Here is a 72,089-nt window from a genome sequence, read left to right as displayed (position 1 = left end):
TACAATTAGATGTTAACAAAGAAAATTGAAAATAATATTTATTTTAAATTTTAAATATTTAATTAATTAATTGAAATGCCAGAGTTGGAATATTTCATTAGTGACTTGTTGTGCTTTACCTTGTCACAGTTACATTCTCTTGATTTTTCGAAGTTCATTTTTAATTTCTGTCGTGACATGCAAGAGTAGGAATATTTCAGTAGGGTTTTGTTGTGCTTTACCTTGTCAAAGTTACATTCTATTGATTTTCATAGTTTATTTTGAATTTCTTTCATTGAAATGCAAGAGTTGGAATATTTCAGTAGTGTTTTGTTGTGCTTTACCTTGTCACAGTTACATTCTCTTAATTTTTCAAAGTTCATTTTGAATTTCTTTCGCGACGTGCAAGAAGTGGAATATTTCAGTAGTGTCTTGTCGTGGTTTAAATTGTCACAGCTACATTCTCATTATTTTTCAAATTTCATTTTGGATTTCTCTCGTTGAAATGCAAGAGTTGGAATATTTCAGAGGGACTTATCGTGGTTTACTTGTCACAGTTACATTCTCTTGATTTTTCGAAGTTCGTTTTGAATTTCTGTCGTGAAATACAAGAGTTTGAATATTTCAGTAGTGTTTTGTTGTGCTTTACCTTGTCACAGTTACATTCTGTTGATTTTCATAGTTCATTTTCGAATTTGTGGGAAGGCGCAAGAGTTGGAATATTTCAGTAGTGACTTGTTGTGCTTTACCTTGTCACAGTTACATTCTGTTGATTTTTCGAAGTTCATTTTGAATTTCTGTCGTGAAATGCAAGAGTTGGAATATTTCAGTAGTGTATTGTTGTGCTTTACCTTGTCACAGTTACATTCTATTGATTTTAATATCTGATTTTGAATTTCTTTCATTGAAATGCAAGAGTTGGAATATTTCAGTAGTGTTTTGTTGTGCTTTACCTTGTCACAGTTACATTCTCTTAATTTCAAAATGTCCAAAGTTAATCATTGATATTAATAATGTATCATAATATATTTTTGTATTAATATTCTACATTGCTTTATTTCATTAAAAATATTACATTGTTATGTGTTCATTATTTTTTAAAGTAAGCTAGCATATCAAGCGTTTAGAATGTCCATTAAAACATCAGAGATGTAAGAAAAGGAATTTGCGTACATCTATTGTCAGACACACTATTTCCGTAAAATCTGAGCTATTAAGGAATTTTGACCGTAAACTATAGTTTTTTGTAAGAAAATTACGAAAAATACAATTTTCTGGTTCAAATGTGAAACTTAAGTCTATTTTTGGATCGAAAAATAAAACTATTTTTTTAATACCTGAGCTAATAAGGGTTTTTTGACCGTAATCTCTAGTTTCTTGTAATAAAATAATGTAAAATACAATTCTCTAGTTCAAATGCGAAACTTAAGTCCAGTTTTGGATACTCATAATGATGAGGACTGATGGTTTTAATTCACTATTTATTTTTCATAAAACAAACTTTTTTTTTTTAAACTTCGAAATTATTCAACTTTACTTATTTTTTATCTTTTTCTTTTGTACATATCTCAAAATGACAAAATATCTTTCTTGAATTCACCTCTTGGATACAAAATATAGAAATTATAAAAAAAATGTAATTTCCAGACTTCATTTGCATGCAAGAGATACCGAGAGTTCTATGACTCCTTCCCGCAATGAATTCTAAGGGTTTTATGACTCCTCCCCAAAATGAATTCAGATGCTTTTAGGAGTCATCCCCCTTAGCCATAACTCCATTCGACCTTGAGCGAAGGTATAAAACTTTGATGATGTATTTCTCTTCTTAACAAGTACATTAATACATTCCAAGATGATAAGACTCTATGACACAGAATTTATAGGTTTGAAAAAATCATCTTGTGGTGATATATTTGAATGTGCATTTTTATTATTGTCAATGGAACTTGAAGAAATTGACTGTTATCATTGGATAGTGAACTAAAACATGTATGAGTATGATAAAAGCTTGTGGAGTACTACATTACATCGTATAAACAGACTGGGATTCTACGATAGAGTGGTTACACCACTTAAGAACAGTGGTCAGGAACTGAGAAATGTCCAGGAGGAAGTCAGTGAAATTTGCAGCTTTTTCGGGGTTGAAGCACCCTATGTAAAGGGTAATGTACCTACAGATAAAATTTTAATTCAAAAGTGTGACCGTAGGATTCAACTTTTCAATCTAGAAGAATTTAAGTGTCCTAAATTTGAAGGGGTTTATCATCGTCCTGAAGAGGAGATCAGGTTCTTCACGTACTGGATACCTAAGGTCATACCTGATCGTGATAAATGCATTAGACATGGTAAAAACTATTCCTTATCATGAGACCATCGTTTCTGGATGTTTAAGAGTGGACGTGTGTATGACTATGAGTCATAATATAATTTTGTATTAATATTCTACATAGCATTATTTCATTAAAAATATATTGTGCATTACATTGTTATATTTTCATTATTTTAGAGTAAGCTAGCATATCAACAGTTTAGAATGTATATTAAAACATCGGAGATTTGAGAAAAGGAATTTGCATACATCTATTGTCAGACACATTAGGTAACATTGACAAAATCTAGGTATCAGAATGAATTAATTCTTTATCAATATCCGTTGTTAGATATGTCATTATGTCATTATGAAAAAATTGTAAGTAGGTAAGTAAGTAAGTAAATAACAAACTCTTTCTTGAATTCACCTCTTGGATACACAATGAAGACATTTCATTCAAGAAAATATGAAAATATTTGTAATTAAGCAACACACTCTTTCTTGAAGTCACCCCTTGGATACACAATACAGATACTTTATTCAAGAAATTATGAAAAAATCGCAAGTAAGTAATAAACTCTTCCTTGAATTCCCCATTTGGATGCACAATACAGGAATTTGATTGAAGAAATTATGGAAAAAAAAATGTAAGTAAGTAAGTAACAAACTCTATGCTTTTTTTGCATCAATTGTCTCACATGTTGAATAATATATGCAAAGTTGACATAGCTTTATTTTATTTATTACGGTTAATTTAGACGAGGTTTCGTGCGCGGCCGTAACCTCGTCTAAATTAACCTTAAAAATGAAATAAAGCTATGTCGACTTTGCATATTTTATTCAACATATCCGACAATTGATGCAGAAAAAGCATAGAGTTTGTTACTTACTTACTTACATTTTTTTCCCATAATTTCTTGAATTAAATTTCTGTATTGTGCATCCAAATGGGGAATTCAAGAAAGAGTTTGTTACTTACTTGCGATTTTTCATAATTTCTTGAATAAAGTATCTGTATTGTGTATCCAAGGGGTGACTTCAAGAAAGAGTGTGTTACTTACTTACAAATATTTTCATATTTTCTTGAATGAAATTTCTTCTTTGTGTATCCAAGAGGTGAATTCAAGAAAGAGTTTGTTACTTACTTACTTACCTACTTACAATTTTTTCATCATGACATAATGGCATATCCAACAACGGATGTTGATAAAGAATTTATTTATTCTGATACCTAGATTTTGTCAATGTTACCTCATGTGTCTGACAATAGATGTGTCAAATTCCTTTTCTCAAATCTCCGATATTTTAATATACATTCTAAACTGTTGATATGCTAGCTTACTCTAAAAATAATGAAAATATAACAATGTAATGCACAAAATATTTTTAATGAAATAATGCTATGTAGAATATTAATACAAAATTATATTATGACACATAGTCATACACACATTCACTCTTAAACATCCAGAAACGATGGTCCCATGAAATTGAATAGTTTTTACCATGTCTAGTGCATTTATCACGATCAAGTATGACCTTAGGTATCCAGTGCGCGAAGAACCTGATCTCGTCTTCAGGACGATGATAAACCCCTTCAAATTTAGGACACTTAAATTCTTCTATATTGAAAAGTGGAATCCTAGGGTCACACTATTGAATTAAAACTTTATCTGTAGGTACATTACCCTTTACATAGAGTGCTTCAACCCCGAAAAAGCTGCAAATTTCACTGACTTCCTCCTGAACATTTCTCAGTTCCTGACCACTATTATTAAGTGGCTTAATCACTCTATCGTAGAATCCCAGTCTGTTTATACGATGTAATGTAGTACTCTACAAGCTTTTATCATACTCATACATGTTGTAATTCACTATCCAATGATAGAAGTCAATTTCTTCAAGTTCCATTGACAATAATAAAAATGCATATTCAAATATAACACCACAAGATGATTTTTTCAAACCGATAAATTATGTGTCATAGAGTCCTATCATCTTGGAAGGTATAAATGTACTTGTTAAGCAGAGAAATACATCATAAAACTATTGTACCTTCGCTCAAGGTCGAATGGAGTTATGGCTAAGGGGGATGACTCCTAAAAGCATCTGAATTCATTTTGGGGAGGAGTCACAAAACCCTTAGAATTCATTGCGGGGAGGAGTCATAGAACTCTCAGTATCTTTTGCGTGCAAATGAAGTCTTGAAATTACATTTTTTTTATAATTTCCATATTTTGTATCCAAGAGGTGAATTCAAGAAAGATATTTTGTTATTTTAAGATATGTACAAAAGAAAAAGATAAAAAATAAATAAAGTTGAATAATATCGAAGTTTTAAAAAAAAATAGTTTGTTTTAAAAAAATATTGGATTAGATCCATCAGTCCTCATCTTTAGGAGTATCCAAAACTGGACTTAAGTTTCACATTTGAACTAGAGAATTGTATTTTCCATAATTTTCTTACAAGAAACTAGAGTTTACGGTCAAAAAACCCTTATTAGCTCAGATTTTAAGGAAATAGTTTTATTTTTCGATCCAAAAATAGACTTAACTTTCACATTTGAACCAGAGAATTGTATTTTTCATAATTTTCTTACAAAAAACTAGAGTTTACGGTCAAAAACCCATAATAGCTCAGATTTTACGGAAATAGTGTGTCTGACAATAGATGTACGCAAATTCCTTTTCTTACATCTCTGATGTTTTAATGGACATTCTAAACGCTTGATATGCTAGCTTACTCTAAAAAATATTGAACACATAACAATGTAATATTTTTAATGAAATAATGCTATGTAGAATATTAATACAAAAATATATTATGATACATTATTAATATCAATGATTAACTTTGGACATTTTGAAATTCAGAGAATGTAACTGTGACAAGGTAAAGCACAACAAAACACTACTGAAATATTTCAACTCTTGCATTTAAATGAAAGAAATTCAAAATAAACTATGAAAATCAATAGAATGTAACTGTGACAAGGTAAAGCACAACAAAACACTAGTGAAATATTCCAACTCTTGCATTTCAATGAAAGAAATTCAAAATGAACTATGAAAATCAATAGAATGTAACTGTGACAAGGTAAACCACGACAAGACACTACAGAAATATTCCAATTCTTGCACTTCGCGAAAGAAATTCAATATTAACTTCTAAAAATCATGAGAATGTAACTGTGACAAGGTAAAGCACAACAAGTCACTACTTAAATATTCCAAGTCTTGCATTTCACAAGAGTAATTCAAAATGAACTTGGAAAAATAATGAGAATGTAGCTTTGACAAGATAAAACACAACAATACACTACTGAAATATTTCTATTCTTGCATTTCATGAAAGAAATTCAAAATGAACTTTTAAAAATTAAGAGAATGTAACTGTGACAAGGTAAAGCACAACAAAACACTAGTGAAATATTCCAACTCTTGCATTTTTATGAAAGAAATTAAAAATGAACTATTAAAATCAAGATAATGTAACTGTGACAAGTTAAAGCACTACAAAACACTACTGAAATATTCCAACTCTTGCATTTCAATGAAAGAAATTCAAAATGAATTGTGAAAATCAGCAAAATGTAATTGTGACAAGGTAAAGCACAACAAAACACTACTGAAATATTCCAACTCTTGCATTTCACGACAGAAATTCAAAATGAACTTCGAAAAATAAAGAGAATGTAACTCTGTCAAGGTAAAGCACAACAAGTCAGTACTGAAATATTCCAACTCGTGCATTTCACGACAGAAATTCAAAATGAACTTCGAAAAATCATGAGAATGTAGCTGTGACAAGGAAAACCACGACAAGACACTACTGAAGTATTCCAATTCTTGCATTTCACGAAAGAAATTAAAAATGAACTTTGAAAAATTAAGAGAATGTAACTGTGACAAGCTAAAGCACAACAAAACACTACTGAAATATTCCAACTCTTGCATTTCAACGAAAGAAATTCAAAATGAACTTTGAAAATCAACAGAATGTAACTGTGACAAGGTAAAGCACAACAAAACACTACTGAAATATTCCAACTCTTGCATTTCACGACAGAAATTCAAAATGAACTTAGAAAAATCAAGAGAATGTAACTGTGACAAGGTAAAGCACAACAAAACACTACTAAAATATTACAACTCTTGCATTTCAATGAAAGAAATTCAAAATGAACTATGAAAATCAACAGAATGTAACTGTGACAAGGTAAAGCACAACAAAACACAACTGAAATATTCCAACTCTTGCATTTCAATGAAAGAAATTCAAAATGAACTATGAAAATCAACAGAATGTAACTGTGACAATGTAAAGCACAACAAAACACTACTGAAATATTCCAACTCTTGCATTTCACGACAGAAATTCAAAATGAACTTGGAAAAATCAAGAGAATGTAACTGTGACAAGGTAAAGCACAACAAGTCACTACTGAAATATTTCAACTCTTGCATTTCACGACAGAAATTCAAAATGAATTTTGAAAAATCATGAGAATGTAGCTGTTCCAAGGTAAATCACGACAAGACACTACTGAAATATTCCAATTCTTGAATTTCACGAAACAAATTCAAAATGAACTTTGAAAAATTAAGAGAATGTAATTGTGACAAGGTAAAGCACAACGAAACACTACTGAAATACTCCAACTCTTGCATTTCAATGAAAGAAATTCAAAATGAACTATGAAAATCAACAGAATGTAACTGTGACAAGGTAAAGCACAACAAAACACTACTGAAATATTCCAACTCTTGCATTTCACAACAGAAATTCAAAATGAACTTCGAAAAATCAAGAGAATGTAACTGTGACAAGGTAAAGCACAACAAGTCACTACTGAAATATTCCAACTCTTGCATTTCACGACAGAAATTCAAAATGAACTTTGAAAAATCATGAGAATGTAGCTGTGACAAGGTAAACTACGACAATACACTACTGAAATATTCCAATTCTAGCATTTCACGAAAGAAATTCAAAATGAACTTTGAAAAATTAAGAAAATGTAACTGTGACAAGGTAAAGCACAACGAAACACTACTGAAATATTCCAACTCTTGCATTTCAATGAAAGTAATTCAAAATGAACTATGAAATTCAACAGAATGTAACTGTGACAAGGTAAAGCACAACAAAACACTACTGAAAAATTCTAACTCTTGCATTTCACGACAGAAATTCAAAATGAACTTCGAAAAATCAAGAGAATGTAACTGTGACAAGGTAAAGCACAACAAAACACTACTGAAATATTCCAACTCTTGCATTTCAATGAAAGAAATTCAAAATTAACTATGAAAATCAAGAGAATGTAACTGTGACAAGGTAAAGCACAACAAGTCACTACTGAAATATTCCAACTCTTGCATTTCAACAAAATAAATCCAAAATGAACTATGAAAAATCATGAGAATGTAGCTGTGACAAGGTAAACCACGACAAGACACTACTGAAATATTCCAACTCTTGCATTTCAATGAAATAAATTAAAAATTAAATATGAAAATCAATAGAATGTAACTGTGACAAGGTAAAGCACAACAAAACACTACTGAAATAATCCAAATCTTGCATTTCACGACAGAAATTCAAAACGAACTTCGAAAAATCAACAGAATGTAACTGTGACAAGGTAAAGCACAACAAGTCACTACTGAAATATTCCAACTCTTGCATTTCACGACATAAACTAAAGATTAACTTTTAAAAATAAAGAGAATGGAGCTGTGAAAATTTAAACCACTACAATACAATACTTAAATATTACAATTCTTGCATTTCAATAAAGAAATTCAAAATGAAATTAGAAGAATCAAGAGAATGTATCTGTGACAAGTTAAAGCACAACACAACACTACTGAAATATTCCAACTCTTGCATTTCAATGAAAGAAATTCAAAATGAACTATGAAAATTAACAGAATGTAACTGTGACAAGGTAAAGCACAACAAAACACTACTGAAATATTCCAACTCTTGCATTTCAATGAAAGAAATTCAAAATGAACTATGAAAATCAACAGAATGTAACTGTGACAAGGTAAAGCACAACAAAACACTACTGAAATATTCCAACTCTTGCATTTCACGACAGAAATTCAAAATGAACTTCGAAAAATCAAGAGAATCTAACTGTGACAAGGTAAAGCACAACAAGTCACTACTGAAATATTCCAACTCTTGCATTTCACGAAAGAAATTCAAAATAAAGTTCGGAAAATCACGAGAATGTAGCTGTGACAAGGTGAACCTCGACAAGACACTAGTGAAATATTCTAATTCTTGCATTTCTTGAAAGAAATTCAAAATGAACTTTGAAAAATTAAGAGAATGTAACTGTGACAAGGTAAAGCACAACAAAACACTACTGAAATATTCCAACTCTTGCATTTCAATGAAAGAAATTCAAAATGAACTATGAAAATCAACAGAATGTAACTGTGACAAGGTAAAGCACAACAAAACACTACTGAAATATTCCAACTCTTGCATTTCACGACAGAAATTCAAAATGAACTTCGAAAAATCAAGAGAGTGTAACTCTGACAACGTAAAGCACAACAAAACACTACTAAAATATTCCAACTCTTGCATTTCAATAAAAGAAATTCAAAATGAACTATGAAAATCAACAGAATGTAACTGTGACAAGGTAAAGCACAGCAAAACACTACTAAAATATTCCAACTCTTGCATTTAAAGGAAAAAAATGCAAAAGGAACTTCATGAGGATTTTTGGTTTTCCTTCCAAAATTGACCCCCCCTCCCCTGCCCTCAGACAATGGGGCCCGAAGGGCATCGGAGTCTTCCCCTGGAGACCGATCCCCTTTATTTTATTGTATGTGTATTTTTGGTTTTACCTCCAAACTTGACCCCCCTCCCCTGCCCTCAGAAATGGTGGAAGGAGGGGCCTTTGAGCCTTGCCCTTGAGACAGATCACGCTTTATTTTCGATTCTGAGCAATTTTTATTTTCCCTCCAAAATTCACCCCCCCGCCCCTGCCCTCAGAAATGGGGGCACGAAGGGCCGCTGAGCCTTCCCCTTGAGGCAGATCACATTTATTTTCGATTCTGAGCATTTTTGACTTTCCCTCCAAAATTGACCCCCCCCCCCTCCCCTGTCCGCAGAAATGGGGGAAAGAAGGGACTCTTAGCCTTGCCCTTGAGGCAGAGCACGTTTATTTTTTATTCGGAGCATTTTTGATTTTCACTCCAAAATTTACCCTCCCTCCCCTGTCCTCAGAAATTGGGTAAAGAAGGGCCTCTGAGCCTTGCCCTTGAGGCAGATCCAGTTTATTTTCGATTCGGAGCATTTTTTTTTTCCCCTCCAAAATTGACCCCCCCCGCCCCTGCCCTCAGAAATGGAGGAAGGAGGGGCCTCTTATCCTGGCCCTTTAATCATATCTCGCTTTATTTTAGATTCTTAGCAATTTTTATTTTTCCTCCAAAACTGACCCCCCCCCTCCCGTGTCCTCATTCAGGAAGGAAGGCAGGACTTCTGAGCCTTCCCCGTGAGGCAGTTTCTGTTTATTATCGAATCTGGGTATTTTTGATTTTCCCTCCAAAATTAACCCCCCTCCCCTGCCCTCAGAAATTGGGGACCAAGGGACCTCTGAGCCTTGCCCCTGAGGCAGATCCTATTTATTTTCGATTCTGAGTATTTTTGATTTTCCCTCCAAAATTGACCCCCTCCCCTGCCCTCAGAAATGGGGGAACGAAGGGAACATTAAACTATTTTAAATTGACAACACTGTCCAAACATCATATGTATATTATACAGTACACAATCACCCCATCTCCCCCAAAACATTTTTCAGCCATTTCTTGTTAAATATTTTTATTTCTAAACTATTTTAAATTGACAACACATTGAAGTATTTGCAAATACTAAACTCTTTTCTTTTGTTCTTCACCTTAATACGATCAATTTCGTGAAACGTATACTCCAATTCGTAAATCTCATAAACCCTTTTTAAATGTACCAGTTTTTTAAGAAAAATGTACACGTGAACTCACGATGTAGATTCATTGTGCAATTCTTATCAAAAACAGAAAAAAAAACCTGTCTGCTTAAATTATATTATTATTACGACCATACTCTCAAAACATGTTTGACTACATTATACACTGCCAAATAACCAGTCTGGTAATCTGCCATGGAAAGGTGCCATGGAATGTGGAATTCCTATACACGCAAGCAAATAACATGGAGATTGCTAAAGCTTTATGCAAAATGGTACCTCTTACCCTACTTATGCAGCCCGAGGGCCGCAAGTTGGCCACCCCTGGTTTAAAGGGAGTTGATTTGCGAATTTTGTTCGTTATTCTACGTAAATTACCTTAGCTTCTAAGCATTTCTTAAGAAATAGATTATCGTTAAATACATATCTTTTATTATATTTTTGGGAAAAAAAACCTGAAAAATTAAACTGAATTAGCACATTAGGGGCGGGCCAACCCCCGCCCCTAATGTGCAAATATATAGTTAAATTAATATATTTATCATGTGTTTTCCTTATTTTGATTTCGTCAGCGTTGACTCAATTTACGGATAAACGGGTTGAAACAAGATTGAAGCATGGCAAAATGTTTGAAAAAAAGGTAATTTGGGCCATGTGCTTGCACATTCGGGGTGGGGGTTGAAGTACTGCGGAAGCACCTTCAAAATGTAGAAACTACAATTTCTCTGCATATTCTGAATTGGAATTGTTTTCTTAACAAGCTTCCTTCTTAATAGCCCAAACTCTAGGCGTGAGAGGATAATAAAATCGACTTAAAAGCTCACGACCTAAACCAAAGAAGAAGATAAAATACAAGAATAGCCAATAACGTTTTCAGGCTAGAAAAAAAAAATTGAAGCTTTTTTTCAGGCCAGAAAATCCCAGAATGCCAATTTAAAAAATAAAAATAAAACAAATATGGAGCCATTTTCAAGGAGAAATTTATAAATAAATACTTAAATACATTCACTGTGTTTTTTTTAAAGCAGGGTTGGCCAACCCAAGTTATCAAGCGGGCCAGTTTGGGAATGCATCATAACTTCGCGGGCCGCATATAAAATTATATATACCCATAATAGGTTTAGACCTATTATAGATATTTTTAGGAGTGACAAATCAAAATAATGAATTTTTATCAATTATGTTTACTATTATTTTTACATATAAACATAGATAATATAATGATAATAATGATACTAAATGCACACTGTAAAAAATATATAATACTAACAATGAGAAAATAACGAAATAAAAAAATTAAATCATAGAAAAATATTTATTTCACTAGTGCCGATATTTGTTTCTCCACTTTTTCACTTAGCTTTTGCAAGTCGATGTCAATTTGGGTATTTGTACATCGCAGTTGGTGTTGCATTTGAGCGTGTTTTGTGTTTGGTCAATTCTTTTTTCGAGAAAAAACGATTCGCAGGTGTAAGTTGAGCCCCCCCCCCCCCCAAAAAAAAAATTGGTGTGTTTTTTTCAACTCTAAATTATTGAATCGGCTTACAAAAGCATCTGCAAGTTTTCTTATTTCTTTCGCATATTTGGTATAATTGTTACATTTTGATTTCTTAAATTCTTTCAACATTGGAAAGTGGTGAGTATTATTAATTTTTAATTTCGATTCAAATAACAACAATTTCTTCTGAAATGCTCTGATGTGATTAAATGTATTGACTATGAGGTTATCTTTTCCTTGCAATGATATACTTAATTCATTGAGTTTGTTGACAGTATCCACTAAAACGCATAAATCCGACAACCACTCATCATTTCTCGATTCTGCCACAGATCTTTTTTTGTCATTAGTTTTTTGTCATTTGTCATTCCTAAACAAATCAATTTCTTCTCTTAAGTGATAAAATTGATGTAAACATCGTCCACGATTTAACCATCTGACTCGAGAAGGCATCATAACACTTAACCGTCAGGACACCCAACGTCATAACATCCACAAAATCCGTCATAACATCGACAAAACAATCCGTCAGAACCACCAATTGCCACAACATCCAAAACTTTAAAACTTTAGTTTTTTGGGGTTTTGTGGGAAAAGGTACCTAGGTTACGTTAGGTTACGTATTTAATCTAATTATTATTATCATTATTCATTGAAATCCCATCAATCACGAAAAATGATAAGACGGAGTAAAGGGAAAAGAAAAGAAACAAAAAAGCTAACAAACAAGAAACCAATGACACAGACAAACAACAAAACAGAACACTGTTGAATTAGAGCACTATTGAACTAAAAACATGGTACTAATCATTCTGTGAATCCAATTTTCCGTCATGTTTGGCAATTAATTTAAGGATTGCAAGATTAGGATCCCCAAGTTTGAATTTTCTGATTAAAGGAGAATTTCGATGCCAAGGAGGCAACTGAAGCAAATACTTAGCAAACCCAAAGAAAATGGACCAGACTTTCAGACAATCAGTCTTAGTAAACAGCTACCTAAATGGGGCAATATACAAAATGTGAGAAAAGGCTACGGCATTGAAAAGGCTAGCTAATAGTAGGTGGATGAATCGAAGTTTTGCTGAAACAATTGATGCCTAAGAAGCAGATACTAGAGACATCGTCTGCGTAACACACTAGAGACAGATTCAGTGAAGATAGAATCAGGGGCACTGGTATTGAGCATCCAAAACAAAATGATTGAAAATATTGGGAGATGATACTGCTCCTTGGTGTGCACCTTTCAAGACTGGAATGAATTTCCCACGGACAACAGGGGGCATATTTTTATACGGAGGTAGTTTTAAACGAACACAAAGTCGAGAGTACATATCTTGAAGACAGTGAATCACCGTGAATCCACGTTTGGCCACTTTGAGGAGTATAACTGGGTGGATGAGGGAATCAAAGGCACGTCTGATATCATGACTAGCAAGAACTAGACGTTCTCCTGAGGATTGGGCATTAATCAGTGCATTAGCTACAACTGTGAGAGCATCAGCACAACTTATTCCCCACTTGAACCTGAACGGGTGAGGTGGGGTGTAACACGTCTTTTTAAGTTCAGATTGGAAAAGAAGCTCGAAGACCTTTCAAAAGGAGGTCGCCATCATAATAGGTGGAAATGATGAACGTTCTGGATTCGCTTTTCCTTTTTTGGGAATTGGGATAAGGTCTCCAATGCAGAAAGAAAAGGGTACGATTCGCTATGTAAAAATTATCTGCATTAAAAGTACCAAGTGTTGGACTAATGCCTCCCCACCAAATTTCAAATGTAAAGCACAGATGTGGTCAATATCATTGGATGATTTAGGCTTTAAATGTCTGATGAAATCTTCAATCGATGCTGCGCTAACAACGAATTCTTTATTGGAACTGGTAGCAGGGGAAATTATTTAACTCAGCTTCATAAAAGAGTTTAAGGTGCTGATCAGGAGCAGCAAATTCGGATTCATAGTAGGTATACCATTCCTCATCAGGAATGTCAGCCGCAGATAAAGATGGTGGAGACCTATCTTTGCGAGACATAATTCTAAAAAGAAGATCTTTATCGTTCTTAGCACGTGCCGAGTTGGCAATTACTAGCTTTCTACGATAAAGAGTGAGAGCCTTGGAAAAACTTCTCTTTATAAAAAGACGAACAAGATTCACGGCATCAGTCAATGGTCGGTCACAATCCTTCCAAACATTGAACCAAAATTGCTTCAAGGCAAGAAGCTACGAGATCAGGGTTCAAAGACCAGCCTGGAATGATACCCTTACGGATTTTCCGAAGCGGTACAGATTGATTTTCGGCAAAATAAAGAGCATGGCTGATTTCGGCTACATACATATACAGGCAAAGTCTCACTTCATAATTTGGCGGTTTGTTTGACCTTTGCAAAAGGTGGAAAGGAGCCCGTATTTTACTCAGAATAAAACCTGTACAAGAAGCACATAAATCAGAATTGATTCCAGCCCAATCACAACGGGTTTTTAGCCTAGGAGGATTCACATAATTATTCTGTTTTTCGAAGTCATGGATTTCCAAAGAAGATGTAATAGGGAGATGGTCAGTTAGTTGATAGTCAGAAATAACCTTCACCAGTTCAGCAGAGATATTGTGGGACATAGCAAAATGATCTTGATTAGAAGTTCAAGCAGAATTGTGTACATATGTAGAATCGCTATCTGTCGCAAGAACGCATAAATAATCTCAAACATACTCATTATCATGGATATACGAGCTGACTGATGAATCCCAATTTCTGAGAGAAAATTGTCTCCCAATTTGAATCCCAATTTCTGAGAGGATTAAAATCGCCAGCAATTATGATTGGGAAAGCCTATTCGCTTAACTTAATTCAAACATGAACCAAGCTTTTGTACAGAAAGGGCGAATAATTGATCAGATTGATCAATACCATAATTTGTTGGCAAATACACACTAATGAAGATACAGCTCTCAGCCCTAATTACAAGAAAATTATCATCCATGTCAAATAAACTACAACAGACATATAAAAGAACGAATGATGCTAGACCTTCAGATGGTCTAACCCATCTACTTAATATCTTAGCGGGCACACAGAATGATGAAGCACCTTTTAACTTGAGTGAATTTATACTAAGCTTAGTAATAAAATGCTCATGAACAAAAATAACAGAATATTTAGAAATAAGGGCATTTAGCGCAGGTAATTTATTTAAAAAGGTTCCATTAATATTCCAAGACATAAGGCTTAGCATTATGGGCTCACTTTTGACGGCTTATGATTTTCGGGGCAGTTAACACTATATCACGTATGACCTTCCACTTTCCAAGTAACACAAATAGGAGTTTTCTTGCACGGGTGATCGGAGGTAGACTTGTGGTCACTTGCTCCGCAAGTTCGCAGCGACATGGCCAGTGATATGGCAGGTAAAGCACCGGCAAGGGAGACAAATAAACTCCTGCACAGGAAGACGCTCGTATCCAACTTTAATTCAATCCTTTAGGAATCTGTGAAGCTCATTTCGAGATTGGAAGTACACTTTATATGTTCGTGATTTCCCACATTGTGCTGTTTTGACGCAATTTGGAATAAGCTCTTTAAGTTTAGTGTCGTCCAAATTGTCGGGCACCCGCGTAATGGCTGCAACAAAGACGGGTTCTTTAATTGATGCCTCAAGAGAGAGTTCAGAGCACTTAGCTTTATCAACAATTTGGCTAGCGATATGTTTATTAGACACGACAAGCTTACACTCCCCCTTTGCTTCGGCGGAGTTCATTTATCCCTCCGTCAGCACTAGGGCACAAACTATCTATAAAGGTTTTTCTCTCTGATGGACCTTTCAAATCTTTAGGAGGATTCTAGAGGACCACCATATAAGAAACTTTTGAGGCTAAATTTGACTATTTTTGCGGTTCAACTTGAGGCCATTTAGGAGTAGAAATGGAATCTTCAATAAAACTGTCCAGCTTTCACGACAACTCATTCACTTCAGATACAACCGTAGCGTGTACAGTCTCCCCTACGGTCGGGACTTCGCATGGGCTCAATATAACAAAATTAGGTATGGGGACATTTTGATTTGCTGTTGTGGAAAGTGTTTTGCACATGTCAGAAATATTGTCCTCATCTTTCAAGTGTGATACCAGGCGGCTTGAAAACATTCATTCAGTTCAGCATTTAGTAGCTTTTTAGCTTGCAAAATTACGTCAAAATTGTAGTAGGCAACTGCTGTTTTTTACTATTAAATCAGTTTTCAAACCACTTTCAGTTTCCATTCAAATGCGCACTCTCTGAAGTTTATACGAGCATCCCCTCTATAAAAACTATATATACCCCTAGGGCATAACTTACAACGCCTGCCCCCGGGCCTTGGGGGTTTGTGTCGACACCGGAGTTTTTGTTGTCGGGTGTTTGAACTATTTTAAAAAAAATTATTATCTCAAAATATTTATCGGATGGGTTTGGGGAAAAAGGGCGTGGGGGAAGGGGGAGGAGAAAGTTGCCCTTGGATCTCTTTTGATTCTGTAAAAAGTGAACTAGAACTTTGAATTTCTAATCAAATGAGCCCTCTCTGAAGCTTATACGAGCATCATAATAATAAGAGCCATATATACCATATATACCCATATTATACCCCCTAGAGCCATAGGAATTCTATAAGAGCCATATATACCCCCTAGGCACAACTTACAACGACTTCCCTCGGGCCCTGGGGGTTGTATCAACACCAGAGTTTTTGTTATCTCACCTTCTAACTATTTCTAACAAAATAGCAATCTCAAAATTTTTATCTGATGCATTGGGAAAAGAAGGGTGTGGAGGGGGGGCTAGTTGCCCTCCGATCTCTTTTGACTCTTAAAAAGTTAACTAGAACTTTCACATTCCAATCGAATGAGCTCTCTCTGAAGTTTATACGGGCATCCCTTCCATAAGAACCATATACACCCCCGGGGAATAACTCACAACGCCTGCCCCCAGGCCCTGGGGGGTTGTGTCGACACAGGACGTTTTGTTATCTAACCCTTGAACTAATTTTAACGAAATGGTTATCTCAAATTTTTTATCTGATGCATTTGGGGGGGGGGGGCGTGGGGGTATGCTAGCTGCCCTCCGATCACTTTTGAAAAGTGAACTACACCTTTCAATTTCCAATCAAATGAGCCCTCTCTGAAGTTTGTACGAGCATCCCTTCCATATGAACCATATATGCCCCAAAGGCATAACTTACAACGCCAGCCCCCGGGCCCTAGGGATCTGTGTCGACACCGGAGTTTTTGTTATGGTATTTGAACTATTTTTAAATAAAGGCTATCTGAAAATTTTCATCGGATGGGTTTGGGGAAAAGGGGCGTAAGGGGCTAGTTGCCCTTAGATCTCTTTAATTTTAAAAAATTTGACTAGAAATTTCAATTTCCAATCAAGTGAGCCCTCTTTGAAGTTTATACGAGCATCCCTTCCATAAGAGCCATATGTTCCATAAGAGTCATACTGGCCCCGGGACCTGAGGGGTTGTGTCGACACCAGATTTTTGTTATCTGACCATTTAATTATTTTTAAAAAAATAGTTATCTCAAAATTTTTACCTGATGCATTTGGGAAAAAAGGGCGTGGAGGGGGAGGGGAGGGACTAGTTGCCCTCTGATCTCTTTTGACTCTAAAAAGTAAACAAGTACTATCAATTTTTAGACAAACTAGCCGTCTCTGAGGTATATACGATTATTCCTTCCGCAAGCATCATGAATGCCCTCAGGGCATAAATGACAACGTTTGCCCCCGGGCCCTGGGGTTTTTTTCGACACCAGAGTTTTGTTATTTAACTTTTTAACTATTTTTAACAAAATGCTTATCTCAAAATTTTTATTTGACGCATTTGGGGGAAAAAGGCGCGGAGGGAGGCTAGTTGCCATCCGATTTCTTTTGACTCTTAAAAAATGAACTAAAAATTTCAGTTTCCAAAAAAATGATCTCCCTCTACAGCTTGCATAAGCAGCCCATTTATAATAAATATATATAACCCCATGGCATAAACTACAATACCTGTCCTTAGGCCCTGGAAGGTTGTGTCGACATAGAAATTTTTTTTATCTGACCCTTGAACTATTATTAACAAAATGGCTATCTCAAAATTTTTATCTGCTACATTTGGGGAGGGGGAAGGGCTTGGGGGGGGAGGGGGCTAGCTGACCTCTGACCACTTTTGACTCTCAAAAAGTAAACTAAAACGTTCAATTTCCAATTAAATGGTCCATCTATGAAGTTTATACGAGCATCTCTTCCGTAACAACCATACAGGCCCCCAGGGTGTAAGTTAAAACGACTGCCTCCGGGTCCTGTGGGACCTTGTCGACAGCGGATTTTTTTTTGTCTGAACTTCGAACTATTTTTAACAAAATGTCTATCTCAAAATTTTTATCTGATAAATTTTGGGGGAAAAGGGCGGGGAAAGGCTAGCTACCTTTCGATCAGTTTTGACTTATAAAAAGTGAGCTAGAACATTCAATTTCCAATCAAATGAACCCTCTTTGAATTTTATACGAGCATCCCTTCCATAAGAGCCTTCCATGCCCCCAGGGCATAACTTACAACCCCAGACCCCGGGCCCTGGGGGGAGGTTGTGTTGACATCGGATTTTTGTTATCTGACCTTGAATTATCTTCAACAAAATGGCTATCTAAAATTTTTATCTGATGCAATTGGGGGAAAAGGGCGTGAGGGGGGGGGGGGTATAATTGCCCTCCGATCTCTTTTGACTCTAAAAAAAGTGAACTAGAACTTTCAATTTCCAATCAAGTGAACCCTCTCTGAACTTTTTACGTTCATCCCTTCTATAAGAACCATATTTACTCCCAGGGTATAACTTACAACGCCTACCCCCGGGCCCTGGGGGCTTGTGTCGACCCCGGAGTTTTTGTTACATGATTTTTGAAAAAATGCCTACCTACAAATTTTTATCGTATAAAGTTGGGGAAATAAAAGGCGTGGAGGGCTAGTTGCCCTCCGATCACTTTCGACTCTTAAAAAGGGCACTAGAACTCTCGATATCGAATCGAATGAGCCCCATTTGAAGTTTATACGACGATCCCTTCCATATGAAGTGCCTCTGGGGGAAAAAAAAACATTGGAGCCGTATGGCCTTTACTACAGGCAAAGCTATAGCGTTGCCTCTGATGTAAAAAAAAAAAACAAAAAAAAAACTAGGAAGTTAAAGTTTAATACACTTGCCAGCAGCATCATCACTTCTTGCGTCAGGCGTAATAGTTACTTCTTTTGACAAACAGCGGTACCAGTCCATCTAATCCCTCATGAACAACTTTAATACTTTCTGGTCGTGCACTCCCGCGAGTTTCAGACCCCCCTCTTCACTGTAATCGTAATGCTTCTGATTTCAATGGCTGATTGAAAGTTTTTTTTCTTAAAATTCCCATGGGATTATTAACAATTTGTAATGTGGTTTATTGTAGATAACCTGACAAAATATTTCGTTTCTTAGGCTTGGATCCTCTAAACTACCTATTGGACTATACTGTTATCTCACGCTATAGAAAGACCGTCTTTGAAACTGTTTACGAATCTTCTGCGAAATTGGATGGATTACATTTTGAGGTAAATAATTTTTTTGCATGAGGTTTATTCTTTTTCTCTCTTCGCAAGTTCAAAACGGCTTTGATGGAGATCATTGTAATTTATCTAAACTTCAATGCAGACCAATAGTAAACAAAGTTTCTTATAGCAAATTTTTGAGCGCAACAGGATAAAACTAAAAAATCCCGCGAGCTTGCCCTCCAAACTTTGGATTATAATGGAAGTTAGACAAAATAAATACAAGGGAGAAATAAATGAATACAGTAAAATCAAACAGTTCGTGGTAACAAACTGTAAGTAAGGAGCGACCCGGCTCAATGGTAACCGAAACTCTAAAAAACGGAATTTTGACACCAATAGATACATCAAAAGAATCAGATTTTAATTCTGATTTCAAATATGTAAGTTTCATCAAGTTTAATCTTACCTATCAAAAGTTAAGCGCCTGAGAAAATTTGGCTGATTTTCGAAAAAAGGGGGAAAGACCCCCTAAAAGTATAGAACCTTAATGAAAATTACACCATCATATTCAGCGTATCAGAGAACCCTACTGTAGAGGTTTCAAGCTCCCATCTACAAAAATGTGGAATTTTGCATTTTTTGCCAGAAGAAAGATCATGGATGCGTGTTTATTTTTTTTTTTTTGTTTTTTCTTTTTCCCCAGGGGTGATCGTATCGACCCAGTTGTCCTAGAATATCATAGGAGGGCTCATTCGAACGTAAATTAAAAGTTCTAGTACCGTTTTTAAGAGACCAAAAAAATAGAGGGCACTTAGACCCCCTCTCACGCTCATTTTTTTCTCAAAATCACCTGATCAAAATTTTGAGATAGCCATTTTGTTCAGCATGGTCTAAAATATTATAACTATGTCTTTTAGGATGACTTAATACCTCGAATCCCCCAGGGGGAGGGCTGAAAGTTATGAACTTTACTCAATGTTAACATATAGTATTGGTTATTGGGACCCGGCTCAATAGTAACCGAAACTCTAGAAAACGGTATTTTGATACAAATAGCTACATCAAAAGAATCGGATTTTAATGCTGATTTCAAATATATAAGTTTCATCAAGTTTAATCCTACCCATGAGACAATTTGTCTGATTTTCGAAAAAAGGGGGAAAGACCCCCTAAAATATATAGAGCCTTAATGAAAATCACACCATCATATTCCGCGTATCAGAGAACCCTACTGTAGAGGTTTCAAGCTCCTATCTACAAAAATGTGAAATTTTGCATTTTTTGCCAGAAGAAAGATCACGGGTGCGTGTTTATTTGTTTTTTTTCCCAGGGGTGATCGTATCGACCCAGTGGTCCTAGAATATCGTGTGAGGGCTCATTGGAATGGAAATTAAAAGTTCTAGTGCCCTTTTTAAGTGACCAAAAAATGGAGGGCAACTAGGCCCCATCCCACGCTCATTTTTTTCTTAAAGTCACCTGATCAAAATTTTGAGATAGCCATTTTGTTCAGCATGTTCGAAAACATTATAAGTATGTATTTTAGGATGACTTAATCCCCCGAAGTTCCCGGGAGGAGCGCTGAAAGTTATGAACTATACCCAATGTTAACACATAGTATACATTGGGTAAAGTATACAGTACAGACGTTTTCAGGGGAGATTTTTCCTGGTAGTGGGGGGGTCGGGGGTTATGTGGGAGGATCTTTCCATGAAGGAAGTTTTCATGGGGGAAGGGACATTTCTATGAAGGGGACGCCGGACTTCCCAGAATTATTTTAAAGAAGATCAGAAATTAAATGTAAAAAAACAAGTTTTTCAACTGCAACAGCAGCAACATCAAAACTTTAAACGAACAGAAAATATTGCATATATGATTGGGTTCACTCCCTAGTCAATACCTCACTCTTTAAGCCAGAGATTTTTTAATACTTTCATAAGAGCTATTTATTCTAATTAACGGCCTTTGTGATTAAGCGGTCAGTTTTAGAGAATTGGAAAAAAATTCGAACTTTCGCTTAAAGAGCAAGGTATTGACTAGGGGGCGAACCCCCTAATATACGTATTAAAAATATATGAATATAGAAGTTCGTTACGTAAATTAATTCGTAAGTTACGTATATCTATTACTAATAAAAACATTCGTAAATAAAATGAAACAAGTTTCGACAAAGCCATTTAACCAAATAAAAGACAATTAATATGAACAGTTTGTTTTAATTATTCATGTACTGTGAGCCAAGATCAAAACCTGCATTTATTCAAAAACGTTCAAAAATTAAACAAAAAAAAACAAGTTTTTTTAACTGAAAGTAAGGAGCGACATTAAAACTTAAAACGAACAGAAATTATTCCGCATATGAAAGGGGCTCTCCCCTTCTCAACGCCTTGCTCTTTACGCTAAAGTTTGACTTTCTCACAACTCTATTTTTTTTAAAAACTTTAGCGTAAAGAGCAAGGCGATGAGGAGGGGACAGCCCCTTTCATATACGGAATAATTTCTGTTCGTTTTAAGTTTTAATGTCGCTCCTTACTTTCAGTTAAAAAAACTTGTTTTTTTTATTTAATTTTTAAACCAAAAGTTCAAGTGCTAGATCACTAAGTTTCCGAGTTAAGCGTAAGATTTTATTCGAAAAATTCCATAAATAATTCAGTTTCCAAACAATAATGATGGTATTTGACCTAGCAACACCAGTTTAATTACCTGTTGCTGCCTGGGTACGTGGCACATTGCCACCTGTACCACTACTGATATTACTAGGGTATGATATCGTGGTCGATACGGTCCACGTCCTCTCGCGGACTGTTCTGCCACCAATATTTGTAATCTAATGGGCTGCCAAGGTCAGTCCTGAAGCCGCTAGTGTAAGTCCTCTGGCATTTTGGGGCAACGATGAACTCAGGCGCGCCACGAATTTTACAAGTTCTGCCCTTGCTGATTTCCATGTTGTGATTATGCCAGCTATAACCAATAGGGGTGCGACAAGTTTACTACCTGTTGGGGGAGAGTGAATGCCACAATATTTAGCCTAGGGTCCTGCTGTACGGGCCCAAGTCATCAAGCCCAAAATTAGTTTTCTAAAACTCTTACTTTCTCTAGATTCGAGACTATACCTAGGCTAGTCAAAAAACGAAGTCGAAAATAGAGAGAATAAGCTTACTTCTTTTCAAATCAAATCTCACGAAAGGACTGAAATCAAATCTGCTTCCAAAGGACAAAAATAAAAACTGCAACGAGGCACAGCTCATGGAGATTGACCAATCCTAAACCTCAAAGGGTAAAACGTAAGGTCACGTGCAGGGTTGCCACCACGGTCAGTTCCTAAAGTACTACGATTGCCCAATTGTGTGTATTACACACCGATTTTCGGTGCTACAGTCAAAAAATTAGCTGCAATAGTGCTAAAATAGCACTTTCGTGCTACAAGTGGCAACCCTGAGTAGGTGTTACTGTGCTACATATAATGAAATAGTGCTAAAATAGCACTCTCGTACTGCAGGTGGCAACCTTGGCCCGTGTTATCCTCAATGTACAAACTAATCCTTCTCCCCCCAGTCAAATTTCCCCCATGTCTAGCCATTTAAAAATCTTTTTTTGGTTTAGGAGGACTCATGCTAACTATGCAGTTTCTATTCAAAACTAATTAGCCGGTCTGCGACAAATTGCCCAAAATATTATGCGAAAAGGGAAAGCCAAAGATTTCGAAGTAAAAAGAAAGGGGGGGGGGTGAAAAAGAGAGTCCCAAAAATGGGAATAAAATGGGAAAAATGGGCAAAAATGGGGAATGGGGCATAAGGGTCTATTAACTCCAAACCCCCAAAATCTGTTTAAATAATGGGAATGAGTGAGGTCAATGTTTAGTTTTCCCAACCCTGCCCTTAGAATTTACCCGGGACAAGTGCCCCCTCTGCCCACCTAAACTCAGCTCTGGGGAAAAGAGGTGCTGGGGCTTTTGTAAAAAATACAAGCCTAAATGTGTCTTTTAATATCTGAAAATTCTGACGATTCCGTTCTGAATTTTCTCCCGTTAGTCGAAGAGAAAATTAAACCCCTGCGGAAATTCTTCATGAAGAATCCCCCCACTAGAAATTTTCCTTAAATTTAAAATAGCGACCTCAATTTTTAATCTAAAAGTATTCGAAAAATGAAGTTAATAATTACGAAAATTACCCGTTGGGCATTGTTTGATAAAGAATATCCAGAAAATGTGAGTAATTCTTGGCAGCATTGCGGCAAAAACCTTATATTAATTAAAACTTGCGAGAGATGCCAATCAGAAGGGAAAAATTGACACATAGAGCTAGAAAATGACCTTTTCCTTTTTATCTTTGTTTAAAACAACACAAAGTCTAGAAAAACTACACAAAAATTTGCTCTTGTGTAATTCAGGATATGGGGGTATACATTTCCGGAACCGCTGATATGTGCGCACAGAATTTCTAAATTGTGAGATAAATATGCATATATTGTTCGAATTGACTTTATCCTGCTTGCAGCAGAAATTTCGTACGCTGAAGACGCTGATGCAGAGATAAATCGCTCACAACTAGCGCTTGCGTTGCGTGAAATCCGAGTAATTTCAGCAATAATTCTCAGTAGATTTATATCAATTCTTTTCTTGGAGCTCTGAGGTTAGAAATAAGTTATTGAAGATTATGAATATGATTTTTGAAAAAGGGGAAGTACCTAACGATTTTAGGAAAACCTTAATTAAGCCACTTTATAAGAAAGGTGATAAAAGTGAGTGTGGTAATTATCGAGGCATTAGTCTGGTCTCTGTAGGTAGCAAATTGCTTAGTAATATGATACTTTTTAGACTGAGAGATGCCGTAGACAAAGTTTTAAGAGAAGAGCAGTGCGGTTTTAGAAAAGGTAGAGGATGTGTTGACCAAATTTTCACTCTTAGGTTAATAATTGAGAAGTGCCTAAGTTTTCAAACACCTTTGGTCCTCAGTTTTATAGATTATGAGCAAGCGTTCGATTCTGTTGATAGAGGAGCTTTAGTAAAGGTTTTATCCTTGTATGGTATACCAGAGAAATACATTAAAGTGATTAGTGCTATGTACGAGAATAACACTGCTGCGGTTAAGGTAGGAAATGAGTTTAGCAGCTGGTTTTTTATTAAATCAGGAGTTAATCAGGGTTGTATTCTTTCTCCCTTTATATGCATCATTTTGATGGACTTTGTCTTAAGGAGCACAGGCAAGGCAATCAGAGACCACGGAATCAAATGGGGAGGAAAAAATCTCATGGACTTAGATTATTCTGATGATTTAAGCATCCTAGATGAAAGTGTGAGCAAAATGAATGAACTTTTAGAGGTTTTGCGAGGTCAGGTTGCTAGTATTGGTTTGAAAATTAATGTTAGGAAGACTAAATCACTAAGGCTAGGAATAAGTGAAGATGAAAAGGTGACGTTGGGTAATGAAAAGATTGATCAGGGGGGCATCTTCACTTACCTTGGTAGTATTATTAGTAAAGATGGCGGGAGCAGTGAAGATGTTAAAAATAGAATAGCCAAGGCTCAGGGTGTTTTTTCACAGTTAAAAAAAGTCTGGAAGAATAGTAAGATAAGTCTGCAAACCAAGATTAGAATATTAGAAGCTACAGTGATGACAGTGGTGAAATATGGCTCTGAAGCATGAGCGCTCCGAAAAGCGGATGAACATTTGCTAGATGTTTTCCAGAGAAATTGCTTAAGGATTGTTCTGGGTACCGTGCTGACTGACTGTATTTCAAACAATAGGCTATACGAAAAATGTGGTTCAATACCGCTTTCTAGGTCTATAATGAAAGAAAGGTTAAGGTGGTTAGGGCATGTTGTGCGGATGAAGGATGACAGATTGCCGAAGATTGTTCTTTTCGGCCAACCATCTAGGGTTAAACGGAAAGCAGCTCGTCCTAGTCTGGGATGGGAGGACTCCATAAAGAAAAATTTAAAGGACATGGGAACTTCCTGGGCAGGTTTAAAAAGGGAGGCTTTGAATCGATTGGGGTGGAGGAGGAGCGTGCGTAGCTGTGTTGGCCTCAGGCGGCTTGGTGCTGCGATGAGTTGTTAGTAGTAGTAGTAGTAGTAGTTTTCTTGGAGCTGGCTAAAAGAAATACATAGAAAAGCAAAAGAAGTCAGCATAGTACACTTTTATAGACTTTTGCCCTTCTTCCAGGAATTCGATGAATTATCAGTTTTATTGCAAGCTGATTCAACCTCCAAACAGATTTTCAAACAGAGATAATATCGTCAGTTAAAATATACAAATAAAAAAAACTCGACACACTCCACTATTGTTGTTATTATTATATTTTTTTGGCTTATGGGAAAGAGTAAAGCGCCCAAGCACATCCTTACTAAAGTGGGAACAGAGATACAACTAGCACTTATGAATTATGACACAAAGACTGTGTTTTCTTGTTACAACTGGGTGAGCGATACCTCTATGATTTTTCAAGGTAGTATCAAACCTTGGCAAGCACTTCCTATGTACTGTCATTACTGCTAATCCCCTTAACATTTGTGATAGCCCTAAGTGTTGCTCGTGTTGTGGAGATGAGCATGAATTGTCACATGATTCTTCGTGCCAAGCTACCTCCAAATGTGCTAATTTTCGAGGTAATCATGTATCATTTCTTCTAAAATGTCGAATTCTTCACGATGTTATGGCTAAACGTTCTGGTCTGCCAATGAAATAACTGTTAAAATTACGTTTCCTGGATATTGCTAGGTGATATGAACTGTGATATAAACTCTACCTCAGCACGGACCGAATTATTCTTGGATTTGCTACCTTATAGCTATCGAATTTTGGACAAAGATGCTTCCTATTCATACAGACATAATAGTGACTCATAGTCGGATATCGAACACTGTGTTGTTTCTTCAGGTGTATGCATTGGCGATGTTCACGTCGATCACGACGAGCGTGATTATTTTCACCTATCCCTTTCAGTCACTGAAAGAGGCAGCCACTGGCTATAAATACAACTCGGACTGATCAGGCTCTGAGTCCTAAATACGAAAAGTGAATAAACAAATGAGACCGGAATAGAGTAGATTAGCCCCTATATTTATCAACGCACACTTTTCTTTTGTCTACGATCGAAGTTCCATTTAATTTGCTGTGTACTAGTGTTGTATCCTCTCAAGCTCGGGTTCAGCTCAATATATATTACAGCCATATTGTAGTATCAGAGGCGACGCTATAGCGTTGCCTATAGTAAAGGCCATACAGCTCCAATGTTTTATTACTATTATTTTTTTTCCAAAGGCACTTCATATGAAAGGGACCGTCGTAAAAACTTCAAAGGGAGCTCATTCGATTGAAAATTGAGAGTTCTAGTGCGCTTTTTAAGAGTCAAAAGTGATCGGAGCATTGGAGGGCAACTAGCCCCCCCCCGCCCTTATTTCCCCAAATACATTCGATAAAGAGTTTGAGGTAGCAATTTTGTTAAAAATAGTTCAAAGATCATATAACAAAAACTCCAGGGTCAACACAAGTCCCCAGGGCCCGGGGGCGGGGTTATAAGTTATGCCCTGGGGGCAAATATGGTTCTTATAGAAGGGATGCTCGTAAAAACTTCACAGAGGGCTCATTTGATTGGAAATTAAAAGTTCTAGTTCATTTTTTCAGAGTAAAAAGAGATCATAGGGCAATTATCCCCCCCTTACGTCCTTTCCCCCATTGCTGCAGATAAAAGTTTTGAGATAGCCATTTTGTTAAAAATAATTCAAAAGCCAGATAACAAAACTCCGATGAAGTTATGCCCTTGGGGCATATAAGGTTTTTATGGAAGGGAGGCTCGTATAAAATTCATAGAGGGCTCATTTGATTGGAAATTGAAAGTTCTAGTTCACTTTTTACGAGTCAAAAGTGATCGGAGGGCATCTAGCCCCCCCTTCCGCCCTTTTCCCCAAAATACATCAAATAAAATTTAGAGATAGACATTTTGTTAAAAATATTTCAAGTCAGATAACAAAAATTCCGATGTAGACACAGCCCCCCAGGGCCCGGGGGCAGGCGCTGTAAGTTATGCCCTTGGGGCATATATGGTTCTTATGGAAGGGACGTTCGTATAAATTTCAGAGAGGGCTCATTTGATTGGAAAGGAAAATTGCATCAGATAAAAATTTTGAGATAGCCATTTTGTTAAAAATAATTCAAAACTCAGATAACGAAACTCTGATGTCGACACCTTCCCCCCCCCAGGTTCCGGGGGCAGGCGTTGTAAGTTATGCCCTGGGGGCATAAAATATTCTTATGGAAGGGATGTTCATATAAACTTCAAAGAGGGCTCAATTGATTGGAAATTGAGTTCTGGTTCACTTTTAAAGAGTCAGAAGAGATGGAAAGGCAATTAGGCAATTAGGGATGCTCGTATAAACTTCAGAAAGAGGTAATTTAATTGGAAATTAAAAGTTTTAGTTCACTTTTTCAGAATCAAAAGAGATCGGAGGGTAACTACCCCCCCCCCCAGCCCTTTTTTCACTAAATGCATCAGATGAAAATATTGAGATAGACATTTTGTTAAAATTAGTTCAAAGATCAGATAACAAAACTCCGATGTCGACACAAGCGCCCAGGGCTCGGGGGTAGGCGTTGCAGGTTATGGCCTGGGGGCATATAAGGTTCCTATGGTATAATTTTCAGAGAGGGCTCATTTGATTGGAAATTGAAAGGTCTAGTTCACTTTTTAAGAGTCCAAAGCGACTGAAGGGCAACTAGCCCCCCCCCTCCACGTCCTTTTTCCCCAAATACATCCGATAAAAATTTTGAGTTAGCCATTTTGTTAAAAATAGTTCAAACATCATATAACAAAAACTTCGGGGTTGACACCACCCCCCAGGGCCAAGGGGCAGGCTTGTAAGTTATGCCCTGGGGGCAAATATGGTTCTTATAGAAGGGATGCTCATATAAACTTAAGAAAGGGCTCATTTGATTGGAAATTAAAAGTTTTAGTTCGCTTTTTCAGAGTCAAAAGAGATCGGAGAGCAACTACCCCCTCCCACAAGCCCTTTTTTCCCAAATGAATCAGAAAAAAATTCTGAAATAGATATTTTGTTAAAATTACTTCAAAGTTCAGATAACAAAACTCCGATATCGACACAACCGCCCAGGGCCCGGGGGCAGCCGTTGTAAGTTATGGCCTTGGGGCATATAAGGTTCTTATGGAACGGATGCTCGTATAAATTTCAGAGAGGGCTCATTTCCTTGGAAATTGCAGTTCTAGTTAACTTTTTAAGAGTCAAAAGTGATTGGAGAGAACCTAGCCCCCCCCCCAACGCCCTTCTTTCCCCAAATAGATCCGATAAAAATGTTGAGGTAGCCATTTGGTTAAAAATAGTTCAAAGATCATATAACAAAAACTCCGGATCGACACAACCCCCCAGGGCCCGAGGGGCAAGCGTTATAAGTTATGTCCTGGGGGCAAATATGGTTTTATAAATGGTTTGCTCGTATAAACTTCAGAGAGGGCTCAGTTGATTGGAAATTAAAAATTTTAGTTCACTTTTTCAGAGTCAAAAGAGATCGAAGGGCAACTAGCCCCCCCCCCCACACCCTTTCTCCCCCATATATATCAAATAAAATTCTGAGATAGACATTTTTTTTAAAAATAGTTCAAGTCAGATAACAAAACTCCGATGTCGACACAGCCCCCCAGGACCCAGGGGCAGACGTTGTAAGTTATGCTCTTGGGGCATATATGGTTCTTATGGCAGGGACGATCGTATGTATTTCAGAGAGGGCTCATTTGATTGGAAAATGAAATTTGTAGTTCACTTCTTGAGAATCGAAAATTATCGGAGGGCAGCTGGCCTCCCCCTCCCCCCGACGGCCCTTTTCCACCAAATGCAGCAGATGAAAATTTTGAGATAACCATTTTGTTTAAAAATAGTTCAAGGGTAAGATAACAAAACTCTGGTGTCGACACAACCCACAAGGGCCCGGGGGCAGTAGTTGTAAGTTATGCCCTGGGGGTACATATGGTTCTTATGGATGGGATGCTATTATAAAATTCAGAGAGGGCTCATTTGATTGGAAATTAAAAGTTCTAGTTCACTTTTTAAGAGTCAAAAGAAATCGAGGTCCAAAAGAAACTGGCCCCCCACGTCTTTTTTCCCCAAACCCATTCGATAAAAACTTTGAGATAGCTATTTTTTTAAAAAACAGTTCAAATATCCGATAACAAGAAATCCGGTGTCGAGGGCCCTCTCCAGGGCCCTGGGGCAGGCGTTGTAAGTTACGCCCTGGGGGCATATATGGTTTTAATGGAAGGGATGTTCGTATAAACTTCAGAGAGGGATTAATTGATTGGAAATTTAAAGTTCTAATACCCTTTTTAAGAGTCAAAAGCGATCGGAAGGCAACTAGCTCCCCCCCCCCTACGTTCTTTTCCCCTGATAACATCATCTTTTTGGATCTAGTGAACTTTAAACCAGCTGTGAAATTGTATTAATTCAGTGCCTTGAGCTATAATATATTCAGTGACCTTGAGGATTATTTCACAGGATTATTTCTGCTACGGATTATAATCTAAGGTAAATTTATTGATCTGGACTAATTGCTTGTTTGGATTATCAATACGGTAGCAACAAAGTTCAAATTTTAAGGGAATGAAAAGGACGGAAATAAGGGAAAGAAAAAGGATTATTTGGCTAATAAAAATAGTTTAATAGCCAAATTTTCATTGTTTTTCGCTGATTAGTGACAGCATGTGCAGAAGAGAGCGGGAACAAACACAAGAGCCGTATCGGTACCGGCTGGATATTGGTCCTTAAACTCCTGGGGAAAGACAATTTGGGTACCCGCACTTCCCACTGGTTTTGTTACCTGTATCTCGTCAGCATTCTTTCTGCGTAGTTCATTCAGCATTCATTCACCAAAGAAACGAGTGAATAGCCAGAGGTGATATGTATATGTTTGCGAATACTTTCTGGACCGGTTTTGGATGTGATTAAAGACTTGGATTGTTAATTTTTGTGACATCATTGGGTACGATTGGACTTAATTTGGATAGATTATGAGCGAAGAAAAATGGCAAAAACCAAGTATTTATATAGCCCTTTTTTAAATTTCATCCAGCGTTCACTTAACTTCAAAGATATTCCCCATGAATCGGTTGTAAGCACTGTCGTGAGATTTTTTGACAAGGAATCTATCACACAAGCCGTAAGACTTATACGAGATCAATTAGATAAAGATGGAACCATTTTGAAAGAGCGTAGAAACACAATAAATGCATCTGTTTTTGTAGAAGATGCGATTCATGCTATGAAGGAATTGGACGCTAAGGGTGATTTCCCTTTCAAATTCACTACTTATGATCCATCTGAGACTCCTTCCATACCTCACGATGTATTTACCTCATTAACGTGCAAACTAAACGAATGTGGTGAAAAAATGAATGCATGGCTGGACCAATGCAACGCCAGTTTTGTCACTAAAACGTGTCCTACTCCCAGTGAATCTCTAAGTATCCCGCTTCACGTAAAAGAAGCACCACCCGAAATTTATAAATCGTGCCAAAAGCAGAAAGAATTTCTTGATTCCAATGGTGCATCCGGAAAAGTACAGAAGGTAGTTACGAGAAGCAATACGCTGGTGTTATATGTTAGAACCGAGCATGATGCAGAAGCTATAGCTAATATCATAAAATTGAATTCCACGGCTGTAGTTAAAGTCCATAAACCAAAATTCCTGGCAGTGGCTAAATTTGTCCCTGAAGATACGACAAACGAGGAGATTGAGTCTGCTATGGAAGGGATCCAAGAAGCGAAACGCTATGGTACTAGCAAGTCAGTCAAGCTAACATTCAGAGACAAAGAATCTCTTGAAAAAGCACTGAAAAATGGGGTTTACGTCGGTTATTGCCATATCAAGGTGGACAAATATGTTGCCGCCCCTCTGAGGTGTTTTGAATGCCAAAAGTTTGACCACTTGCAACGAGATTGCCCTAACAATGCGAAGTGTTCCAGGTGCTCCGGCGATCACGAAAACCCTAAAGACAATATATGTGTCCGTGACACTAAATGTGCTAATTGCTCTGGAAAGCATCCATGTTATAGCTCGCAATGCCCGGTTTATAAAAGACAATTAGAGGCTAGTTCAAACAAACGTAAGCAATGAATGCAACTACCTCGCTTTATAGCAGAAATATATACGGGCACGCTCCACACAAGCTGTCTCTTTTAAGTGATCTAGTAACCAAGCATAGCATAATATGCATTCATGAACATTTGGTAACAGCCAATCATTCAGCAATCCTTGACCGAATTCCAGGAAAGGACTATTTTTTACAGCCTGCTATCCGCAACAGCTCAGTTGGAAGGCCGAGTGGTGGAATCTTGATCATTGCAGACTCCAATTTGCAATGCACGCTAATTGATTCATGCAATTCTCTTTCTGCGATCAGAGTTCCTGGTCCAAATGGCTTTATAGTCATATCAGTGTACCTCCCTAAAAATTATCATGATGTCCTCTCAGAAAGGCGTTACACGAAGGCTTGTGCGAGACTCGGGAGGTTGGCTGAACAATACAAGTCAGAAAAGATTATTATCTGTGGGGACTTCAACTGTCAGCTTCTCGATGATGATTGTTTTTTCAACATATGAAGGGGGTGTCTGCCAGACGCTATGGCCCCGGTTCCAAAATCCCAGTCCTTCACGTTTGTCCACAGCGCATCCCTGGCTACATCAGATATCGATCACTTTTTCGTAAATTTCCTACTTCCGACCGGGATTAAAGCCATCGTTGACTCGGAACACAATTGTAGCGATCACCTTGGGATTAGCTTGATGGTACCATTCTCCACCTACAAGCGGTGCCCCGGGCGATCATGGTTTATCAAGAGTGAATGGCAAAGGATAGAGCAGTCCTTGTACAAAGATATTCTTGACTCAACTCTTGCTAAAATCAAAGTACCGTTCAACCTGCTTACTCATGGCCAAAATGAAGACAGACTAGCCCTGAACATCTTTTGCTCCGAAATTGTTCATTCGATGAAGCTTGCGGAATCTGCCGCGTACCCCAGTGTACCCCAAGTGTACCCCAACACTCGTAAAAAGGGATGGGATAACCCAAATGTCAAGTTTGCCAAGAAGTGATCCAAGTTCTGGTACGAATTGTGGAAGGACTGCGACAAACCCCGCTCTGGAGTAGTTTTTCAGTGCTTTCGACACGCCAAAAAAGAATTCAAACGTACTGTCGAGAATATGCAAGTCCAGCAAGTGGAGAAGTTGTCTTGTGATTGCAGGAGCGACCCAAACATCTTATGGAAGCGATTTCAACCTAAAAGGGCCGACGCTGATGTGCAAAGTCCCATTCCCAATGAAAGTTGGGTAAACCATTACAAGGACGTGTTTGCGCCACCATCCAACAAGCTGGACTCCGTATATAAATCTGAGTTAGATAGGCAATTAATCAGCGCAAAACTCCGCCGCACTGCTGTCATTGTTTCCAAATGGCATATTGAGATAATTGTGAGAAAATTGAACAAGAACAAGTCTCCAGGGCTTGATGGGATCACTCCGAGGCACTTACAGCACGGCACAGAACGTCTACATGAGCACTTAGCCTTACTATTCCAAATGAGCATCCAGCAGGGACTCACACCTGCCAACTTTCATGGTTGCCGCACATCCAATATTCTGAAAAAGAACCGAGATCCCTTGCTTTGTAAAAGCTACAGACCAATCACAGTTTCATCGGTTATCAGCAAAGTATTTGAGAAGGTACTGTTGCCCCATAGTACGTCGCACGCTCTAATGGGAGACAAACAACTTGGATTCAGAAATGGGTTGGGCTGTGGACACGCCCATCGGCTACTAAGAAGAATAATGTGGTTTATATCTTTAGTTAAAGAGCCACTCGTTGCCTGCAGTGTCGACATTTCTGCTGCGTTCGATTCTGTCGTCCACTCGCAAGCACTGTGGTGCCTCTTGGATTCAGGAGTCAACCCCCGCATTATCCTTGTTCTCAATGACTGATACTCCCACACGCATATTCGTCTAGCTTTGGGATGGGAAACAATCGCCGGTCACCGCAAGCAAAAGCTTTCTGAACCCATTCGGCTCTTCAAAGGAGTTCGGCAAGGATCTGCTCTAAGCCCTATCATCTTTAAGTCTGCTATTTACTCTGTAACTAGATTCGTTCGTGGGACCTTCTTTATGGAGGGCTTGGATCTAAGTTTCATTTCTTATGCAGATGACTTGCTGCTCCTAAGCAGCACGCTGAGGGGTCTACAAGAGAATCTTCGTCTTTTAGTGACCCTATACAGAAGAATAGGACTACGAGTCAACAGAGAGAAAACCGAATTTATCGTTTTTAGCGGCACCAACTCGACCAATTCCAATCTTGTCCTTGACGGTATCAGAATCCAGCAGTCCCAGTCCCTAAATTACCTTGGTATCACGTATGGCCAGACGCCTAAGTCAACTAGAGGCTTGTTGGCTGAATCAGTCTGTAAATCTATCCGCTCAGCATATGGAAAAGCTGTCAAATGCAAGTGGTCATTTAATCGATTTATTAAGTCAAAACTATTCAACGGCGTCGTCTCTCCTGCCATCTGGTATATATCACCATTGTGGGAAATGTTGTCCCTCACCGAGCGTCGAAAAATACGAACCACGTACTACAGATTTGCAAAATTTTTGCTGGGACTTCCACTGAAATTTTCTAACACGGAGATCTCATCCATATATGGAATCCTTGATCCATCAACCAAGGTGATTGATCTAGAACGGAGAGCCTCAAGACGATCCCTCAGTAAACTCTACGACTCCCCGCTGACTCAACTGTTTCTGTGAATGAATTACCTGCATTTAATTTTTAGTGTTGAACATGTTTTTCTTCTTTTTTTGTTTCATTTTGTACTCCGCTTTTTTTTTCTCCATTTCTCCATTGTAACCGGGCATAAATATATATATATATATATATATATATATATATATATATATATATATATATATATATATATATATATATATATATATATATATATATATATACATATAATATATATACCAAATGGTAAATGTAGTTACCAAACTTTGAAAGCAGTGAAAGTTATCTTTTTTTCAGAATTGCATAAAATGATTCATTTTACTTATAGATAGATAGTTTATCATCCTTTCATCCTAGGGTAGAACTAACGTAAATAGTAATATTTGTGGATGGGGGCAATTGCGGGTGGGGCACTCGCAATCGAGTCAAGGTCTAAAGCTATTATATAGATTTGATACATTAATAATCATATATTGTTGTCAGGTATTAAATAATCATCCCATTGTTTATATTTGAGTCTCTTAACTGAAATGGCTGCTGACCACTGTGTTAGGTGAATGCTGTGAACTTGAGTGCCTATTCTCTTCTAAATGAGATGACATATGGTTTCAGTCTGCATTTGATTACTCAGATTCTGCAAAAGGAAAGGTGCCCTATTTCAGGCAAATTACACTCATGTAAATATTGGGCTGTACCTGTATCAGTGATTAAATAAAAAACGAGTATTTTCAACTGAAACTAAGGAGCAACATTAAAACTTAAAACTGAGATGGGGCGATGACAGAGGGGTGTCTTAGAGTAGTTATAGTGCCGTACTATGGCACGAATTGCTCGAAAAAACCCGGATGAATGAGTTGAAATAAAAAATTTTACGAGGAATGTCTGTAATGTGTTTTTTGGGAAGATGGGGCGATGACAGAGGGGGGTCTTAGAGTAACTGTAGTGCTGTATTATGGTATGAATTGCTTGCGAAAACCCCGAATGAATGACCTGAAATAAAATTTTTAACGAGAAATGTCTGAAAAGTGTTTTGAGGAGATGGGGCGATGACAGAGGGGGGGGGGGTCTTAGAGTAGTTATAGTGCTGTACTGTGGGTCGAATTGCTCGCAAAAACCCGAATGAATGACTTGAAAATAAAATTTTTAACGAGAAATGTCTGAAAAATATTTTGTGGGGAGATGGGGCGATGACAGAGGGGTGTCTTAGAGTAGTTACAGTGCTGTACCATGGCACGAATTTCTCGCAAAAACCAGGATGAATGACTTGAAATAAAATTTGTAACGAGAAATGTCTGAAATGTGTTTTTTGGGAGATGGGGCGATGACAGAGGGGGGTCTTAGAGTAGCTATAGTGCTGTACTGTGGCACGAATTGCTTGCGAAAAACCCAAATGGATGACTTGAAATAAAAATTTTAACGAGAAATGTCTGAAGAGTGTTTTTTGGGGAGATGGGGCGATGACAGAGGGGTGGCTTAGAATAGTTATTGTGCTATACTGTTGCACAGATTGCTTGCGAAAAACTCGAATGAATGGCTTGAAATAAAATTTTTAACGAGAAATTTATGAAAAGTGTTCTTGGGGAGATGGGGCGATGACAGAGGAGGTCTTAGAGTAGTTATAGTGCTGTACTGTGGGTCGAATTGCTCGCAAAAACCCAAATGAATGACTTGAAAATAAAATTTTTAACGAGACATGTCTGAAAAATATTTTGTGGGGAGGTGGGGCGATGACAGAGGGGTGTCTTAGAGTAGTTATAGTGCTGTACTATGGCACGAATTGTTCGCGAAAACCCGGATGAATGACTTGAAATAAAATTTGTAACGAGAAGTGTCTGAAAAGTGTTTTTGGGAGATGGGGCGATGACAGAGGGGTGTCTTAGAGTAGTTATAGTGCTGTACTCTGGCACGAATTGCTTGCAAAAAATCCAAATGAATGACTGGGAATAAAAAATTTAACAAGAAATGTCTGAAAAGTGTTTTTTTAGGGAGATGAGACGATGACAGAGGGGTGTCTTAGAGTAGTTATAGTGCTGTACTGTGGCACGAATTGCTTGCGAAAACCCCAAATGAATGACTTGAAATAAAATTTGTAACGAGAAATGTCTGAAAAATGTTTTTGGGGAGATGGGGCGATGACAGGGGTATGTCAGAGGCGGAGTAATAGTATAACAGTGTGAGATGAAATACTTACAGTATCAAACACCAGCAAAGAAAGGGGGTGGGGCTTCTCTGTTCTCAAAGGGGGGGGGAGGTATCATGTAAAGAGCTGATGCTAGTGTGAAAATAGTGTTGTAGCATCATTGCGCTCTGGACCATAAGTATACTTTTTATCGGTTTGGACATCTGCCCTTCTCGCATGATGATCTTCCAAGCTCTCCCTATAGGTATTTTTGCTTAAGATATACATCGCCATTAATACGCAATACGCATGTGTATGTGGCTTGCTGGATGTCCATGGGGTCCTTTTAGACTTGTTTGTGAGATAGGCTTGCGTCATTCATATTAGACCACATCACGGAAAATTCAGGGGATCTTCCAGAAAAACAATGTATCAAGGATTGTAATTTTGCCAGGGCATAAATCTTGCTAGCGGAGTGCTAGAAACAGGGATGCTCTGACGTTAGAGGTTTGCCTCAGAAATTCTATGATAACTTCCCTACTATTACTACCTTTATATTATCTCGAGCGAGACCGTTTTTAGCCTCTTTTATCGCCTAGCCGAAGCCGTCATTCCGTCCCAGGAATGAGTAGACACAGACCAAACTCCTCCATTGCGCTTAGGATGGCTGGATTCTGTCCCCCAAAAAGAGTAGACACAGACCAATCTCCCCAACAGCAGACGGGGTGGATTGTAACAACAATTTCTCGAAATAGAATTTCCCATCCTTTGCGTGTTTTAATATTTTGGTGAAAAATGTGCCCTGGGCTAAGTAAGGAGCAACATTAAAGCTTAAAACGAACAGAAATTATCATAGACAGCGCAATCGAACTGCCTAAGCAAAGAACGATGTTGGCACAATGTATTATTTTTTTTCCTTTAGACCAGGGCACTTCGTATCGAAGGAGTTATCGTAGAAACTTCTAAAAGGGCTCATTAGATTGGAAATTGGAATGGCTAATGCCCTTTTAAAAGTGGAAAATGATTATAGGGCATCTAATCCTCCTCCCACGCTCACCCTTCCATTTGCCCATTATGTTTACAAACTAAATTTTGCCTTAAGATTAAATCAAAATGAACTTTATTAATGCTAATTCCCAATAACGCATCTCAGCAGTTTCCCAAGAACGACTGAGGGTATTATGTTCAAACTTTCGAGGCTACTTCGGCTCTTAAAATCTAACCAAATCAAAATAGTGTAAGTGTTTCAAAGCTATCAAAGAAAGTAAAGAGATTTTTTTTTGCGAATTATATCAAGTTTTCTATTTCAGGTCAGCTAGAGGAGGTATGAAACTAAATTAAACACTACTATTTGTTTCCAGATTTTTAAAAGGGTGTATGCTGTTTAAAACTACTGAAAATTTTTCTCCGGCATACAAATAGCAGGCCAAACTATAGAGTCTTAAAAAAACGAAAAGATTTAAATTATTATTTTCTTTTTCCCTGAAAAGACTATGGCAATATAAAACGAACAGAAATTAATTAAAAAAAAACTTTTTCCACAAAATAAGTTTTTTAAAGAAGAGTAAAGAACTCCGTTAAACCAAAAATGATGAAACATAAAATCAAATAATCTACCAAGTTTGAAACTACCACAAATCAACATCAATAAATAAATGAAACCCAAAACAAACAGAAATCAAACAGTTCGTGGTAACGAACTGTAAGTAAGGAGCGACCCGGCTCAATGGTAACCGAAACTCTAGAAAACGGTATTTTGATACCAATAGATACATCAAAAGAATGTGATTTAAATGCTGATTTCAAATATAGAAGTTTCATCAAGTGGATGGGTTCTACCCATCAAAAGTTACTCCCCTGAGAAAATTTGATTGATTTCCGAAAAAAGGAGGAAAGACCCTCTAAAAGTTATAAAACCTTAATGAAAATCACACCATCATATACAGCGTATCAGAGAACCCTACTGTAGAGGTTTCAAGCTCATATCTACAAAAATGTGGAATTTTGCATTTTTTGCCAGAAGAAAGATCACGGATGCGTGTTTATTAATTTTATTTCCCCCGGGGTGATCGTATCGACCCAGTGGTCCTAGAATATCGTGGGGGGAGGGGTTAATTGGAATGGAAATTAAAAGTTCTAGTGCCCTTTTTAAGTGAACAAAAAAATGGATGGCAACTAGGCCCCCTCCCACGCTCATTTTTTCCCAAAGTCACCCGATCAAACTTTTGAGAAAGCCATTTGTTCAGCATGTTCGAAAATATTATACGAAAATATTATAGGATGTCTTTTAGGATGACCTAATCCCCCCAAGTTCCCGGGGGGAGGGCTGAAAGTTTCGAGAGAGACAAAATTTCGAGAAAGCCGTTTAGCCAAAAAAAGTAAAATTAATATGCAAATTTTGTTTTAATTATTCATGTACGGCGAGACAAAATCAAAGCTGCACTAATTCAAAAACTTTCAGAAATAAAATGAAAAAATAAGTTTTTTCAACTGAAAATAAGGAGCGACATTAAAACTTAAAACGAACAGAAACTATTCCGTATATGAAAGGGGATGTCCCCTCCTCAACGCCTCGCTCTTTAAGCTAAAGTTTGACTCTGAGTAGGGGGGGGGGTCAATCTATTCAAGAACATGCGCTGTTTTTTTTATTACATTCGGATAAGCTTAGTAGTAATTTTTCTGAAAGTCCTATAGCAGTTCATGCTTGGGTTTCGTATCATAATGATATTTTCGGCAAGGTGAACCGGGAAGTTGAAAAGCTTTTTAGTAACCTTCTTGAGTCGTGTTTGCCTAATCGTATTTCTCAGAGTAATGTATTACCAGTTTCTACAGTTGATATTGATCAATCTATTAAGAACATGCAATCTAGCTCTGTTGATCAAGACGGAATTTCGTCTTATCATCTAAAATTAGTTTGCCCAACTTTGATAGATCACCTTCAGCTACTGTTTCAGATGTGTTTATCTACTTCTATGGTTTCCGACAGTTTTCTCTGTGGCACAATCACCTCGGTTTTGAAGTGTGGAAAAACTTCGTCAGAGTATAGTTCTTATCGACCAATTACTGTTTCGTGCACTCTTAGCAAAATTTTTGAATATATTATTCTCCTTTTTATTTCAGAAAATGCTGATTTTGATGAAAATCAGTTTGGCTTTAAAAATAGGCTGGGATTTCAGCCCGAGCTTCACGCTCTAGGTTCCCTTTTGCTGCATTCTGTAAATAATAAATCTCCTCTTCATATCTGTGCTCTTGATCTTTTGACAGCTTTTGATTATATAGTCCACTCACATGCACTCTATTCCCTTTTTTCCAACAATATTAATCTTTCTATTGTTGTTTTGTTACAGTACTGGTAATCGAATTCTTTTATTCAGGTAAAATGTAATGGAGTAGTTTCTGATTCAAAGGTGTTTCTTCGGCGTGGGGTCCGTCAAAGTGGTGTGCTTTCTCCAACTATTTTTTAGTTATGTATTGCTCCTATCCTTTCATCCTTGCCTTCGACTTTTATTTCTGATGGAATTAATGTCTCGTATCTTGCTTATGCGGACGATGTTCTCCTTGTCAGTTTTTCTAGGGCTGGGCTCTCACATTCTGTCAGCTGGATCTCAGACCAGTTCAGACGGATTGGGCTTATATTGAACGTTGATAAGTGCGAATATACTTCATTTAATTCGAGTGCGAGTCTCCCTCTCAACTGTGGTTTTTTCTCTATTCCCCGTGTCTCTTCTTTTCGGTGGCTTGGTCTTCACATTACTAATAATCTCAAAACACCTCGGACTCTGACAGTTTCTAATGCCAAAAAAAAAAAAAAAAATTCAGATGGGATATTAAAAAATTGTTGCAAATAGAGGGAGGTACAATAGAAAAGCGCTTGGGAAATTAAATTCTTCATTTTGCGATCATTCTATTCTTTTTTTATCTGGTTTTCTTCCAATTTTGAAGCCTAAAGATCTGAATTCTATCCGGACTTATTATTTTAAATTTTCTCGGTATCTTTTGTGCCTCCCTCCCTGGTTCCGGAACCGGCATATCATATCGCGATTCGGTCTTCCTGATTTACGGGAAAAAGCGATTGTGCTTGCAGGAAATCTTTCGTTGTCTGCATGTCTTACTGAGCACCATAATTTACATTGTTTTATGTAAATAAATGTTAAGTGTGCGAGTTTTTTTTTTGTTCTTGATGTACTCCTCTTCTTTTTTATAGTGGGTAATAAATAAATTATTATTATTATTATATTAAGAATTGCTACCTGTTAGATTTTCATCTCTTCCATGGAAAAACTTCTTTAATGTCCAGAACCTTAACTTTTAAGCTGTAGTTCAACCCACAATGACATTACATGACCCCCCTCCCCCCACCCCATCATAACTTTCTTCAGGCATTTCCTAATAAAAATTATGGTTTTAAATTGAGTTATTCAACCCAAGCCAATTCTATTGCCCCGCAAAATACTCCAGTTTACCAGAGCATTTCACCCATGTGACACCGCCCCCGCCCCCATCTCCTGGGTGATCTGATATTAGCGAGATTCCCCATTTTTAGACAGTCGTTAGAACGGCATGTTTACAGCCAAATTTGATACACTACGGATAGCATTTACTTTCAAGATATTAATAAAGGGAAATGCCTGTCTTACTCGTGCTAAAGACTACGTCTTAAAAACACAGATACTGTAAATGAAAACAAATTGACAAGCAAATAAACATAAAAAAAACACGACAAAAAATAAAAGTTGAAAAAGCTTTATCGTTAATATACGCAAAAAAGAACCATCTATTATAGAAATCCGGGGTTTCTAGTCTACAACACCGCGGGGTAGGAGAGGGGGAATGATATTAGATGCAATTTAAACCATATTAAGAGCTTTTAAGGAAATACCCCTTTTTCATTAGCATCAATTCATGGTTATTTCACAATATCCTAACAATAGGCTCAACCCTCCTAGTAGCATTCATTTTCAGACTGCACCTTGATAATAGACGTAGTTTCAACCCCGGGAGGTAGGGGAGGAGGAGTGATATTAGATGCAATTTAAACCTTATTAAGAGCTTTTCAGGAAATACCCCTTTTACATTAACATAAATTCATGGTTATTTCACAATATCCTATCAATAGGCTCAACCCTCCTAGTAGCATTCATTTTCAGAGGGCATCTTGATAATAGATGTAGTTCTTAGGCATTATTGCAGCTTTAAAAGGATAAAGAATAACATGCCTAATTTAAGGAAAGGCGAAGGGAGAGGACTCCAGGGGAGGGGAACCGTTTTCTCCATCACCCTTTCAACCCTGTTTTATTTTTTTTATCGTTACACAAAGCAGTAATTTTCAGGCGTACATTTACGGTTATCCTGCCTGCCCCCCCTCTAGTAAGGTACCGACCTGTCCCCTGATCACCTCCTAGGAATTTTTCAGTCCCCCTCCCCCCGAACGGTTTCTCTTAGCTCAGGGTACATTTTTCACTAAAATATCAAAACACGCAAAGGAGGGGAAATTCTATTTCTAGAAATTATTGTTACCATCCACCCCGCGTCCTGTGGGGGAGTTTGGTCTGTGTCTACTCTTTTTGGGGGTCGGAATCCAGCCATCCTACACACAATGGAGGAGTTTGGTCTATGTCTACTCATTCCTGGGACGGAATTCCGGCTTCGGCTGGGCGACAAAAGAGGCTAAAAACGGTCTCGCTCGAGATAATTTAAAGGTAGTAATAGTAGGGAAATTATCATATAATTTCTACGGCAACCCTCTAACGTCAGAGCATCCCTGTTTCTATAGCTCAGCTAGCAAGATTTGTGCCCTGGCAAAATTCTAATCATTGATACATTGTTTTTCTGGAAGATCCCTTGGATTTCCCGTGATGAGGTTTAAAATGAATGACGTAAGCCTATCTCACAAAGAAGAGTCAAATGAGGAACCTATGAAACTCCAGCAAGCCCCATAACCATCCGTATTGTTTATTAATGGTGATGTCTGTCTGAAGCAAAAATACCTATTGGGAGATATTGAAAAATCATCAACCGAGGAAGGCAGATGTCCAAACCGGTAAAACGTATACTTATGGTCCAGGGCGGAATGGTGCTACGACACTGTTTTCACACTAGCATCAGCTCTCCACATGATAACCCCCCCCTTGAGAACAGAGAAGCACCCCTTCCTTTGCTAGTGTTTGATACTCTAAGTCTTTCATCTCCCGATGTTACACTATTACTCCGCCTGTGACACACCCCTGTCATCGCCCCATCTCCCCAAAAACACTTATCAGACATTTCTCGCTAAATTTTATTTCAAGTCATTCATTTGGTTTTTTCGCAAGCAATTTGTGCCAAATTACATCACTGTAACTACTCTAAGACACCCCTCTGTCACCACTCCATCTCCCTAAAAAAAACACTTTTCAGACATTTCTTGTTAAAAATTTTATTTCAAGTCATTCAATTGGGTTTTTCGCAAGCAGTTCGTGCCACAGTACAGCACTATAACTACTGTAAGACACCCTTCTACCATCGCCCCATCTCCCCAAAAACACTTTTAAGACATTTCTCGTAAAAAATTTTATTTCAAGTCATTCATTTGGATTTTTCGCATGCAATTCGTGCCGCAATACAGCACTATAACTACTCTAAGACACCCCTCTGTCATCGCCCCATCTCCCCAAAAAACACTTTTCAGACATTTCTCGTTAAAAATTTTATTTCAACTCGTTCATTCGGGTTTTTCGCAAGCAATTCGTGCCACAGTACAGCACTATAACTACTCTAAGACCCCCCCTCTGTCATCGCCCCATCTCCCAAAAACACTTTTCAGACATTTTACGTTAAAAATTTTATTTCATGTCATTCATCCGGGATTTAGCGAACAATTCGTGCCATAGAACAGCACTATAACTACTCTAAGACACCCCTGTGTCATCGCCCCATCTCCCCACAAAACACTTTTCAGACATTTCTTGTAAATTTTATTTTCAATTAATTCGTTCTTGTTTTCACCAGCAATTCGACCCCCACTACAGCACTATAACTACTCTCAGACCCCCCCCCTCCCCTCTGTCATCGCCCCATCTCCCCAAAAACACTTTTCAGACATTTCTCGTTAAAAACACTTTTCTCCCCAAGAACACTTTTCAGACATTTCTCGTTAAAAGTTTTATTTCAACTCATTCATCCGGGTTTTCGCGAGCAATTCGTTCCATAGTAAAGCACTATAACCACTCTAAGACACCCCTCTGTCATCGCCCCATCCCTCCACAAAACACTTTTCAGACATTTGTCGTTAAAAAGTTTATTTTCAAGTCATTCATTCGGGTTTTCGCGAGTAATTCGACCCACAGTTCAGCACTATAACTACTCTAAGACCCCCTCTGTCATGGCCCCATCTCCCCAAAAACACTTTTCAGACATTTCTTGTTAAAAATTTTATTTCACCTCATTCATTCGGGTTTTTGCGAGCAATTCGACCCACAGTATAACAATATGACCACTCTAAGACACCCTTTTATCATCGTCCTATCTGCCCAAAAACACTTTTCAGACATTTCTCGTTAAAAATTTTATCTCAAGTCATTCATATGGGTTTTTCGCAAGCAATTCATGCCACAGTACAGCACTATACCTTACTTCAAGACACCCCTCTGTCATCGCCCCATCTCCACAAAAACACTTTTCAGACATTTCTCGTTAAAAATTTTATTTCAAGTCATTCACTCGGGTTTACGCGAGCAATTCGTGCCACAGTACAACACTATAACTACTCTAAGACACCCCTATAACTACTCTAGGTTTTAACGTCGTTGCTTACGACGTTAAAACCTAGAGTAGTTATAGGGGTGTCTTAGAGTAGTTATAGTGTTGTACTGTGGCACGAATTGCTCGCGTAAACCCGAGTGAATGACTTGAAATAAAATTTTTAACGAGAAATGTCTGCAATTGTTTTTGTGGAGATGGGGCGATGACAGAGGGGTGTCTTGAAGTAAGGTATAGTGCTGTACTGTGGCATGAATTGCTTGCGAAAAACCCATATGAATGACTTGAAATAAAATTTTTAACAAGAAATGTCTGAGAAGTGTTTTGTGGGGAGATGGGACGATGGTAGAGGGGTGTGTTAGAGTGGTTATACTGTGATACTGTGGGTCGAATTGCTCGCAAAAACCCGAAAGAATGAGGTAAAATAAAATTTTTAACAAGAAATGTCTGAAAAGTGTTTTTGCGGAGATGGGGCCATGACAGAGGGGTCTTAAAGAGTAGTTATAGTGCTGAACTGTGGGTCGAACTACTCGCGAAAACCCGAATGAATGACTTGAAAATAAACTTTTTAACGACAAATGTCTGAAAAGTGTTTTGTGGAGGGATGGGGCGATGACAGAGGGGTGTCTTAGAGTGGTTATAGTGCTTTACTATGGAACGAATTGCTCGCGAAAACCCGGATGAATGAGTTGAAATAAAACTTTTAACGAGAAATGTCTGAAAAGTGTTCTTGGGGAGAAAAGTGTTTTTAACGAGAAATGTCTGAAAAGTGTTTTTGGGGAGATGGGGCGATGACAGAGGGGGGGGGGGTCTGAGAGTAGTTATAGTGCTGTAGTGGGGGTCGAATTGCTGGCGAAAACAAGAACGAATTAATTGAAAATAACATTTACGAGAAATGTCTGAAGTGTTTTGGGGAAGATTGGGTGATGACAGCGGGGTGTATTATAGTAATTGTAGTGCCATACTATGGTACGAATTGCTTGCAAAAACCCGGATGAATGACTTGAAATTAACTTTTGAACGTAAAATGTCTGAAAAGAGTTTTTGGGAGATGGGGCGATGACAGAGGGGGTGTCTTAGAGTAGCTATAGTGCTGTACTGTGGCACGAATTGCTTGCGAAAAACACGAATGAAGGAGTTAAAATAAAATTTTTTACGAGAAATGTCTGACAAGTGTTTTTTGGGGAGATGGGGCGATGACAGAGGAGGGTCTTAGAGCAGTTATAGTGCTGTATTGAGGCACGAATTGCTTGCGAAAAACCCAAATGAATGACTTGAAATAAAATTTTTTACGAGAAATGTCTTAAAAGTGTTTTTGGGGAGATGGGGCGATGGTAGAAGGGTGTCTTACAGTAGTTATAGTGCTGTACTGTGGCACGAACTGCTTGCGAAAAACCCAATTGAATGACTTGAAATAAAATTTTTAACAAGAAATGTCTGAAAAGTGTTTTTTTTAGGGAGATGGAGTGGTGACAGAGGGGTGTCTTAGAGTAGTTACAGTGATGTAATTTGGCACAAATTGCTTGCGAAAAAACCAAATGAATGACTTGAAATAAAATTTAGCGAGAAATGTCTGATAAGTGTTTTTGGGGAGATGGGGCGATGACAGGGGTATGTCACAGGCGGAGTAATAGTGTAACATTGTGAGATGAAATACTTATAGTATCAAACACTAGCAAAGAAAGGGGGTGGTGCTTCTCTGTTCTCAAGGGGGGGGGGGTTATCACGTGGAGAGCTGATGCTAGTGTGAAAACAGTGTCGTAGCACCATTCCGCCCTGGACCATAAGTATACGTTTTACCGGTTTGGACATCTGCCCTTCTCGCATGTTGATCTTCCTAACTCTCCCATTAGGTATTTTTTTCTTAAGATGGACATCACCGTTAATAGGGAATACGTAGGGGTATGGAGCATGCTTAAGTTTCATAGGGTCCTCATAGACTTGTTTGTGAGATACGCTTGCATCATTCATATTAGACCTCATCACGAGAAATCCAGGGGATCTTCCAGAAAAACAATGTATCAATGATTGGAATTTTGCCAGGGCACAAATCTTGCTAGCTGAGCTATAGAAACAGGGATGCTCTGACGTTAGAGGGTTGCCGTAGAAATTATATGATAATTTCCCTATTATTACTACCTTTAAATTATCTCGAGCGAGACCGTTTTTAGCCTCTTTTGTCGCCCAGCCGAAGCCGGAATTCCGTCCCAGGAATGAGTAGACATAGACCAAACTCCTCCATTGTGTGTAGGATGGCTGGATTCCGACCCCCAAAAAGAGTAGACACAGACCAAACTCCCCCAGAGGACGCGGGGTGGATTGTAACAACAATTTCTCGAAATAGAATTCCCCCTCCTTTGCGTGTTTTGATATTTTAATGAAAAATGTACCCTGAGCTAAGAGAAACCGTTCGGGGGGAGGGGGACTGAAAAATTCCTAGGAGGTGATCAGGGGACAGGTCGGTACCTTACTAGAGGGGGGCAGGCAGGATAACCATAAATGTACGCCTGAAAATTAGTGCTTTGCGTAACGATAAAAAAAATAAAACAGTGTTGAAAGGGTGACGGAGAAAACGGTTCCCCTCCCCTGGAGTCCTCTCCCTTCGTCTTTCCTTAAATTAGGCATGTTATTCTTTATCATTTTAAAGGTACAATAATACCTATAAACTACGTCTATTATCAAGGTGCCCTCTGAAAATGAATGCTACTAGGAGGGTTGAGCCTATTGATAGGATATTGTGAAATAACCATGAATTTATGCTAATGTAAAAGGGGTATTTCCTGAAAAGCTCTTAATACGGTTTAAATTGCATCTAATATCACTCCTCCTCCCCTACCTCCCGGGGCTGTAGGCTAGAAACCCCGGTTTTCTGTAATAGATGGTTCTTTTTTGCGTATATTAACGATACAGCTTTTTCAACTTTTATTTTTTGTCGTGTTTTTTTTATGTTTTTTTGCTTGTCAATTTGTTTTCATTTACAGTATCTGTGTTTTAAGATGTAGTCTTTAGCACGAGTAAGACACGCATATCCCTTTTATTAATATCTTGAAAGTAAATACCACCCGGAGTGTATCAAATTTGGCAGTAAAAATAACCGTTCTAACGACTGTTAAAAATGGGGAATATCACTAATATCAGGTCACCCAGGAGATGGGGGCGGGGGCGGTGTCACATGGGTGAAATGCTCTGGTAAACTGGAGTATTTTGCGGGGCAATAGAATTGGCTTGGGTTGAATAACTCGATTTAAAACCATAATTTTTATTAGGAAATGCCTGAAGAACGTTATGATTTGGGTGGGGGAGGGGGGTCCTGTATTATCACTGTGGGTTGAACTACAGCTTAAAAGTTAAGCTGGGGACATTAACGAATTTTACCCATGGAAGAGATGAAAATCTAACAGGTAGCAGTTCTTAATATAATAATAATAATAATTTATTTATTACCCACTATAAAAAAAAGAGGAGTACATCAAGAAAAAAAAAAAAAACTCGCTTACTTAACAAACATTTATACTAAATGATATGGATTATGTTGTGCTGTAGCGTCTGCAGACAACAATAATTTCCATGAGAGCACAATGACTTTTTCCCGAGGATTAGAACTATCACCCCGTGATATTATGTGCCCGTTCCGGAACGACAGAGTGGGGGGCACAAGGTACCGAGATAACTTAAAATAATAAATTCGGACAGATTTCAGATCTTTAGGCTTCAGAATTGGAAGAAAACCAGATAAAAAAAAGAATAGAATGATCACAAAATGAAGAATATAATTTCCCAATTACTTTTCTTTTTTACCTCCCTCTATTTGCAGCAATTTTTGAATATCCCATTTGAATTTTTTTTTTTTTTTTGCATTAGAAAATGTCAGAGCCCAAAGTGTTTTGAGATTATTATTAATGTGAAGACCAAGCCACCGAAAAGAAGAGACACGGGGAATAGAGAAAAAACCACAGTTGAGAGGGAGACTCGCACTCGAATTAAATGAAGTATATTCGCACTTATCAACGTTCAATATAAGCCCAATCCGTCTGAACTGGTCTGAGATCCAGCTGACAGAATGTGAGAGCCCAGCCCTAGAAAAACTGACAAGGAGAACATCGTCCGCATAAGCAAGATACGAGACATTAATTCCATCAGAAATGAAAGCCGAAGGCAAGGATGAAAGGATAGGAGCAATACATAACTAAAAAATAGTTGGAGAAAGCACACCACCTTGACGGACCCCACGCCGAAGAAACACCTTTGAATCAGAAACTACTCCATTACATTTTACCCGAATAAAAGAATTAGAATACCAGTACTGTAACAAAACAACAATAGAAAGATTAATATTGTTGGAAAAAAGGGAATAGAGTGCATGTGAGTGGACTATACTATCAAAGGCTGTTAAAAGATCAAAAGCAAAGATATGAAGAGGAGATTTATCCATTAATAGAATGCAACAGAAGGGACCCTAGAGCGTGAAGCGCGGGCTGAAATCCAAGCCTATTTTGAAAGCCAATTTTGTTTTCATCAAAATCAGCATTTTTTGAAATGAAAGGGAGAAGAATATATACAAAAATTTTGCTAAGAGTGCACGAAACAGTAATTGGTTGATAAGAACTATACTCTGACGAAGTTTTTCCAAGCTTCAAAACCGAGGTGACTGTGCCACAGAGAAAACTGTCGGAAACCATAGAAGTACATACACATCTGAAACAGTAGCTGAAGGTGATCTAACAAAGTTGGGCAAACTAATTTTAGATGATAAGACGAAATTCCGTCTTGATCAACAGAGCTAGATTGCATGTTCTTAATAGCTTGACCAATATCAACTGTAGAAACTGGTAATACATTACTCTGAGAAATACGATTAGGCAAACACGACTCAAGAAGGTTACTAAAAAGCTTTTCAACTTCCCGGTTCACCTTGCCGAAAATATCATTATGATACGACACCCAAGCATGAACTGCTATAGGACTTTCAGAAAAAATACTACTAAGCTTATCCGAATTCAGAACATGAGACCACTCCTTTCTCGACACAGGAAAATCAAAACCAGATACCCTAGACTGCCATAAACGTTTTTTATAAGCACGCTTGGTACTTTGCTTCAGATCGAAGACAACTCCTCGATTTGGCCGACCGCAAGACACCCATATTCGTAGCCAAAACTTGTTAGCTTTATTCTTTACAACTTATAATTCTGGGTCCCAAACCCATTCTGGTTTTCTAGTTTTAACTTTAATTTTTTCTAGAGGAACAGCAGTCGCCTCTGCTTGTTTTAAGCACCAAATTATTTTATCATAATATATATTTAGAGACTGCTTATTATTTGAGAAATAGTCAATAAGTTGAAACAAATGCTAAGGCACTATTTAAAGAACCGAATAATGCGGACAACGCTGCAACATAAAATGCTAACTTATCTCTGTTCAATTTATTCCTGAAAAGCCTTTTCGAACTTTGTGTAAATCGTCTAGTAAAACGGGAAGCGACTAGTGAAGCAGAGAACGAAATCGGGAGGTGGTCAATATCACAATAGTCTTCATGAACAAGAACAGTCGACATATTAATATTGGATGAGGAAACAACATGATGAATAATAGATAAACTTCCAGATTGGTGAATATATGAATAACCAACACTTTTTTTGACTATTTTATAAACAGAAAAAGCATTAAGGACGATAGTAGATCTAACTTACAAAATTGTAATATCTGTGTTGAAGTTAGAAACCACTATGAAATCATAACCAGTCGATGCAACAGACGCAAGAATAGCCTTAAGACTTGCCGAGGCGTTTATATACGCGTTTAAAGCGGAAATAGTTTTTTTGTTACACGGGAGATACACATTTATCAGCACAGTATTACCAAACCGAACCGCAAGGATGAATTTATCACTGTGAAAACACACTGGAGAGAGCAAACTCAGGTTATTCTTAACAATGCACGCGAGGCCTCCAGAAGGTCTACCAAACGTGACCTCAGCATTAGTTGTAAAGACGGAATGATTACGACTTCTTTTTAACAGATTAATCTTAGTAGAAGTTAAGAGGTGTTCTTGAAGGAATACTATATCAAGATGTTCACACAATTCATCAATCATATGCTCTTTTAAACAAGTACCATTTATATTAAGCCGAAACAATCGAAACAGGCACAATCATTTCTTCTGGGCAATGATATCTCTCAGCACTTTGTATCCAAAACTAAAGGAGGCATGATTTTCACCACAATTGGCACACCTTGCACCAAGCTGGCAGGGAGAATCCTTGGTGGAAATATGAGGGCCCGCACAGCGTGCACACTTCTCAACCAAACTTGCACAATCAGCTACTTTATGGTCTGGCGAACGGCATTTTAGACAGCACCGAGGTGCCGACAGATATTCTTTCACAGATAAATATTCATAACCAAGTTTAACACCATTTTGCATAGCCTTGGCTTTTGACATGGAGTCACAAAACTCAAGCTTAACCGTGCCAGTGTCACCGAGCCACATAGCTTCCACCACACCTGGCTATCCTTGAAAGAATGAGAGGTCTAATTCCTTCGATATTCCTCTGACTACCCTAAAAAACTATTTCGTGATCACCTTGGATGTAGATTCTGCTAAAATCACTGAAATGGAGTCTTTGAAATCTTCTGCAGCAGAGTTTTTAACATTGATTAGCCATTTGTCACCTCGCAAACTAAGCTTGGTAACTGCATCATGACAGCTCAGTTTATCGAGTACTTCTTTGCGTTTTATCGGGTCATTTAGTGTTTGCGGTACTTTAGAGACAACAACAGTGGTGTGAGAGTCAGTTGACGCTGTCGCACGGGCAGGCAGTGGTGGAAAGTGATTATCATACGAATCGGACTTACTTGAAACAGTCTTTAGGAAGTGTTCCATTCTATTCAATTTCGCATTAAAACTCGAATAAACCGAAGCAGGGATGACAGGTACATCATTTGGAAAACGAATTGCAAACATCGGTAGGTCTATGTCTTCATCGTCACATTTCTCGAATATACTTAACATATCCTTCAGATGGCTTTCCAAAGCCTTCGACCCCTGTCTTCTCGGAAGCTCAGTCCCAGGTACAGCCACATCGTAGAGGAGTTTTTTTTTTTAGCTTCGATTACACTCGGCAAGTCCAGAAAAAAGTCCTTTCCAAATTTCAGTATTTTGTTTTCATTCACTCCATTATCACGGTTAAATTGCAAAAAATTTAAAACCGGCGAAAAAACAAGGCTATTATTCATTATTCACTGTACATATCATAAGAACCAGATACCAATAAGCGAAGGAAGCGTAGTTTCCTGCTACCAGATCCCCGCAGTTTAAGGGAGTAACACATTCCCGGCAGGTATAACGGCCCTTGCGACAAGAAACTCCCCTCTTCTGCTCGCTTATTAGCAATATTGAATTATAATCAGATTATCAAACCAAATGAGTGAGTAAATATATCCAAATGGTAAAATAGCCCGTAAATATCAATTTTTTTTTCGCTTATTTCGAAACTGTCGGTCACTGCAATCCACTGTAATTTATTCCAAATTTAATCCGGCTGAAATATCAACAGATGTTCACAGGTCAAATGCGAAATGATAACTGAAATGACATGGTTTAAATTGCATCTAATATCACTTCCCCCTCCCCTACCCTGTGGGTTTGCAGGCTAGAAGCCCCTAGCTTTCTATAATAGATGGTTCTTTTGCGTGTATTGTAATATGACATTTTCATCTTTTATTTTTCGTCGTGTTTTTTTTTCTATGTTTGATTGCTTGTCAATTTGTTTTTATTTTCATTGTCTGTGTTTTTAAGATTTAGTGTTTCGGACGTGTAAGACACGCATTTCCCTTTGTTAATATATTGAAAGCAAATAACCCCCGGAGTGTATCAAATTTGGTAGTAAACACGTGGTTCTAACGATTGCCAACAGATGGGGAATCTCAGGTGTCGTGCAATAGTTTATTTTTAGAATATGGTTCGAGATACAAAATATCATGGACGAATTGCTTGGCGTGCAGTACCACTGGAAAGGAATGACCTTTTGAGTCCTGGAGGGGTCAAGAACTCTACAGAAAAATGAATGGTGTTTTCAGCGAAAAATGAAACACCGAAAAAGAAAGGCTTTTGGGCGAAAAAAATGTCAAAATGGTATTATCTGGCAGTGAGGGATGCGAAATCAGTGTGTACCGCCATTAAGCTATTGAAAAAAGAATGCTTTGTGGGTTTTGGGAGTCGTTACGTTACAAACGGGGATTCCCCCATGGGTTCCTGTGGTAGGCTTATGAAAAAGTGCGTCAAGCATATTAGACCTGTCTGTTTGAATCTGTTTGGGGTGAGTCGTATGACGTCATTGGAGTCCAGAAGGGTGTGTCATGGAGTCTTGCCAAGTGTGTTCCCTTTAATAGAACAGGTGACTGCACTGTGCATGCGCAAGGAGCTGGTAGCTCCACTTATCTGACCTTTTAATGGCGAGGGTTTGTTGTGTGGTGTAACATTCGCTTGAGACAGGGGTGTGCACTGTGATGTCAGAGGGCTTACGCTATAAACCGGCGTGAGTGGTTAGGAGCTGATTATTAAAAATTGTGCATTATACTAACCACATCCCAAGTAGTTGAAACACCTGGAAATTTTGCCTAGAAACAGGGCATACGCTCGGAATCTTGTCAGCCGTCGCCTAGAAACAGCTGACCGCATTGTACAGCTGTGTCGCGTGACATCAGAGGGCATGTCACAGGAATTCTAAGGGAAAAGGGAGGGCAAGTCATAGAAAAACACCTGACCTAACCTTTGAACTCTTGCCAAGGGCGAGAATGTTGCCTAGAAACAGGGATGCCGTGACGTCAGAGGACATGTCACAGGAATTCTATGGGAAAAGGGAGGGCATGTCACAGAAATTCCATGGGAAAAGGGATATGTATGTTGTAGAAAAACAAAGGGGGCGTGTCACCTAACCTTTGAACTCTTGCCAAGGACGGGAATGTCGCCTAGAAACAGATGTGTCGCGTGACGTCAGAGGGCTGCCGTGTAAGTTCAATGCTATTTTTTCCTATGGCTGCCGTGACGTCAGAGGGCTGCCGTAGAAATCCTATGGAATAAAGGAGGGCATGTCTTTGAAATCCTATGAAAAAAGGGAGCGCATGTTCTTGAATAGATTGACCCCCCCCCTTACTCAGAGTCAAACTTTAGCGTAAAGAGCGAGGCGTTGAGGAGGGGACAGCCCCTTTCATATACGGAATAATTTCTGTTTGTTTTAAGTTTTAATGTCGCTCCTTACTTTCAGTTAAAAAAACTTGTTTTTTTATTTTATTTCTGAACGTTTTTGAATTAATGCAGCTTTGATTTTGTCTCGCCGTACATGAATAATTAAAACAAAATTTGCATATTAATTTTACTTTTTTTGGCTAAATGGCTTTCTCGAAATTTTGTTTTGACGTAACTTACGAATCAACTTACGTAACGAACTTTATATGAGTAAGTTTTTATCACATATATTAGGGAGTTTACCCTCTAGCCAATACCCCGCTCTTTACGCTGAAGTTCAAATTTTTTTTTCGAATCCCAAACCCCTGAATCACAAAGGCCGGTTAATTAGAATAGATAGCTCTTTTGAAAGAACAAAAAAAACTTAAGCGTAAAGGGTGAGGTATTGAGATTTTTCTTCTGGCAAAAAAAATACAAAATTCCACCATTTTGCAGATAGGAGCTTGAAACTTCTCTACTAGGGTTCTTTGATACTCTAAATCTGATGGTGTGATTTTCATTTAAGTTCTATGACTTATAGGGGTTGTTTCTCCTTTTTTTCGAAAATAGGGCAAATTTTTTCAGGATGGGTAAGACTTTTTCGCGAACTTTAGATGGGTAAGACTAAACTTGATGAAACTTATATATTTGAAATCAGCATAAAAATCTTATTCTTTTGATGTATCTATTGGTATCAAAATTTCGTTTTTTAGAGTTTCAGTTACTATTGAGCCGGGTGCTCCTTACTTACAGTTCGTTACCACGAACTGTTTGATTGACCGTTTTATTCGTTGCGTTGAAAATCTTAAGTCAGAATCGTGGAATATTGACGATATAAGTGTTTTTTACCTTCATACTGATTCTAAAGATTTTATTCGTCATTTGCAGTTATTATTTCAAATATGTTTGTGTACGTCTTTGGTGGCAGATTCTTTTTTGTGTGGGTGTGTCACTTCGATTCATTAAAGTGGGAAAGATCCGACAGATTGCGCTTCATATAGGCCTTTATGATGAATTGCTTGTTGAGCAAAGTTTTTGAATGTGTCCTGCTCCCTAAAATTCTTCTAAAAGTTGATTATGTGTCAAACCAGTTTGGGTTTAAAGCATCTATAGGATGCCAACATGCACATCGGGTTATTACTTTTTTATTACTTCTAGCATAAAAAGATGGATCTGAGATTTATGCGCGTTAGATGTTTCAAAATTGTTTAACTCGGTTTGTCATATTAGTCAGTGATCCAAGGCTAGCTATCGTTCAAAAAAAGGCGGGTGGATGAGCCGCAGCTGGTTTGAGCACGGATTCTGGGATAATCTAAGGTGCTTAAAACGAATATCGGGGTGCACATGCTCGCACTAATGTAAACTTGACGATTTTAGCCTATAAAGGATAAATTAGCCTATAACGACCAAGTCTTTTTTTAGCTGTTAAACAAAATGAAAAGGAATCAAACTGCACATCATCCGAATCGTCAGAATTTCCTTTACACGGTTGATTTGATCAAACAAGAATATTAAATGAAACCACCTTCTTTTACAAGGTGTTGTATAAAAAACCTGCAGTAGGAAATACAACACAGAACTGCTTCCGTGATTTCTAGTCCAGATACCAGGTTACAGAAGAAGAAAATGCACAAATAGGGGAAGAAATTAGGGACATGAAGTAGAAAAAGTAATATCCGGGTTAAAAAATAGAGTATCGGCAGGAATGTTCGGGCTAAGCTATGATTTTTATAAGTTAACGTGGAGCGAAATCGGGGAATTTTTAATAAAAGTGCTAAATGAATTTGGGTCAAGAGGATACCCTGAAAGTGAACTGTCAGTTATATCACTGTTGCACAAGGGCGGACTTAGAGAAAACCTCCGAAACTGGCGACCAATCTCCTTAACAAACCGCGACTTTAGAATATGTACAGAAGTATGGTCTAAAAGACTGGAGAAAAGCGCAGCGAAAATAGTGGGAGATTACCAGTACGGTGGAATAAAAAGCAGGAAAGCCCAACATGTCCTGACAGTTCTAAGAGACTTTTGCCTTCGGCGAGATAAAAAAAACGATGGAAAAAGTGTTAGGTTGGAAACTATTAGCCCTAGTTGGCACTGACATAGTGAAGGCGTATGATTCCGTAATACGAGAGATTGTGTGGTTATTAATGCGACTAAAGATGAATTTCGGAAAGAATGTCATAGATAAATTGGAAAAAAATATATCCTGCACCGAAAGTGGTTATAAAAGTGAATGGAAAACTGACGACAATAATAAACCTAGAAAAAGCTCTGCTGCAAAAGACCCTTGTTCTGGAACACTATTTGAAATATATCTCGACCCACTCTTTCGGTATGTAGAAGAAAGAATGTGCGGTGTTCAAGTTTCTGAAAACGTTTTTCTGAAAAATGCAGCTTTCTTAGATGACGGAAATTTTATCACAAGAAATGAAAATGATGTCAAAACTGTGTGTAGGGATTGCATTGGTACGATCATAGATTTCACGTGAAAATACACAGACAAAAGAGCAGTGTTCTACCCTTGAACAAATCGGCAAATTACGACGACATAGAAAGAAACTGTTGGCTCCCGTTTGCGGAAAAAGCGCGAGTATTGGGCCTGACTTTTGAGAAAGTGCTGAACACAAAAAAAAAAATTTAGGAGGAAAAAGTAAATAAAATAGTCGGGATAAAGAGTCAACCGTGACTTGATCTCTTGAACTCTAGACTTGAATCTGCAGCATTATATAACCGTTTGAACAAGAAAATTCCCCCCTCCCAAAAAAAGGAAAACTTCTAAATGTAGCGTTTTACTCGAAATATTTTCAACACAACCTATAATTTTTAACCTATAATTGTTTTTTAACCAGGATTAAAAAAAACAACAGATGCCTTGTTCTGCGTTCGCATGCGCGAATTTGATTTCCACAGCAATACAAAAAGCCGAGCATCATTACGTCTCGAGTTTCATTTGCATAAAGTGGCGTTCACAACTAGAATCTCATGTCTAGAAGACACCTGTCTAGCCAGACTTCAATGTCTAGGCAACGACCGTTCACAAGTAAAATTCAGTGCTTAGCTAAAACTACAAATTTAGTTTCAAATAGATTATAGTTGTTATTTCTGGCCAATCAAGTGAGCTTATGCATGCAAAACTTTCAAAATTATAATCCCTATTTTCACTGTCACAAGATAACGGATGAGACAAGCCAAACAATCTCCTTAGTGTGCTACACTATCATGTCTGGTGTTGCGTATTTGCCTAAAATGAAAAAAACAATTAATGAGAAAACAAAAATTAAATGTCAGTTTAAAAATGTGAACATAGATGATGAAAATAGAAGAGATTGGCACATTCTGATTGGCTGTAATCGAAAATCCTAGACATTAAGTTCTAGAGTCTAGAACTCAAAGTCTAGCCAAGCACCTTGGCTAGCGTGTCTAGCTAAGCACCGAATTTTACTTGTGAACGGTGGTTGCCTCGACATTGAAGTGTGGCTAAACACGTGTCGAGACATGGGATTCTAGCTAGACATGCATGTGAACGCCACTTAACATACGCGAAAGTTACGACATAACAGAAAAGGATTTAGAATACTTAGCTGCTCTAGCTAAAGGTAACGATTCCTGCAACAACGATTTTAGGGGGTGTCAGTTGTCTTGCGTGAGGTACACCATGTTTTCTAGCCTAGTATTCTTGTTTCATTGTTGTGTTTTCATTCTCGTGTTTTCATTGCTGTGTTGCTATTGTTGAGTTTTCTTCTGACATTCAGTTTGTTCCATTTCCTGTTTCCATCCGACCAGGGGGTCAACAACTTGGGACTGGTGTATATTCCATGTCCGAATTAATCCAGATTGAATCTCGGATTTTTATTTTTATTGCAAATGTTTGGGACGAGTTCTGATTTTTAACGGAGACTTAATTTTAATTGCCTGTAAAAAAAGAAAGAGTTGTAGGCTACTTCCCCGCGGGTTCCGTAATATAGGCTGGGTTATGTTATATATCACGACCAGACATTTAATACGGTGTATTATCCCCCCCCCCCAAAAAACACAGAAAAAAAGCTTGAAAGTCACTTGGTCAATTTAGTGAATGCTACGGTTTCAGCTCGAATTTACTGGGGCCTGGGGTTTTCTAGTTTGAAAAATTCACATAGGCCTATGAGTCAAATTTCCTAAGCCTGAATCCTCAAAGCCCCCTTCAAGCCCTCCAATTTGAGGGACTGGCGACTTTTTACTGGGCGACAGTACATCAGCACGTACTAAAAGCAAACAGCGAACATCGCTCTCGTTGTGCCGGTGCAATAAAAAATTTAAAGGCTATTAATTGGTTTCGAGTTCATTTGTGCTTTTCTTCCAGGCTAGGTTGACTGCGGCCAAATATGGGGCTGTTCCCGAGTCCAATGAAGAACAGCATGACGATGGGACTACAGTACCTTTTGAGTTCTCGAGATGCGTCATATGACAGGACCCATCTAGAAAGGTGACAAGAATGAGCCCACAATCGTTCAAACGATCCGCTCCTAAAAGAAAAGACGAACTTTCTGAAACTGTAATGAAACTGAGATTCCGCTAGTGATGAGCTATACACTAAGTGGCATGATTCATGCAGAAAAAAGTTCACAAGCACAATCCACATTGAGTGCAATAAAAGGGTTTCCTGTCTTGCTAGTGTAGCTCCAAACACAGAGGTTGCACGTCCGACGACAAGAGGAAGAACAGGCGAGATCTTAAACCTGTGTTTGATCTGCAGTAAGCCCGGTACGATATGAGAACAGTTGCGCCGTGTAGAGACTTACAACCAGCACGAAAAGATATACAAGTAAGCAAAGGCAGTTTGTGATCAATATCCTCATTTTCTACTCCGAATTGAAGGAGATGGAAAAGTGTCAATCGATATGCCAGCAAAGGACGTCAAATACCATGACAGGTGCATGAAGAAGTTTCTGGATTGTAAGCCCTAAGAAGTCGGTGGGTCTCAAAGGGCTGTTACAACGTTTGACTCGTTTTGCCAGATATTCGAACGGCAGTTTTGCAACGGCAAAGTCTATTACCTTAATGGACTTTGCGAAGAGCACAATAAGATATTGCTCGGGTCATTTCCAGAGGCAAATCCTATCAGGAGTTATAGGCTCAAGCAGAAATTTTTGAATCAATTTGTAGGCAAAGGTTAATTCTGGCAGCAAGGAGGAGGACTGGTGTTTTTGGTGTTTTTCGGACGCTCATTAACAGCTTCTCACTTTCCGAAACAGATCCTGTGCCTTCGGCAAAATATTGACGAGGACTATGTACGGATAGAGACCACGGATACCAAAGATCTAAGTTCATGCGATGAAGACGCTAGGCAGGTAGATGTTGAGACGGCCATGGACCAATATGGCGCTTTACTCTTACCAGAGTTAAGCTCTATGACTGTTTCGAGTCTGTCCGACGAAGAGGACATTCCTATATCTCGTCTAGTCAAAGCAAGCCATAGGCAAGTAACAAGGATGAGCAATAGGTCGGGGACATCTTTAAGAGTTTCTTGTGCTCAATTCTTAGACAAAGGTTATTAAAACTTGTAGTATAGCAAGCACACGCAAAAAGAAATAATCCCTGCTGGAGACTGCTGGACAAGTGAAGAAGGGGAAGATGCTTACGACACCGACTTTTCCAAAGCTATGAAGATTGTCCCTGACTCCATGTACATCTTCGGTTGTATGATAGTCTTTGATCGAGTCGAATTTGAATCCCTGCCGGAGTAAGGAAAAATACCAGCTCCTGAACGATTACAGTCCAAAATTCTGATGATCTGTCAAGCAGTCATGTTTGCTATTGGCATCGAAACTCCTGCAATAACATCACTGGGACTCGTTCTGTACCATGGTACAAGAAGTAGTGACCTTCTCCAGATACTAAACCCACTTATTCTTTCTTTGTGCTGCAGTACTGTTAGACGAATTTTGAATACCAAGGTTGTGGAGCTGAAAGAAAACTCTGAAGCCCAGATTTTCATTCCTTCGAATCTGCAGAAAGGACTTTTTTCTACCTTTGGTATCGACAATTTGGACTGTCAGCTAAATACATTAGATGGGTCTTCACTACACGTTACAAGTTTTACGGTAAATTAGCATCCACTGATTCAAGTTGACGGAAAGAGCCGTGATCTGCCAGCTGCCCATGGAACAACTACTTCTACAGGTTGCTCGTCAACATCTCCTGCAGACTTCGGAAGAACTTCTGATGTGACTGGTGTGTCGAGTGGAAGTTAAAAGAGGATTCCACTGAAAAGAACCCGACAGATGGTTACCGACAACCCTCTTGGCACTCAAGCTAGTGAACATACCTGGAAGGTTAAAATCCCCAGGAAAACGCAACCTTGTGACTCTGCTTCCTTAATTTCTTTTTTTCAAAGTGGTTACGAGACTCCGATACCATTCTCGGTGCCGAACTTGACCCTCTGCTGGACGCTGTAGATTGTGTCCTACAAAACTTTGAAGTGGAATTTGAAGAGCCAACTCCCAGTTGGAAAGCCTTCAACGCAAGAATCGTTCCCTTCTGGCGTAGCAAAACCACCGTAGGTTACTTACCTTTGCTTCCCTGTTCGCCAACATCCTATGCAGTCGTAGCCTCTGCCATTAGCATCTGTCAAAAAACAGCAGCGGTACTCGGAAACAAATACACAGTCATCAATCAGGATCTAGCTGCTTATGAAATAAGCTATGGCTTTCGAAAGTCCCAGCGCGACAAATTCTCTGATCTAGTTCTCTTATTGGGCGGTTTTCAAAAGCTCATGAACTATTTGAAAGCGATTGGATCTTTCATGGATGGAGCATGACTCAAAGAAGGTTATTGTTGCGGCAGAGATTCTCAGAGAAGGCATTGCAGATAAGGTCCTTTCAGGTAAGAACATGTAACAGGCACTCCATTCTCACTTCCAGGTCTACGAAGGAATTAACGAATTCTGGTAGGAGACATTTGAGAATTGGCTTGAAACATCCTGCTTCATTTTAGTGTCTTGTACAGTCAAAAAACTTCAAATCCTGAGTAATTCAATTGAACACTTCAAACATGAAACTAGTTCTAAAGTATGTAAACAGATAGGGGATGCTTTAAACAGCATTGCTCTGCTTTTCTTGAAGTACAATGAGTCCAGATCCACCATAAGGAATCACAGCCTCTGGATCAACTAATTAGATCTTATCCGTACCGGAAACTGCTATCTTTATGCTGAAAGAGCTGCGGACTGGGGATCCCACTTAAGCGCCACAAAAGAGATCATTCCGATTTTTTTCGCATCTGGAAACCATAAATACGCCAAAGCTGTGCATAACTACCTAGAAGAAATGCTACGCCTTTCTGAAAAAGCGCCAGAATTTCACAGAGAGTTTTTAAGAGGCAATTTTGTTTTTGGGAAAACAACCAATCCATTTTGCAGCATTGCATGCGATCTGGCTTTAGAGTCAACCGTGAATCTGGACATCAAAGGTCATCGAGAAGTTTCTGGTATAGTTGGTGCGACAACGAATGAAAATACCAGGGATCAATATCTGGCTGCTTTCCTCTTTCTTGCAGCAGTCACCAGAACGCTGAAAGCAAACCTGAAGATGGATAACGAGGCAATAAAGCATCATGAAGATACCACCGCGTTTACGAATCTGACAATAAAAGGCAGAAATCGGTTTATGGACTTGGTAGAGTTGTTCAGAAACCCATTCAAGACGACAAGAACAGAGCTGCACAACTTTATGACAGGGGATACAGCTCCAGAAGCTGTAGCAAATAGTCTGCTGAACTTCCGAGGAATTGGCTTCAAAGCCATGGGCTCGTATCTCAGAAGGGACATCTACGAAAGTAAAAGTTGGCATAGTACAAACTTTCGCCTGTTGCCAAAAAACGAAAAAAGAAACAGCTACAAAAAAGATTTTGGGAGACACTAGCAGATTTTGGAATAAAGAGTTTACGGTGGGATTCTTAGGAACATACCCGAAGCTTGTCAGCCTATCCATTTGGTTGGTGACAGTTATGACGGTCTTAGTAACGATAGAACCCGTGATGTCTACTCGTTCAACCTCAAAGAAGCACCTGGCTGTTGAGAAAGAAGAAGAAATCCTAGAGGAAATATTTCCAGCCCGTTCACTTCCTCCAGCAAAGTTGCAACACTCTGGGACGGAATTCTCAGTAGTCGCTCAGCCAAAGGTCGACTCTTGAACGCTCTATTCGAGGTCTGGGAGTACAGAGTTTTGAACCGTCTGATGGTACATCTCGCTGGAGGTTTCAAGAGTCGACATAGAGCTGTTACCGTTATGCCCATGGAAGATCCGTTGATGACGATCTCTCGTCTGGCCATGAAGAAGCAGACAATCGGGTTTTATACAACATAGCAGTTGCCGGAAGACGAAAGAGCACACTTGTGAAAATACAAGCCAACTGATATCTTCTTACTAGCTGCATACTACTTCCGGGATCTTGCTAGTCTCGGCCTCAAGCTGCTCTGAGTTAAGTTTCCATCCTACTGCATACCTATTCATACGGCAGCACAAAAACTAGGACTAACATTTTGCAACGCCTTGCCGCTTGTCCAAAGCTTGTGTGGATGTAACCCCACAAGCTTTCTGTATGAAGTTGGAAAGGTCCACTTTTTTCGAGCTACGAAGTCTTCGGAAACTTTGTTGGGGCCTTTAGTTGATGAAGTTCGAGCCCTTGAAGAGAAGCCATCATCTGTGGAAAGTGATGGTTTAGTCAACGTCTGTAAGCAGTTTGTGGTTACAGTGTATGGCAGAAGTGCAACTAACTTCAATAGTATGAATGACCTTCGAGCACATTTGTACCCAAGATTAGAGGATTTGCGGCGTTTACCGCCAACTGATATCTCGTTTCTGCTTCATTTGAAAAGGTTCATGTTCCAGTCACTGATTTGAATCCAAAGCCACAACCCCCTTATTGTTTTACCTCAGGCTACCTATATGGGCTGGAGAATTGAAGATCATGAACTGAAGCCAGACCTAGTTTTTGCGGTGCCGCATGGGCCAGTATCGCTTTCTTTTTGCAACTGTGACCAGACGAGGCACGGCTCGTGCTGCAAATGCTCCAAAATAGGTTTCTTTGACAGCGCATGCAAGTGTGGAACTGACCCCAAAAATGCCTACTTTCTGATGTGAATCAGAACGAGTCCGAAGACGAAGAAGAAAAAGAGATTTGAGCCACCGTTTGATATTCAGTTTTTACTACTTGATTTTTTACTTGTTTTGATAATTAAACTGCTACTGCAGTCGTCTAAACCTGACTTTCAGCTGATCATGACAGTTACCGTCTACTACATCAGTGGCCGTTGACCCAGTCTAACCGATTGGATCATTGGCCCCTGCTATACTGGGATTTAAACAAAATAGTATCTTAGATCAGCCTTAGTCACGTCTGCACCACACGTTAACACGTCTTCGCTCCTTGAGGCTCGTATATGAGCCTACTTGAGCCAGATGGTACCTACTACTACAGAAAAAATAAATAGTTGCTCAAGAATTAAGAGTTTCTGGAAAAGAGGCAAATGGTTTGATTGGTAATGACGAGCAGAATCCAAATAAAGCATAAGAAAATGTATTTATACAGGCAAAAATTTCAGAAAAACTGGAAAAACTAAAACAAAAGTATATTAAAAACCCTTGTTTTCAAAATTAAATAGGGGTTAACTAAGAAAGTAAAGGTTGCGGGGAAAAACTAAAAATACTAAGTGAAAGTACTTGTTCTTAGAATTAAGAATATGTCCAGTTTATAAAGTTTTCAATTTATTTTACCGTGTAAAAAGAATTAAGAGCGGTACGACGTCATCATAGGCCAAATTTGAAGTTATAGGCTGAAATGACCATGTTCTACACGTTTGAGAACTTGTGCACCCCGATATTTGTTATCAGCTCCCCCGATTACCCTAATATCCACCCTCAAACCAACTGCGGCGAATGTGAGCCACCTCTTGAAAGATAACGGTCCTTGGATCACTGACTATATCCAATTATGGTATTCTCTTACCCAGTTTGGAGTGGATTCATCTGTTATATTTGTTCTTCTTTTTTGGTACGCTAATTCTTGTTTTCGACTTCAGTCAAGAAATATCTTTTTTGGTAATATCCCTATTTGTTCTGGACTTAGACTTTGGGGGGGGGGGGTGCCATAGGTTTTTAATGGTCGTTTATATCCTGATTTAGCTAACATTTTTCCGTCGTATTTTACGGGCCTATCTAATTTGTTTTATACTGCATATGCAGATTATATGTTACTTATTAGCCGTTCAAAGTCTAGCCTAGTCAAGTTGATTCAGTTTGTCTGTAAGCTGTTTGAAAAAATTAGCCTAATGCTTAGAGCTAAGTTTTTTTTTCACTTAAGCTAGTTCCTGTGTTGCGCTGGCTTGGGTTCATTATTTGCTCCTCTCTATTGATTATGTTAAAATTGTCAAAAATCGTGGCCGGCCTTATCGTGAGGCCTTTACTCAACTTATTGTGACTATTCCATTTTTTTTCTGTCTGGTTTGCGCCCATTTTTTAATACTAATGACATGCAGTATATTAGAGCATTAGTATTTCCGTTACAGCACATTCCTTTTAAATCTGCCTCGCTGGCATAGGAGCCAAAGGGTTATTCGAATGTTTATTGCCACTCATATATTGATATCTTATAATAAGTTGGACACGAAGTTAAATGAAGAGACTTGCCTGCACAAAGATCCTTTAAATCCTCTTGTTGCGATTATTTTGATATGCATTGTAGCTTTTTATATTTAATACTGGTTTACGCATGTTTCTTGTGTATTCGTTTTCTTTTTATTTGTTTTGCTACATCCACTTTATTATAATTTTAGTGGGTCAAAAATAAATTAAATAAATCTACTGTACCCATAAATTACTGTATACTGTTACGTCTTCTTTTTTCCAATTATGATTCACATTTCATACCACGCGTATAGGGTCTAAGCAAATACGTCACAACCTTAGTTCAGTTGCTGCCTGGCAAAATACAGGTTTTCCATAGGCATACCGTGATATGTAGATTAGAATCGCGCATGCGCGAAGGCGAAGTATGAATCTTGTGTGGTTTTAAATGTGTTATACTTTTTTTCAAGGGAGTATAGCCTTTGTCGATACTGTATATTCTCTCTACTGTGCTATAAACTTACTGTACTTATGAATAATATGGAGGCAAGGTACATCTATATATTCTTGAAGGGACATGTAATATCTATTTGCTGGAATTCCAGTTTTCTTTGCATTGAATCATAAGGCAAGGAAGATTAGTTACTGGCCTCTTGAGGTAGCCCAGTCCGTAAGTTCCATCTTAGAGTCTAGAAAGCTCTTAAGACTCGACAATAAAAATTACTAAGCACTTGTCCAACGGGTTGGACTGCCGATTTCTTGATTTACTACTGTTATGTATTTTCAGGACTTGCAGGAAGCTATTTCCAACTCCACGGGAATCCAGCTGAGAGAATCTGATATAAACTGGGTTAAGTCTACTTTAGCATTAACCAAGCCGTTATTACTCCGAGAATTTGAAGTTGTTTCTGTTTTAGTTGAGAGAGTGTTTCAAAATAACGGGGCACGGAAAAGAAGTGAAATTGAAGAAGCTGACTTTTTTCAAATTAGTCTTAGAGCCAGTATGTTAAGCCTTAGTCCTAAACTTCAAGAATTATTCCTACGGATTTCAGCTGAGCATTCTCCTTAAACAGATTCCGTAACTCGTATAAAAAAAAACCTTACAGACCTGTCTAGTTCTTCTTTAGTAGTGTCTGCAATTCTTAGTTGAAAATAAATCAAATGAACTGTTCTTACTGATATGATTAGTGCATTGGAATAGCGTTAGTAATCATGTCATTATCAGGAGCAATTTTTTTTAGATATTTGAGTGTTTTCTGTCCAATCCATAGTTTGCTATTTGACTGATTTAATGGAAATAAATATGAAGTTTCAAGAAATCAACTAGAGGAGAAATAGTCAGAGGAGGGTAGAATATCTTCCTTAAAATGTTTCTTTCTCGTGCTTCGCCGTCTGTCCGAGGCACGGCTACGTGGCAGACTTTTCAATATTGATTCGCACTGTTGCTTGTCTTCTAGCCCGCACACAATATGAACTCCTTGATGTCACAGTGTCACCATAGGTTCGATACAACCACCCTGGTAAAAATACCAATCATACCTTAAAGTTGTGACATATTTAGATCGTTTTTGTGGCCAGAAATGTCAACATGCCAGTTTCAAGAAAGAAAAAAACTCTTATATTAAAAATAAATGTTTTTACTTTTATAACTTTAATAAATCAAATAATATTAACATTTTGATTACTAAATATCAGTAATGTATATTAAACTGACAATGCACACTCATTTGTATTTTTTTTCAGTAAAGTGCAAAATTATTTTCTGGCCTTGGGAAGGCACAGGGGTTTTGGGCCCTACTCATGTTAATTTTTGCTCGTTTTGAGTTTGATTCGGTAATTTATTGTAATTTCTGTTCGTTTTGGCTTTTATTCATTTATTGATGGTGAGTTGTGGTAGTTTTACGCATGGAAGTTTATTTGAGTTTATTTCTGCTCATTTTTGGTTTAATGGAGCTCTTTACTTTTCTTTGAAAAACTTGTTTTATAGAAAAAGTTTTTAATTAATTTCTTTTCGTTTTATACTGACATAGTCTTTCCAGGGAAAAAGAAAATAATACTTTAAATCTTTTCGTTTTTTATAAGACTTTATAGTTTGACCTGCTATTTAAATGCTAGAAAAAAATTTTCAGCAATTTTTAACAACATACACCGTTTTAAAAATCTGGACACAAATAGTAGTGTTTAATTTAGTTTCATATCTCCTTTAGTTGACCTGAAACAGAAAACTTGATACCATTCACAAAAAAATCTGTTTACTTTCTTTGATAGCTTGGATACACTTACGCTATTTTGATTTGGTAAAATTTTAAGTGCAGAAGTAGCCCCGAAAGTTTGAAAATAATACCCTTAGTCGTTCTTGGGATACTGCTGAGATGCCTTATTGGGAATTGGCATTAACACAGTGCATTTTGATTTAATCTTAAGGCAACATTTAGTTTTTAAAAATATTGAGTAAATGGGAGTGTGGGCGCGGGAGGGGGACTAGTTGGCCTCTAATCACTTTTGACTAGTAAAAAGTGTATTATATCTTTCCATTTGCAATCGAATGAGCCCTTTTCGAAGTTCCTACGACAACTCCATCGATACGAAATGCCCTGGTCTAAACAAAAAAAAAATAATAATAATACATTGTGCTCACATCGATCTTTCCCAAAAAAATGTCAAGCCTTCCAATCACTTTCGACTATTCAAAAGGGTACTAAGCCTTTCAATTTCCAATCGAATGAGCCCTTTTTGAAGTTTCTACAACATCACTAACTATAAAAACCTTATGTGCCCCCAGGGCATAACTTAGGACCCTTGTGTGAGCTATCCTCCAATCATTTTCGACTATTAAGATGGGCACAAGCCCTTCTACTTTCCAATCGAATGAGTCCTTTTTGAATTTTCTATAGCATCACTATCTATAAAAAACCTTATATGCCCCCAGGGCATAACTCACGGCCCTTTTCCCGAGGGCTGTGAGGGGGTATCATCCTCAAATACCTAATTTCTAAAACTTTTAACTACGTTGAACAAAATGGCTATCTAAAATTTTGATTGGATGTGTTTGGGGAAAAGGTGGGCGTGAGAGGGGGGTTAGTTGCCTTCAAATCACTTTCGACTATTAAAAAGGACACTAGCCCTTTAAATTTCCAATCGAATGAGCCTTTTTTCATGTTTTGTACGACAAAGATTTCAATAAAGACCTTATATGCCCCTAGAGCATAACTTACAATCCTTACTCGGAGGGCTGTGGGGGGAGTGTCATCCTCAAAAATATAATTTCCGGACCTTTCCACCACTTTGAACAAAATGTCCATCTCAAAATTTTGATTGGATAAATGGTGGGCGTGGAAGGGGTGTTAGTTGCCTTCCAATCCTTTCCACTATTAAAAAGGGCACTAGCCATTTCAATTTACAATCAAATGAGCCCATTTTTTTATTATTTACAAACGGGTTACAATAAATAAATAAACAAACATCTCATTTAAAAAACACAATCCAATGCATTACTGCATGCCGGACAAAAACTCGAAAAAAAAGAAAAACACTTAAAAAAAAAATATAATATGTTCTTTTGTTATCATTTATTTCCTTGGACCCTAATATAACCCAAAAAGGGTCCAACCGAAAAACAAATAAATATCTTCTCTCGCCTCCCTCTCCCACCCCTCCAACAAAAAAGTGGGAACTTGAGAATCATCCAAGAAAACAACCCAACACAACTCACAACATTCACAAAAAAGAGAGGAGAAAAAAAATAAATAAAAAAAGGAAATAAATCACTCACCCATTCAAAACCCAAACAATCATCTCAACAACAACATTCAACCAATCATTCTCTACACACAACCACTAAAATCTTACATATTGAGAAAAACAGCTTACTCTGAGGGAATTTCGAAATTCATCCAGATCATAAAAACGGATAAAAAATGCAGACTTTGTTGTTACAGGGAACGGGGTTCATATTGAATGGAAAATCCTTGTCTAAAACCTATGTCTAGATTCAGTAAATCCAATCGAGAAACATGAAGGTAGCAGGCTATTGAAAATTTCAAACATTAATAATTCCGTGCAAAACTTAAATAGGCTGAACAATGGCAGAATCTTAATACCGTCGTATTGCCTTCGAACTGAGTCAGAACCTCGCATTCCAGATAAAACACGAACAGCTTTATTTTGTAGAACCCTCAGTGGCAGTAGATAAGTAATAAATGTCGCTGACCAAACACTTACACAATATAACAAATACGGATGAACCAGCGAGAAATACAGCATTCTTAAAATTTTAGGAGGGAAAAAATGTTTCAGTTTCCGCAGCATTCCAACATTTCTGGCAATTTTTGTACACAGTGATTCAATATGAGGTTTAAACACAAGACACTCGTCAACTTGGACACCAAGATTTTGGACATAATTATGTCTCTGGAGATATCCACTTTCTAGTTGAATACCATGGATCCAAGGATAATAATTAGCACTTATTCCATATAGAATAAATTTACTTTTACTATGATTCAAACATAATTTATTTACACACATTCATCTTTCAATACAAATCATTCTTGTATTTAAAAGCAGAAATAAATCTGCCTCAGTCACAGCTGCCACAGAATACTGTGTGTCATCAGCGAAGCTAGGCAATATCATCTTTGACCTTCTAGCTGCAGGTCCCACATGATTAAATATCCTTTTAAGACACGCATTCAAATCATTAATATAGATTAAAAACAACAAGGGTCCAAGCACAGAACCCTGTGGTACTCCACATCTCACATTCATATAATCAGAATGAACACTCCCAACCCCAACACACTGTTTCCTTCCACTAAAAAAAGACAAACTCAAACTATGGAAATTATCACGAAGACCGGCTTGCTTTAATTTTGATAATAATACGCTATGGTCAACAGAGTCGACTACTTTCATAAAGTCCAGAAAAATAGATGCAACTTTAAACCCCGCTACCAAAGAATAATTGAAAAATGTTGTTAAAAAAAAGCAAAGCTTGCTCTGTTGACATCCCATGACGAAATCCGAACTGAGTAGGGTGAAAATGAGAATTTTTATTTAAAAAATCCAACATTCTTACATAAATCAGTTTTTCAAACAGACGCGATATTATTGGGAGCATTGATATTGGTTTGTAATTATTCATATCATTCTTATCACCACTCTTAAACAGGGGTACCACATGCGCACTTTTCAAACAATCCGGGTAAACTCCACTCTTAAAACATGAATTAATCAAATACAACAAATGACCTGAAATAATAGAGAAAACTGAATGAAGAATTCTAACACTGAAAAAATCCGACCCAGCTGCTGAATTCTTCATTGACTTCACCGTCGTCTCAAGTTCTGCAAGAGTCACTGGTCTTAAGAATATAGACTTCAGCTGCCTCATCGAGAAAATCATTATAAGAGCCATCACTGGGTGACTGCACAACACTATCAGATACACTCTTACCAATATCTGTAAAATGTGCACACATTTTATTAGCAACTTGATTATCCGAGTGAGCATCAGGAATGTCAGGGATAGTCGGGGCAGTACTAGGGTTCACTACCAACTTGATGATTCCCTATGTTTTCGTAGGATTGCCTTCTGCTGCTATAAATTTATTTTCAAAGTAGAGCTTTTTAGCCTGTCTTAGAAGGGTGTTAAGATTTCTATTATAACTTTTGTAAGTAGCTTTATCTGATTGAGATCCAGTTTTAGTAGACCTTTCATAGAGCTCTTGTCTTTTATCCATCGATTTAAGTAGCGCTTTCGATATCCATGGTTTCTTTGCAACATCATAACGTGTACGCTTTTGTTTGAACTCTAGACTTTCATATAGCATCTGAATCAGTTTATCATACCATTTACCAAATTTATCATTAACACAATCAGTACCATCAAGGCATTCAAATGACTCATTCCTAAGTTTAGTCCTATATCTATACATGGCTTTCTTATCAATTATAGGCTGTTTAACTCCAGTCATACCATCTCCTTGACGACAACAACTAATAGCTGCACGGATCACAACAGCACAGTGATCGGAAACGTCGTTCACTAACACCCGCGACAAGTCGCAGCTAACATTCAAAAACAGATTATCAATCACAGATGCAGAAGCTCCAGATATTCTAGTTGGAATATTAACAGAAGGGGAAAGACCATAACTATACATAAGATTCAAAAAACTTCTTGCATTCGAATTCACATCTTGCACATTATTCAAAATTATTGCACATTATTATGAAGTTTCTACAGCAACATTTTCAATAAAAACCTTATATGCCCCAAGGGCACAACTTACAACCTTTGCCCTGAGGTGAGTGGGGGGTTTATCATCCTCGAAGACCTAATTTTATTAATTTTCTATTACTTTAAAAAAAATGGCTATCTTAAAATATTGATTGGATTTATTTGGGGAAAAGGTGGGCGGAAGAAGGGGGTTAGTTGCCCTCCAATCACTTTCAACTATTAAAAAGGGCACTAGCCCTTTGAATTTCCAATCAAATGAGCCTTTTTTGAAGTTCCTACGACAATACTTTCTATAAAAACCTTATATGCCCCCAGGGCAAAACGTACAACCCTTGCCCTGAGGGCTGTATCCTACTGAAAAACATAATTTCTATCTGGAAATTAACTGCACTGAACAAAACGGCTATCTCAAAATTTTGATTGGATGTGATTAGATGAACTTTAAACTGCGCCGAACAAAAAGGCTGTCTCAAAATTTTGATTGGATGAGTTTGTAGAAATGATGGGCGTGGAAGGGGTGTTATTTGCCTTCCAATCACTGTCGACTATTAAAAAGGGCACAAGCCACTTCAATTTCCAATCGAATGAGCCCTTTTCGAATTTTCTACGACAACTCCTTCGATACGAAGTGCCCTGGTCTAAAGAAAAAAAAACAAATAAATAATTTACCAACATCGTTCTTTACTTAGGCAGCGCGATTACGCTGCCTATGATCGACTCGTATATTTTTTTCTAAGGAAATATGTTTGAAATACTTCCTAAGATTACTTTTTTTTATTGACGATTCAAGTGCCTCACTGCGTTTGCTTCGGAGTTTATCACCTCCAGCAACTAGAATTTTCCTTCCAAATAGCCAGTTTATATTTGCACAAGTGATGCATATTTTTTAAACCCATATTTGGCTAAGATTTGTGCTTCGTCAAGTAGGAAAACTTCTACATGAGCTAATTCTAAAGCTTGGTTTGAACCAGCTTTTACGCTGGAAACTGAATCTGAGGAAAGCGGAACTTTCAAGCCAAAGGTCTTGTGTGTGGTTAGACCAAAAAGCAATCAAGTCGATGCTATTCCTGTATGCGCCATACGATTCAATGTCACTTTCCTCTAACCACAGTTTTCACTGCATTATTTTCATTTTTCCAATGCCTTTTGCTTTTGCTGTCTGGATTCTTTCCAAATAATGTGTTATTTCGCACGACGTCATACATAACAAAAAACTTCTTTCCTAGCTTTTACCCAGTTGTTATAATTTTGCTTTAATTGCGTTGTTATCATGATTGCTGCAGCAGCTGCAACCTAGTAAAGAGCGAACCACAGCCCATGGTAACCAAAAGTAAAAACCAAATTACCCTCTGACACTGATTCAGGAAAAGTAACTAGTATTTTGGTTCATCTTAAAAGTAAACGTTTATTGTGAAAAGAAATCTATAGTAATATCGAAAAAAAGCCAGAAACCCCCCTCGAAAATGGAGTCAGATCGAAATAAAAAATGGACTATTGGAATCATCATCGTTGAAAACCTTAAACTGGAGAATTACAGTCCCCCACCTTGAACAACAAGAAAAATGTCTTTTTTGCATTGGTAACACTGATGTGTCTCCTTTTTTTCTTGCAGGCCTAGCACGATAATGAAATGTTTGATGGCTCACTTAAAAGCTATTTCTCATATCTACGTACTTTTTATAGATTCTACCATCTGCAAGTGCTATAAGGCGTTAAAAATGGCAGTTTTTGTGCCATTTCTCAAGGTTGGGGCTAGAGGGCTACCAGAACATCGTAGACACATGCACATGTTTAATAGCTCATATAAAAGCTACTGGTCGTATATACGTTTTTCCTATAAATTCAAGTGTCAAATGGCACAAAAAAAACCGTGCTTTTGGTGCAACCTCTCAATTGGAAAAGCTGGGGCTAGTGTGCTACGAGAACTTCTTAAGAGAGATGTTTAATGGCTCATTTGAAAGCTATTGCAAATATCTACGTGATTTTCATCAATTATACCATCTGTAAGTGCCATATGGCAATAAAAACGGCACTTTTGGTGCCATTTCTTAGTGGAAAAAGTTGAAAGTACGAAACGGTACCATTGTAATTATTATGATAAAGAACCCTTAAC

The 72,089-nt window shown here is 38.0% G+C and overlaps 1 protein-coding gene across 1 annotated transcript; it reads left to right on the top strand.

Moving 5' to 3' along the window:
- Window positions 1-15,145: 15,145 nt before the first annotated feature.
- On the top strand, window positions 15,146-64,987 carry LOC148954567 (uncharacterized). Its single transcript, XM_089086339.1, has 3 exons — window positions 15,146-15,164; window positions 19,229-19,341; window positions 64,523-64,987. Exons 1-3 carry the CDS (start codon window positions 15,146-15,148, stop codon window positions 64,802-64,804), a joined length of 414 nt encoding a protein of 137 aa, XP_088942465.1. The 3' UTR covers window positions 64,805-64,987.
- Window positions 64,988-72,089: the final 7,102 nt, after the last annotated feature.

The sequence above is a fragment of the Artemia sp. Qi Xiang Cuo genome, chromosome 3 (assembly GCF_049724085.1).
Source record: "Artemia sp. Qi Xiang Cuo chromosome 3, ASM4972408v1, whole genome shotgun sequence".
Taxonomy (NCBI): domain Eukaryota; kingdom Metazoa; phylum Arthropoda; class Branchiopoda; order Anostraca; family Artemiidae; genus Artemia; species Artemia sp. Qi Xiang Cuo.
Note: the sequence above shows the minus strand (reverse complement) of the source record. Positions and strands in the feature narration are given on the sequence as shown.

Excerpts from the sequence above, each read along its gene's own strand:
- LOC148954567 (XM_089086339.1), top strand. Across the intron at positions 19,342-64,522 it reads TGGATGGATTACATTTTGAG|GACTTGCAGGAAGCTATTTC; the intron begins GTAAATAATTTT and ends ATGTATTTTCAG.